At 41.5% G+C, this 72,089-nt stretch overlaps 1 protein-coding gene and 1 pseudogene across 2 annotated transcripts; both read right to left on the reverse strand.

The window, feature by feature from the left end:
- Nucleotides 1-24,756: 24,756 nt before the first annotated feature.
- On the reverse strand, nt 24,757-38,199 carry LOC145795653 (APETALA2-like protein 1; annotated as a pseudogene). Its single transcript, XR_014336696.1, has 14 exons — nt 38,192-38,199; nt 37,566-37,637; nt 37,404-37,475; nt 37,033-37,173; nt 36,691-36,716; nt 36,533-36,563; nt 36,346-36,430; nt 36,109-36,254; nt 26,759-26,803; nt 26,561-26,664; nt 26,298-26,431; nt 26,060-26,141; nt 25,409-25,453; nt 24,757-25,108 (listed from the first exon to the last, which is right to left on the reverse strand). The product of XR_014336696.1 is annotated as an APETALA2-like protein 1 (transcript).
- Nucleotides 38,200-39,423: 1,224 nt separating this feature from the next.
- LOC145788692 (pantothenate kinase 2-like) lies at nt 39,424-41,065 on the reverse strand. The gene is made up of 4 exons (XM_082880498.1): nt 40,953-41,065; nt 40,723-40,786; nt 40,263-40,409; nt 39,424-40,148 (listed from the first exon to the last, which is right to left on the reverse strand). The coding sequence occupies exons 1-4, from the start codon at nt 41,063-41,065 to the stop codon at nt 39,951-39,953; spliced, it is 522 nt and encodes a 173-aa protein (XP_082736624.1). The 3' UTR covers nt 39,424-39,950.
- Nucleotides 41,066-72,089: the final 31,024 nt, after the last annotated feature.

Genomic DNA, 72,089 nt, shown 5'->3' on the forward strand with positions numbered 1-72,089 from the left:
GTGCATGCAAAACAGATGAATGAACGCAAACATGCTATCATACTGTATGCTAATTGAAATATGCCCTAATCTAACCATCATAAGCGGATAAATAAAAGGGAAGAAAGACGTGGGGTTGGAAGACATACAACACACACACGCACACTTATTACAGTTATGCCCTCGCGCAGAGGGTCCGAATAAATAATACAGTCCCGAATAAAAAAATATTACAGTCCAAATAGTACAGTCCAGATAATATACAAATTCCTATTTAATTAACGAATTAACTAAGAAAAGCTGTAAAACTGGCATGCGAGCCAGGGACTGCCTTGCTTCTGATGAATGATGTATGCCTGGGCTGCCTTGCGCGGAAATCCACTGGGATGCCCCAATTAGCCTCTGTTTAGCAGTTATTCTTGGAAAGCGTGCCAAGCTCCGAAAAGTAGCTGATTCTTCATTTTGCTGCAACAGAGAGCAGGAAAAGGGCATAGCAATGTATTTTCACAGATATATGCATGCCTCTATCCTCGTGCCTTCAATCACGCATATCGATGCATGATGGTAGAGGAGTCGAAATGTGCAACTTAATATAGAATGAATGCACGTGTAAACACAACAAGAACCTAACTCCATCATGGGTAATCCGGAGTGTCGGTGACTGGGAATTGAGACACGTTCCGTCACTCGGAGTACGAAACGTACCTCGTTTCCCGTGCCCGAGCTAACTCCTATCCCGAACGTGATGCAATATGCATGATATACATGAATGCAACTAAGATACAGCCTAGTATGCACAATGCTATGAAAATGAGATGTCTCGAAATGCGTGCACACGGGCACGCAAACCGAGAAAATGACATACGCGATGCAAATGACATGGAAATATGATATGGGCTTACACTAACATGAGAGAGCCTCAGCCGCACTCACATAAGAGGCCGATGGATAAAAATGTAGTGCCTCGAAATGCGTGTACACGGGCACGCAAACCGAGGCAATGACATGTGCATTGCAATAATGGGCTTATACCAACATGAGAGAGCCTCAGCCACACTCACATAGGAAGCCATGGATGAAAATGAAGTGCCTCGAAATGCGTGCACACGGGCACGCAAACCGAGGCAATGGCATACACAATGCAATAATGGGCTTATACCAACATGAGAGAGCCTCAGCCACACTCACATATGAACCCATGGATGAAAATGAAGTGCCTCGAAATGCTAGCACACGGGCACGCAAATCGAGGCGATGATAGAATGCGATGCAATGACATGGAAATGGCATATAGAATGCAACATGGACTTATACTAACATGAGAGAGCCTCAGCTGCACTCACATAAGAGGCCGATGGATAAAAAATAAGTGCCTCGAAATGCGTGCACACGGGCACGCAAACCGAGGCAATGACATATGCAATGCAATGGCATGGAAATGGCATACAAACATGCCAATGGGATTTCAGCAGAAAAATGAGGGGGAAAACAGCCCCGAAATGAGGCGAAAACACACCCGATGCATGGAATAGTCCCGAAATGCAAAATTAGGCACCCGAAATGGCCTATAGCTATACCAAACATGCATAATTGGCACATGGAATGAAAAGACAGAAGCAAGGCAGCCCTAAAATAAGCATTTTACTAGTACAAGACAAGGCCAAAAAGCAAGCAAAGATAGGGCAAAATTAGCATGCGAAAATGGCCCTAAACATGGGATTAAGAAGCAACTCATAGCTGCTGTCCTCAAACAGGTTAGGACTCTTCAACAACATTGAAGAGGGATGAAAAATAAGCACTTTCACAGAACTGTAAAAACCTCAAAAACAAACATAGATAAGGCTAAGTTCTTATGCAAGAAAATGGACCAAAAGGTGGCCAAAGAGGCAAGTGGTATATGCAATGCCCAAACTGAAAAATTCCTTTCTACAACATTGAAGAGGGACAAAAAATAAGCATATTTCCAGAACTGTAAAAACCCAAAAGCAGTATACAAACATGCTAGAAATGCAATGCAAAATAAGGCTCAAAAGAGGCTATAACATGAGGTATGCAAAATATTCACCAAACAGCCAAAGACCCTTAATGAAACATGTTAACAACGTCAAAATAAGGCCATCTCTAGGCCTGTAAATCATCCAAAAATGGAAGCATGATAGGATGCCAAAGCATGCAAGAAAACGGTATTTAAGGAGGATATTGAAGCAAGTGCAATATGGAGGGCTCAAACAGGGTTGAGCCCTTAATGGAACAAGAAAATGAGCTCAAAAAAATGACCTTTTAAGTTTTGGTCGGAGCTCAAATTAATAAGCATGTATGGCTTAGAGATGGTGCAAAAATGAGCTAGAAAAGAGGGAAATTGGACTTACCTTTGAAGACCAACACTTTTATTGCTTCTTGGACCAGATTTGGTGACTCTAAGCTGCTGGAATTCTTCCCCTTGCTGTTGTAATGGAAGGGTGGTGGTAGAGCTTGAAGATGATGAAGAAATGGAACCCAAAACTTGAAGGAAATGGGGTGCTATGTATGTATCTCCTCCAAGCAAGCCTTGTAACCCCTTTTCTTGAGTTGGGAGGCCAGCAAAATTCAAGAGAGAGGGAGAGAAGAGTCCAGCCAAGTGTGTAGGGAATTGAGGCTCTTGTTACCCCACAAAATATCTCCCGGATGTAGATCTTTTCTGGGGGAAACAGCTGTACAGCTGTAAAGTACACAGAGAGAGGAACATGGCCGGCCAAGTATTTTTGTTGCAGGTGGCAGGCCGGCCACCCCCCCTAGCCGGCCAGCTAGAGGTCAAAAGGGTCAAGTATAATTAGTGGCCGGCCACCACATATTGGTGGCCTCCCATGTCTCCTCTTCACAACCCCGTGGTTCGAATTTGGAAACTCTAAAACAGGAGAGAGAACAAGCCATTTTCAAGAGGTGTTCAAAAGGGTCAAATGGAATTAGTGGCCGGCCATGAACGTTTAGGGTCCTCCCATGTGTGTACAACACAAATATGTGGTTCAAAGTTCAAGAAAAAGGGCCCAGGTTGTTCAACATTGGCTCGGAAGGAGGGGTTCAAAAGGGTCAAATTGAATTAATGGCCGGCCACCACTTTTTAGGATCCTCCCAAGTGTGTACATCACAAATATGTGGTTTGGGTTTGAAGAAAATGGCTCCAAGGTGTTCAACATTGGCCCAGAAGTGCAAAAAACGGGCGCCGGAGGGCGAAAATGGAATATAACTGGTTGCCAAGATAATTGCTGGCCTCCCACCCTCCAGTGACCTTCCTGATGATAAAACAGAGGCACCTGCCAAAAATGAACGAAAATCGATGCGAAATGAATGCTCGGGGGCCAAAACACGCAGTTCGGGATCCCGAAAATGAGCTGCTAAGCACCGAAAGTGGCGTTCGACCACGAAGTGGGTTTCTCCGACCCCAGTGTCCCTCAAAAGGGAGAAAATAGGAAGTGTGCCAAAATTCAGAGCAAACGGAGATGGTTAGGCGGTCCCGAACCGAGACACACGGCCAATAGTCCCGAAAAACCGGAAACCGAACTCCGAAATGGGCAAAATGGCCTACGACCATGAAATGTAGCCTACGGACATTAAGAGATGGTCTACAGGACCTCTCCCTCCCCTCAGGAAAAGAAACAGAGAAAATCGAGTCTGGTTCGCAAACCGAGACAAGGCACAGGAGAGGGTTCGGAAGTCCGGAGGCAGGGCTCATGGCCGCGACTCTGAGACTTCTGAACGAGCGCGATATGCAATATCACCAAGCACTCAACTGGTGACGTTTAAGTCTTAAGGTCGGTGAAAAATGGGGTGTCTACAGATACCAGTAGGAACCCTACATCAATTTGCTTGGTGACCTCCTCTTTGATCTTCAGAACCGAGTCCGGGCAGATCCTTTGGAGCTTTTGCTTAACAGGTTGGGCCTCTAGGTCAAGAGGATCTGGTGCTGTACAATCTCAGGATTGATTCCAGGCATGTCATCGTAGGACCACGCGAAAACGTCTTTGAAATCTTTTAACAAAGCGACTAAGCGCTCGCGCTTCTCCGAAGACAACGTGGACCCGTTCTGGACCAACCGCGGGTCCTTCTCAATACCAACATTAATTGTGGTGATTTCATCAACCAAGGGTTTAACAAACCTCTCCTGCTCTTTATCAAGCAAATATTGCAAAACCGAAGGAATTTCTTCCTCGTCGTTTTCATCAAAATTTTGAAAATCCTGATTAATGCAATAAATTAAGGGCACAGAAAAGTACTCAGAAACCACAGCCGTACCATTCTCATTAATAACCTCCTGATTCCTCTGTTACAACAGACTCAAAGGAAAAAGAAAAAGACGACCTGGACAGGATAGTGGCATCCGGGTTGTCACCCCCAAGAATACTGAACTCAGACTCAGACAAGCTGGAACCTGATTTTGACTCCACAGACTCGGTGGAATCAGATTTCGGCTCGTTACCTAACCCAGTGCTGCTCGATAAAAAGCACTCCTCGTATTGCCAGACGAGGGAGGGTGCGACGGATGCATCCTGAATTTCTGAAGATAGGCTCACAGCCGCTTCATTCCCAATCATGGACACTGAGAAGTTATCCCCCAAGCACTCTTGTACGATCTGAGGATCTGAAAGTAGATGTAATAACCCACATTCATATCTTAGTCATGTTCATGTGCATGTGCATGGTTTTGTCTTGTTAAGCTTGCATTTGTAGACTTTGACTTGTTTTGCCTAAGTAAAGGTCCCTGTCTTGTTTTGTGCTTATGTTATTTGCCTAAGTGTTGTTGCATGCTTTGTTCCTTCCTTGCTGTCTCAAGCCTATGTCATGTCAAGCCGAGGTCATCTTAAGCCTAGGTTACGCCTTTGAACCCTTTTCACCTAGGACCATCTTGGAACCACTTTGGTTAACCTCCACCTTTGCCCTGGCATATTGGCCGAGATGTCATTATCTAGGCCGAGGTGTTTATCACTAAGGCCGAGATGTGTATTATCTAGGCCGAGATGTTATCCCTGAACCTAAGTGATCTTGTTCCGGGATTGGTATGACCTAGACCGAGGTGTGGCACATCTAGGCCAAGGTGTGGCATAGCTAGGTCAAGTGTTGTCCTTCCTAGCCGAGATCATTGTTCCCTACTTGCCGAAGCTTATGTCCGAGCCGAGATCATTACCTGCCGGAGTGCCCATGTCGTCTTGCTTGTTATACACACTTTGTCATGCACTTGTCTTGTCATTTAGTCACCTTTTTGAGGAGAACCAACCAGCCATTGCCACGTGTCCCAGCAGAGGGTTAAGTTAGCCGGCAGAGTTAGAAATGTATCATTTTGTGTATTATATTTTGCATTGTAGAGAGAGAAGCTCTAGGAAGAGGAAGAGGAGTTCTTGAGAGAAGTAGATTTCCAAGCTTGATCCTTAGAGTTCAAACCGTTAGATCTGTGTCTTGAGGTTAGATTCTTGATCTACTCTTGTTATTCTATATGTTGATCCGATTGCATTGCATGATCCAGCATGATTCATGAGCCATGCATTGCTTTGAAGTTCGGTTTTGAAGAGAGAAAATGATGTTCTTGTGTTCTTGAAAGAAAACCATGTTTTGATCCGAAAGCTTGCATTAAGATCCATGTTTTTGTGTTTGTTTTCATAAGACCTTCAAGTATGGGTACCCAGGTCCATGTTTTCAAACTCATCTCATGAAATCCCATATTTCGTAATAACAAGTTGTGATTGAGCATTCATGTTTTTCATGTTCTTCATGTTCATGTTCTTTATGTTCTTCAGCAGAGGGAAACCCAGATTTTCCTGACTTCATTTCCTTGAATATGGCCATCGGGACCACACCTCGACAAGGAGGTGTGGGACCTCGGCCAAGACCTGGTTGGTACCCAGCATGTTTTCCCGATATAAAAAACAGTGTTTTAACTTCCAGCATGCTTTGCTTTGACTTGACCTAGTTTTGAAAGAAAACGCCGGGATCATTTACATTCATATAAGGCTTGTCTTGAGAGCGCATTTCATATCCATCTTTGAGCATCCTATCTTGTCTTCTTGAAGTGCATTCAGTAGACCTTGCCATGTGTTTGTAGGACTTGGACCCTTGCCTTGACCCCGACATCCGAAGAGCTATGTGAGTGGTATTTTTAATAAAGCTATGTTATAAAGTTTTGATAAAGTTTTGCTTTGTTTTGGAAAAGTATTCGATCAAGCATGAATGATTATCCCTAGTTTTTGTATCAAGTATTAGCTTTGTTTGATGACATTCTTGGAAAGTCCTCCCACGCTAGGGGACTCTAAGCCCATGTAGCATTATGTTGAGAGATCTCTACCATCGACGGTCTATGAACGAACGGCCCCACCGACGGTCTGGTGTACGGGTGGATTTGTCTTAATCGATTCTAGGTCGATTATTCCCTTGTTTTGTCCGGAATGTCATCGTTTTGTATTATGTAGATGTTATTGAACATCCATGAAGCTTTGAAAGATTTGATTGATTAAGTTGATTCATCTCATGTTTTGTTACAAGCTATGATATGTATTGTTTTGATAAAGATCTTGGATATCATTCATTTAAATCTTTATTACTAATATCATTCACTGAGTATCCAAGCTCATCCTCTCCGTATATATATGTAGGTGGCAAGCAAGAAGGCGGTGACGCCTAGATGTTATATGCAAGATGTTTGATTCATGTTTTGTATCGTCTTGAAGATTATGCTTCTTGGCTCATAGTTATCTCTTTTGTATATGATGGCTTGAGAAGCCTTTTGATCAAGATGTATTTTGTACTTTATTTTATTGTATCCCAGTTGTAAACTATATTAAGATGTATGTCATTTTATTTGATTTATGCACAGCTCTTACGGACTAATTAGAATTAAATTAGTGCTTCCGCACATGTAAGCCCCATATGTATACTCTGTTTGTGTGTGAATCTTTGTAAGTTGGCCTTTGGTAATCTCGGATTACTGGCCATCATGGCACCATTCTACTAGGGGTGGAATGGGGTCATGACAGTAGACAAGCCAGTGCTACCCCCATTTCAATCTCTGTGCTCTCGGAATCCTCCTTCTTGCACTGCTCAGCCTCAGCTGGTGGGTTTGTCTGCTCTTCGGCAACATTATCCCCGGACAATTGCAAGTCAAAAAAAATCTCAAATCCAAGCAAGTGGCGCCTCTCTGGATTCAACCATGGCTCTGGGAAGCCACAGAATGGGAAGTCCTCCCCCTCCCAAATAAAGCGTCCGTTCAGGGTAGTGTGGGTTATGTGGCATTTCGGCCGATACGGCAACGCCTTTCTGGCCACTTCACCCTAATCCCATCCCGGGTATGTGTTGTAGCTTATTCATAAGGTAGACAGATTGTGCGTTGACATATAGCCCCTCATCAACAGTTAGGATATTTTGTACAACCCGGGCCTCAGCTAGGGTGAACGCTGACAGAAATACATTCTCCGCGCCATGCTTAATCTCCAGAACTGGTGTAGAAACCTTTGGCGGTGGATGGATTGAAGAATTCCCAACAACGATGGTCACCCCCTTCCCATAGGGGTACTTCAGCATTTGGTGTAGGGTGAAAGAGACAACTTTCACCTGGTGCAGCCACGGCCGCCCTAGGAGTAGATTGAAGGTTGCAGGAACATCCAAGACATGAAAATCAATATCATGTTGTTCTGGACCAACCTGGGTCCGAATCTGTACAGTCCCCATCACCTCTCGGCTAGTATTATCGAAGGCCCTTATCTCCTAGGCAGTAGGCACAAAATTCGCGGGCTTCAACCAGATAGCATATGTTGTCCTCGACGGACACACGTTAATAGCAGATCTTGTGTCAACAAGGACTACCGGTACCCATTTCTCTTTACACTCGACAGAGATATAGAGCGGTTTGTTATGATTTGAGCCCTCAGGCGGCAGTTCCTTATCAATGAAGGTCAATGTCGGGGAAGCTCCTCCTGGGAAAACCAACCCTACCAACTACTAAGGTGTGGTATCAATTGAAAGTTTAGCTCTGTCCATTACAGAAAGGACAGCCTGTCTGTGAACTCTTGAGGCCATCAGCAGTCCCCGGATGGAGATATCTGCTTGGATTTTCTTAAGCTGTTTCAGCACAGCCTCCTCTTCTAGTAGTTTTTCTTTTTGCCTCTCCGCTTCTCTGTCTTTTCCGGACGCCACTGGTTGATCTAAATGTGGGAGCTTGAAATACCGCCCACTCCTGGTCATGTGGTCGACCTCCCCAACATACTAGGTATCATCCGGTTGGTTCCGCTCCCAATCTTCATCAGTGTGGGCAAGACGCAAGTCATCATCTTCCCACCACATACCGTCGGCAACCGACAGATAATTGTCCGGTTCTGTTACAACTATTTCGGTACGCACAACACGTTCCATCCCCGCAGGGGCTTTGGCCTTTCTAGCCCTCTACAAATCTTCGATCTTTTCCTGCTCAAACTGCTTCAATGTAGCCTGCTACTCAATATCTTTTGTACTCAAACTGCCTGGATCTCGAGGAAATTTGTGCAAAATTCTTTTCTCCAGCGATCCTCCCTGATTCTCGGCCATTCCGGCCACTGATGATGTCCCAGCTCTTGATTGCCCCTGTTCTGGCTGAAGTCCTTTAACAACATCCGGCTGATCACTGAGCCACCCGGTAGCTTCTGCTGACCCATCCAAGTCGAACCAGTTGACAGTCACGTCCCTTGAGTCCTACTCTTTAAAGAACTATAGATTTGCGATGTCTTCTTCCAGCTCTACCAGGTCATCTAGCCCCTGACTAGGTCCAGCCTCCCAGACCACACAGACCTCTGCCCTAACCGGCAGCTCTATCATTGGCTTAATCTGGCCCGTTGATGTGATGTAACCACTCGGGTTGTACTCAAAGTTCGCAGACCCCTCAGGCTCTGAATAATCATTCTCATCTGCAGGGAAAGTCACCCTGGTTCTATTTTCGATGGTCACCACCACAGGTTTAGGCTGGGTTTGGGAAGTGCTCAACGTAGACAAATTTGTGTTGTTCGAAATGAACACCTCCAGCTTGGGTAGGTGAGAGGGCATGATATATATGCTAGGGTCGTAAGACACAACCCCTGTTTGGATCAGGTTAATACGTTTGGGAGGTGGAGCTTGGTTATGTGGTGGGAGTGGTTTGGTTGTGACATTCGGTTTCTCTGGTGGCACGATCATCCTGTTGTCAATGAGATCCTGAATCTCATGACCCAATCTAAAGCACTGGTCAGTGTCGTGACCATGCTGTTGGTGAAAGGCACAGTACTTAGCCGTGTTATGGGTTGGTGGGAGATTACTTGGTAATGGCCGCGACTCTAGGGGCTTCAAGTGCCCTTTCTTGAACAAAACCCCCAGAGCTTTGGACAGAGACATGTACAGCGGGGTAAAGGTTCTCTGGCCTTGGGGTGGATATTTGGCTGTTTGTTAGCTACTTCTGGATGCACCGGTGAATGGTGTAGCTGTAAAGGTTTCTGGAGTGGTGGTGGTGACCATGCCCACATCTGAAGTTCTGGCAGCTGTAGCACTGCTCCTGCCTATATTCGTACTGCGGGAAAATGCCCTCTTGGGCTGCTCTCTGTCGTGGTCAATTAGACCCTGCTTCATGGCGTCCTCGATCTGTACCCCAATCTCATGTAAATCTGCAAAGGTGGGAAGGGGTAAGACGATCATCTTTTGCATCAGCTTGGATTGGAGGTTGCGCACAACCATTCGTATCTGATCTTTGTCGACCAGCCTGATGGTCATCATAGAGGCTTTGGCCCTCCAATGGGTTATAAAGTCGGAGAAGCTCTCTTTTGGCTCCTGCCTCGTTGTCTCGAGATCACGTGTTGTGATCTCGATTTATGTGTTGTAGGCGCATTGAGCTATAAAGGCCTCAACCATCTCCTCCCAGCTTCTCTTGACAAAGTCCTCCAGCTTTGCGTACCAAATAGCCGCAACACCTGACAAGGTCCGGCCGAAGAGGGAAAGCTTTTGCAATCTGGAGAGGCCCATTGGCCTTAAGATATCTGAGAACAACCGCAGGTGCACCATGGGATCCCCAGAATTGTCAAATCGGTCGATATATAGCATTTTGAACCGGCCTAGCAAAGTCACCGCCGAATCGGTGTATCCATCCTCTATGTTCGGAATGGAATGAGCCACTTGAGCCTTTTTGAACAGCTTTTCTAGCTTGCTCACCTTTAGCACTGTTGGATCCACCTCAAATTCAAATGGTGTATCCACTAGATTAGTGGGTGCTTTGGACAGCTGGGGTAGGATTGGGGCTGGAACTGGCCCCGTTGGGACATCTGTATTTTCCTGGACGTTTGCAGTCTCCCCGAGTGTTGGAACTCTGAGTGGGGGAGGAGGTGGGTGCGAAGCAGATGCTCCGGCTTGCTGCGGTTATTGTGGTTGTTGTTGCTGCTGTAGTTTGGCAATTAGCTCTGTCTGTTGAGCCATAACCTTTGCCTAACGTGCAGCAAACTCTGCCTATCGAGCAGCATCCCGCTGCATGTTTTGCATAGTCTCCTGGAGCTGATGCATCATCTCCTCCATGGTTGCCATAAGGTGTTGATCTAACTGAACAAAAAGGTATATCTCTCTACAGTAGAAACGAAAACCTCAATCCGACTACTTACTGGCAAGGTGGATAAAGACCACTAATTTGGAAATCGATGTACTGATGAACTGGGCCTAACTGACCTCCGTATAGTAACTGAGGGTAATGAAAGGAACACTGGTTGTCCGTCTATCAGATCCACAAATCAATGAAGTCTTCGACCTCTGATCCAAAGTGTTTGGGGAATATCTGCCTGGTCGGAAGCAATTGTGCTAAACTACCTTGCAGAAAGATAAATAAAGCATAATAAGGAAACAAACAAGTAGAAAAACGGACAGCATAACGGCTTAAATAAACACATCACACAATTCACATTTGTAAGCTGAACACACTGTTCTCAACACTGATCATTGTTCCCAAATCACTGCCCCAGATCTGATACCCTCAGGTAAAACTGATTCTTCCAAATATGGATGCCCGCAGGCCTGATACCCGGACTTGCAAACTAATACATATAACCCTGTAGAGACACACTCTGACAACACATATCAAGCAAGTAAGAGCCAAAACACCCCTGTGGAGGGGTAGGGTTTCCCTTTCCTGTCTTGTCAGGAGCTAGGGTTTCATTATGCACGTAGCGGTTTCAAACAACCTACAATCGGGAAGCAACCTGTCCTAGTTTGGAATAGTCACTATGGATTTCGATATACACTAGGTCAAATGGTCAAAAAGGGTGCCTCGGTAAAAACTGAGGATTGTGTTCCCATCGTGGCAGAGCCCGCAACCGGTTAGCCTTATGGTATGCTTCTCAAAGCAAGCCTCCAGCAAACCATTCAGGAATAGCAGATGGCAAACACGGTGTTCTAGGCGCACCAATGCAAATGCAATGCAAAGAAACACATAAGTGTAGTCAAAACAACATAACATGAGTTCGAGTCAAGTTCTCTAAATCCCCAGCAGAGTCGCCAGAAATTGTAGACCGCCTGAACTCCGCTCTGCGCGCGAGGGCGTGAATGGTAGTTCTTAGCTACTACAGTTCGAACTCATGTCACGGTTCTGAATCTAATCTCACAAAGTGCAATGTAAGACTGATAAATCACCAAAGAGTCCAAATCCAGCAAATCGTTTTGAAAAATCAATTTTAATCAAAAAGCGCCAAACATGGATTGATTTGCCAGATTTCAGAGTCGCCACCTAAATATTTTGTTTTGGGAAATTTAGGAGACCCTGACTCGTGCCTAAGGCCACGTGTCCGTCATCACCAAAATTGCCTCGGCTCGAGAACTTGGGTATGAGGAGGGAAGGTCATGAAATGAGCACCCCCGCTCGCCCGATCAATGATCGGCCTTTACTAACATGATATGTTGTTTTTGAAAACACATGTGTTCTTATTCTGGTTTATTAGCTAGCTTACTATGTGATGCGCATAGCATACAAGTATAGACTAAATCACTCGATTTGGGCCAAAACATCTCATGTTTGTTTGTTTGAAAAAAGGTTTGAAAGTGCTACTCGCAAGTAGGTTAAGTCGTGGATTTTTCCACCCTCAAGTGGGCTTAACATGCACATTTTGATGAATTGTTCCAATTCAAGCAATGAAGCCTTCATCCACAGGCATTCATGTAGTTATAACAGTTAAGCAAATAGCCTCATGCCAAGCATGTTTCCATGGCAACACTTACACGCATGCAAGGATGCTAAAGCATAAACACTCACCGAGTACTCCAAGCCAAAACAACAAACTAGTTAGAAAAAAATGCATGCTCCTAACTATGTCAACAATTCCTAATGCAACACATGCAATTGTAGACGCGCCCGCGTGGGCCTCACGCTACAGTTTAGACTCGATTTTTGTCGCGGTTCTTAATCTGAACCAAAGAGTCCAAATCTGGCAAATCGTTTTGAGAAACAGATTTTGAAAAAGTAATGCCAAACATGGACTGCTTTGCCAGATACAGAGTTGCCACCTAAATATTTCTTAAAATGGGAAAATTTAGGAAACCCTGACTCGGTGCCGAAGGCCACATGTCCGTCATCACCGGAGTTGTCTCGGCTCGGGAGCTTGGGTACGATCGGGGAAGGTCAGCTATGAGCACCCCCTTTCGCCCGGTCCGAAGACCGGCCTCTACTAACCGTGATATCCAATTTTGAAAGCGTTTTGTGTTCTTATTCCATTTATTAGCCTAGAATTACTATGTTATGCGCACAGCAAACAAGTATAGACTAGATTGCCTAATTTGGAAAGAAACATTGCATATCCGTTTGTTTTAAAAATGTTTTGAAATTTGCTACTCGCAAGTAGGCTAAAAAATACGGATTTCAACGAGTTTTTCCAACTCAAACAATCCAACCTCCACCCACAGGCATTCAAATAGTTTAACACATAAGCATCTAGCCACATGGTAAACATACTGTTATGGTAGCATTCACACGCATGCGATATGCTAAAACTGGAAAATACTCACATAGTACTCCGTGCCAAAACAAAGAACTCGTTAGCAAACATGCATGATCCAAGTCCATGTTAAGTGCCTAATGCATCGCATACAAAGTGTTGCTAGAATAGGCTCGGCTATCCTAACATGGCATGTGAGAATGCACAACTATCACATATTGAGTTTAGAATTTGAAGTACAAATGCAGTTAGCGTGATGTACCGAGCCTAATGTATGCAATACAAATGCATGAATGCACACATGCATAGCATAAGGTATGCTAAATTAAACGTGCCCTAATCTACCATCATAAGCAGGTAAATAAAAGGGAAGAAAGACGTGAGGTTGGAAGACATACACACACTCACGCACACTTATTACATCTTTACCCTCACTCGGAGGGATCGAATAAATATTACAGATTAATTAACTACGCAAGCTAATTAATATTACAAATTAATTTAATTAACGAATTAAATAAATTAATTAAAACAGAAAAATCGCCTCGGGAAACGCGCCGCCATGCATAGGCTGCTTCTGTTTTCCTTCCTTCACTCCTCTGGAGGCTGTCAAAACCTCAGGATCGCATCCCTGGACACTGGGGAGTACCACCGGCTGAGTGGAATTACCACCGGCAGTGGTATGTGGCCATCGGCACAAAATGAAGCTATCGGCAGAGAAGTTGTTGCCGGCCGGCACCTTACACTGCCGGTCGGCAGAATGTTCCTGCAGAATCTGTAAATGACAGCAACAGAGGGCAAGGCAAAGCATGACAGCACAATTCAAGGCATATATGCACCAACCATGTCCCTTATCATTGTAATGACTCAAAGGGGCATGTGCCTCGATTCTCGGACCATCAATCACGCATTTCCATGCATGATGGCCCAAAGAACCAAGTATGCAACTTCAATTTCAAAATGCATGCAAACCAAATAAACACACAAGGAGGCCTAACCTCTATCATACTCATCTCAAGAGGCAAGGTGATGCATGCAAGATGCAATGCAACTTAGGCATACGAGCTAAGGATGCAACATGCCGATACAAGCAAACATGCAAGGTGAGCATGCAAATAAGCAAAAGATGGTCTTAAACATGAATTAGGTAGCTCTAGTTAGGCCCAAAACAGTAGCCAATAATGCCCAAAATGGATGCTAAACACACATGCACACATACACATGTTATGGTCCAAACCTTAGGCACAAATTGAACAACCCTCAAACACATTTGAAAGGGGGAATCATGGACTAATTAGCATGCAACATGAGCATTGAAAGTCATGTTAGGATGGTGCCAAACCAAGCAACAAGATCAAGCCAAACATGCAACAAATAGTCTAAGTGTTCAAAGCAAACCAATGGGGCATTGAACTACACTTAGCAAGACCAAACAGGGCATGGACTAAATGACTAAAAACAGAGTTTTGGGACATTAATACAAGGCCTAAGGGCCACTTAGATGGCATCTAAATGACTCAAAAACAAAGGCATGCATAAACACCAAAACATGGAGCATTGCTACACAAGCTTCCAAAGCATTAAAGAGGCATGCAAGGCAATCAAATAAGCATGGAAATGGGACTGAAATAACATGTGGGGGGACCGCAAATCACCAAATCGATGCAAAGATGTCATGCTACACATGCGCATACTCAAGGCCAACAAGCCCAAATACAAAGGAGCTATATCAAGCATGCCAAAATCAACCCAAACAACCTAGGACAGACCTAGAACATGGAAAAACATGCACAAAATCTTCACAAGACTAAGCCTAAAACATGCTCCAACAAAGGCTAACAACTTAAGACATGTTAAGGCATAACAAGGCATTACAAGGCAACTATGCTAAGCATGCATGGAGTACCAAAACCGATTTAAAATCATGTTATATTATGGATATATAAGCATGAAAAACAACCTAAACATGCTCAACACACACTCAAGCATAATGCTCTCTCAAGAGGCCAAAACATGCCCTTTTCAAGGACAACAAGGAGAGGGGGTGGCCCTCTCCTTCTTGGGACTTCAAGGCATCATCTTCACCACTGAAATCCCTCAAGATTTCAGTGGTGAAGAGACCCCAACACCAAAATCCCGGATCTAGCACAAAATGGCGCAAAATGAGGCCTTTCAAGGCCTAAGGGGGGTCAACCACCCTCAAACAACAAAACACTCCTAATAAACAATAAAAAGGGCCTAAAAATAGAACTTTTTTATGTTATACAATAAGCACAAAATAGCTCTAAGATAGGTAGAAAATCAATGCAAAAATGGGAAAAAAGGAGACTAGGTTCTCACCCTTGAAGACCCCTTCACAAATGGTGCTCCAATGGCCTCCTTTAGCTTGAATCCAATGCCAAAACTTCAAAACCAGTCCTTTAGAACCTCAAGAGCCAGAGGAAGGTGAAACACTAGGTGTTTGTGTGAAATAGTAAGACACAAAACACCTAGTGCACAAAATGAGAGGGAAAGAGAGATAGAAAATGTATCTAACTCAAACCCTAGAACCAGAGCTCAACAATGGTTGTTTTTGCTCTCAAAATATCTAAACTCTCTAACCTAAGTCCTCCTCTTTGCCTCAAGAGAGAGCCCCCCTCTATATGTCTTGTAAAGCTTACAAGACAAGCTTTAGAAGAGGGAGATCCCTCCATACACGTGTATGGAGGGATGCAAAAGCAAGACAGCTGTCTAAAAATATCTACAAAAGCAGATGAACAGCAATCGGCCGGCCAAAAATGCCATCTTGGCCAAAAAGAGTGCCGGCCGGCACTAAATAGTGCTGACCGGCAACAAATAGTGTCAGCCGGCAATAAACATTGCCGGTGGCAGCAAACACCAGCCGGTGGCCTCTAGCCACTGCCGGTGGTGGGTGGGGATGGTCCACAAGCCCTACCCTGCCCTTCCAAGACAAAACACAAGTGTTTGGTGCAAAACCAGACACTAAACGGTCGAGTTCGGAGATCCTGAGGCAAGGCACGCGAGCCGAGGCCTCCGGGAACTCCAAACGAACACAAACATGGATGATCACCGAGTGTTCAAACGGTGACGTCCAAGCCTTGAGGACGGTCAAAAATGGGGTGTCTACAGCAATATGCGACTAAGATAGGCTCGGCTATTCTAAGATGTCATGTGAATGCAACACTCGATAACATGCTTTGAAACACGTATTCAAGAAAGTGTATTGAAATACAATGCAGTTTGTTTGATGCGTCGAGCCCGGTACAAGCAAAACAGATGAATGATACACGCATGCGAGCATAAGGTATGCTAATTGAAATATGCCCTAAAACTAACCACTGAAAAGCAGATAAATAAAAGGGAAAAAGAAATGGGAGTTGGAAGACATACATCACACACACGTACACTTATTACAATAGTTGTGCCCTCTTGACGGACGGTCCGAATAATAAGCTAGCTAGCTAATCTAAGCTGATTAAACTAATTATTACAAAACGAAACTAATTAATTAATCCTAGTTAACTAATTAGTTATTACAACACAAATGAATAGCTAATTACATTAACTACTTAAAGTACAAAACCAAATAGCTAACTAAGCTAAGCAACTAAGTAAAGCAGTAAAGAGATGTCCTCAGGGTGAGAAGTGCATGCATGCTCGGCCGCTTCATTTGGAAATCCATCACGATGCCCCAATTTGCCTCTGTTTGCATTTGTTCTCAGAACTCTGCACAAAGCTCCAGATAGCTTCTACTCCATCATCGGAACCTCCAAGAGCATGGCCGACCACTTATTGGTGTTGTCCACCACCTGCCGACCACTTACATTTGCTGCAGACCAGAAAAAGTGGTCAGCCAGTCACTTTTACTGGTCTGCCGACCACTTATTCTGCCACGCTTCCAATTTGCTGCAACAGTGAACAAAAAGGGGCACAACACTGTATTTGCAAGGTATGTGTGCATAACCACCCTCCCTATCATTTCTTATGCTCAAGGGAGTGCGATTCTCGACTCTCGGGCCACCAACCGAGCATCGCAATGCACGATGGCCGAGAAGCCAAGATTGCACAATCAATGTGAAAGAATGCACAAATAACACATAAAGCCTTAACCTCTATCATGCATGATCAAGAGGGTCGGCGACCGAGAATTGAGCACGTTTCATCACTTCAAGTATGAAACGTCCCTCGTTTCTCGTGTTTGGATTGATGTCCAATCCAAACACATGCAATGCATGCATGATCAACTTATCAAATCCAATGGCATGCAAACACAATGCAATGCACGCAAACATAATGCAATGCAACAAGCATGCAAACATAATGGACATGGCAAGGGCTATGTAATGCAACACTTAATGGACCAAACCAATGAATGCCAAGACAGTGGCCAAAACATGCTGAAAATGAAGTCCACAGCATATACAAGCATGCATACCAATTGGCTCAAGAATTAAGGCATTAAGATGCGACTCTCGAGAGCACTTAAAGAGTGAAAAACATGGAAGTGTGACAACACTATAAGCTCTAAAATCATGTATGAAATGGTGTCAAACCACTCAAACAACATAAGTATGGCATGCAAGAGCCCTCAAACACAAGGCTACCAAAAAGGGACTACACAAGAAGCATGCAATGCATGGTACAATTGAATGAACCAGCCACAAACGAAGACCAAACAAAGACCAAAACATGCTAAGATGGGAGCTCGAAAGTCTAGGCATGCATGCATACAAGCTAGGCCACAAACAAGGCAACAATGCATGAGCCTTGGAATGAATTGAAAGGAAATGGATTAAGATTTGAATCTGGTACCTTATGATTTTGATGAAAATGTGAATGTCTTGTCACAGACATTGTTTATACATGTTGCACTTATATCTTTGCTAAACCTTATATATTGTGTTAGATGATTCCTACTGGGTTGTGGCTCACCCTATTTGGGAAATACATTTTCAGGTGTTGGTGATATGCCTCCGCCAAGGCAATAGCTTGGAGGAACTTTTGGGAGTAAGAGCTTTTTTGTTTTGTTTTGTTCCTTTACAGCCAAGGGCTTTAATTGTATGAGCTAGTCTCTCTTTTGTTGTAACTAAGCCAAGACTTGGAAATGTGTAAGCCTATAGGGCATTTATTTTTGCTAAACTCTTTTGTACTACTAATATTATGAAATGAAAGAACACTACACTCTGATTCATGCAGTTATTTATATATGTTTTGGTTGAATTTATGGTTATATGTTGAGGGCGTTACAGATGCACGTTGAGCGGATTGGCAGATTGGTGGATGGATGCGAATCGGTTTAGCAGTTTAAACTTTTACAATTTTTGAACATAATACAATAACTTGTCAACATTTTTTTTTTGGATAACAATCCAACTCAACGTAACCAAAAGATTATCAAGTCAATTGTCAAATACCAATAATAAATACTTATAAGAAAATCATTCATTATCTAAACTATTTCATAATTTTTTTTTTCAAAAACTATTTAATTTGATTTTTTTTTTAAATGATAAAATTAAGCCTTATATTTTTCACACAAAAATACAAATATTAACACTTGCCATTTGATAAAAGGATTTCCAAATTAAAAAAACAATAAAATATTTAAACTTTTTTTTTTCAATTGAAAACACAAACAGAATATCGAAGCATATTGAAAACACAAAGTCTTACAAATTACTAGGGGTGCTCGCGATTTGACAGTTCGGTTGTGGCCAAAATCACCTCAAATCTACCATCTGTCCAAAACTAGGCGGATTGGAAAAAATAATCTGCAACCGTCTGCTCGTCATCACGCATCTGTCCAAAATGCGGCAGATTGGTTTGGTTCAGTTGGTTTGGACGGATCGGAATATCCTCTACTCACCCCTCTTGTGAACTGTTTAAATGGAAAAACTAAAACATCTTTGTATATAAATAAATCACGGGTATTTTTGCCATATATTCGAGACTCAAAATTCTTTTTACCTTCTTATATTTTATTCCACGTCTAATTTTCCTTTGACATTTGATATGAACACATAACCTCCAATGTCAAGACACATATTTTGTAATCACCTAGTGATTGTGTGTGTAATTTAAATGTATAAATAAAATAAATAATAAAACAAAAATAATTCAGAAATTAATTTAAAGAAATTTAATTCTGAATTAATTGCTTAGAGAAACTTTAAGTCGGGACTTGTGTTGGACACAATCTCCTTAAAGTAGATTTCGCCCTCAAGAATTATTGGTGTCTACTTCCCAAGATGCAATGACTAATACTTGATTTGCAACACTTTAAACTTAAGTTTGGCAAACCAAAACTATGCTGCAACTCTCTCTTTCTCTTCTTAAGTTTAAATGCTGGACAGATGCAGAAGACAGGAGGATGAAAAGAGGAAGAAAAAGGAAGAAATGTTGAAGAAAATTGGATGGATTGAAATGTTGGAACGGTAGGCTATTTATAGCCAACCATGCACCTGTTCGGGTAGGCCATGGTGCTGTTTAGACATGGCCGGAAGATACAACTGGAATAGTACCGATTTGGAAATGAGGCGAACTGAAAATTCAAATTTTTGAAAATTTGGCGCAAAATTATTATTATTTCCGTAAGGAAAAAAAAATTCTTGCAAGAATTTGAAAAAATTCGAATGAATTTTCTCCAAAAAATTAATGTTAGGACTCGACCGGACCCATAACCCACACCACGCACCTGTGCCCAATTTGGCTCGGCCGCCCAGTCGGACGGACAACGTCGGCAGCGTGCACGCGTGTGTGATGGTTTTGGGCCAAGCCCACTTTGTATATAACTCCCCTCTTCATAAAACGTGGGGTGCCCCTTGGGACCCATCCCAACTATGGCAAGTTAGAGTATATGTACTCATATAAATCCTTAAACCTTTCCTATATGGGATAAGCACATTTCACAAATGTGTAGGAAACCCACCTAAAGCCATTTCCACGAACTCAAAAAGGCACGTTGAATTCTCATTCATCCGGAAATGGTTTTGAGCAACGAAATACACGATGATATTCACTACGCGTCATTAAACATGAACCCAATTAGAAACATTAAAAATAATGCTTGGGTCCTACCTTAATTAATGCTCAAAGTTAGCAAAAAAATAAGATATTACAAAGCCATTTTCCAACAATCCCCCACATAAATGGAATTCACTGTAACAGACATTCAACAAAATGCAGACAAAGAAAGAGTATATTAAGAAGACACACCACATCGAGATAGGTAGCTTTTGGCTTTGAACCTCCTCTAGTGAAAGTCTAACGGACTTACTAGCTAACCTGTGGATGCGATGGCTTGAACTGTTCAGCTAATTGTGTAAGCCATGACAATAGGTTACATATATAGTGTATTGGCAGACAGCTTGGTTCACACGGCTATGTTCATTTTGGCCTTGAACAACACCTGGTAATTCATGAGTACTCTAGAGAATTTAGCCCTCTCAATTCTCACAGAACCGGCCCAGTTCACACTCATATAGGTGACTTCATATTAAGAGTATCCTGCCATACCCCACTTGGATGTCCAAGCTATAAGAATCATTAAAAGCAAACCTTATCCTATTGACACTGTAGGTATCACTCTCCTTATCATAGAAATGGATAGGAATAAACCTCCTTAGTGTACGTGAAGTCATCCATAATGTTACGACACAACCCCAGGGGCTTAGGGTTAGAATCGCAACTTACTAAATAATTTCTAATCGTAACAAATTAAGTGGCAGGCGGAGGCAAAATGGAAGTAAGAAAATAATTAAACAGAAAATTAACTCGATTCAACTATTTCGATAAAAGAAAGTACATCTATAGGATTTTTATTTATTTTTTTATTCAGTGACCGGCCCTCAGTAAAAACAAAACAAGAGGAACAAAAAGAAAGAAAAACAAAATAACGGATCAACATCAAATTCTTGTACGGGGTCCACTACACGAGGTTACAGGTTTTTCTTACATCTCATTACCTGAAAGGGTAATAGCTATAAGCACACAACAGAGTGAGAAATATTATGCCAAGAGTATAGGGAACACAAAATAACCATAGATAGTTAGTTAAGCTAAAACATTTACATAACTTAATTTGAATAAACAAATTATTCAAAGTGGAAGAAATTGAAATACAAAAATTATATAAATAAATAACCATAACCACGGTACAGAACAGAACAGAGGTCAATGAATCCATGACAAACAGAGGACCACAAAGTAGCCAAACAGTGGCTAATGGTTATTTAACTCCCCCAAGGCATGAGACTCCCGTGGTGGTACTTACAAAACACATTACAACAAAATGCACATTTGGCGACCAAAATTAGCGAGTAAAAAAAATTAAGTCGCCAAAAGTAATGGAATTGGCGACTAACATTTTTTTTAGTCACCAAAAGTAAAATATTTAGCTACTATTTTTTTTTTAGTTGGGGTATATTCATTATTGGTGACTAAAAAAAATTTAGTCGCTAAAAATGCCAGAATTGGCGATAAAAAAAAAAACTTAGTCGCTGTATATTGACTTTTGGCTACTAAAATATTTAGTCGCCGAATGGGAAATAAAAAAATTATTTTTTCTCTTTGGCGACTAAAGTTTTAGTCGCCAAAATCTTACTTTCAGCAACAAAAAAATAAAAATAAATTGTCACCGTATATTGACTTTTGGCTACTAAAATATTTAGTCGCCGAATGGAAACTAAAAAAATTATTTTTCCTCTTTGGCGAGTAAAGTTTTAGTCGCCAAAAACTTACTTTCAGTGACAAAAAAAATTTAGTCGCCATATATTGATTTTTGGCTACTAAAACATTTAGTTGTCGAATGGAAAATAAAAAAAATTATTTTTTCTCTTTGGCGACTAAAGTTTTAGTCGCCAAAAACTTACTTGCAGCGACAAAAAATTATTTTACTCGCCAAATATTTTTTTTTTTTATATCTTTGGTAACCTATCTTCAGCGACTAAAATTTAGTCGCGGATGTGTTGAAAATTTTTCTGGGAAATATTTCATATTGGAGCCTAAATTTTTGCCCAAATCTATTACTTCTTCAGACGGTTCTTTCTTTCTCTTGCTGTCCCTCTGTCTGTCTCTGTCACACAGAGAATCAATCACCACCGCCCTTCATCTTAGCATCGCACACAACCAGTGTCCATCAATTTTCCACTGTCGAACATCGCCACTGTAGCTCACCGGCCTTCTCTTCTCTTTCGTCTCCGAGAACCGTGACACCCGTTGGTTCTGGGCCCGCTTCAAAACCCCTTTCCAATGGCTCCTCTGTTTCCCCCGCAGCACCCGCCCTTTCGGCCGTGTCTTCCTCTAGTCCTACCTCTTCTATCTCTCCTGCTTCCTCCACACTTTCCACACCTTCTTCTCCATCCTCCGCGGCCGCCACCTTTCCTTCTTCTGCCTCTTCAACCACTCAATTCTCATCTTCATGTCTTTCCTCTGGCTCGAATTCTCTCAATATTTTCAAGTTCTTGCCATTCTCATTGCCACCTCTGTTTACTCTCTTGTTTAGGGCTACAGATTTTGGACTGCCATTGGTTTGCCCGGTGCTTGTTTCCCCTTTGTGGTCATTTGTCAGATTGTTCTTCTCGGTTGTAATGTTTTGTGCCACGTGGGTGTGCTTTTGCTTCATTTTTTGAAAGGTGGGTGTGCTTTTGCTTCATTTTTTGAAAGGTGGGTGTAACGGAATTGCGGATTGGGGCTTCAATTCGGTTCTTGAATGCCTTTTTTTTTTAATTGTTAAATTGGGAATTCTTTTGGTGCAGCAACAATGCCATGAGCTTATGGACAAAAATAAAAGGCAAGGGTTCCGAATTCACAGGTCCCCAACCTATTGGAAAGGTATTGACATTGATCACTCCATATTCTCTATGTTGTACTTCCTGTCTCTAATAACTTAGTTCATCAGTAATGCTATGATTTTAGTATTCAATATTGAATTGATACTATTAAATGATATTATGTGCGCTTTTCTTCTTTAAGGCCATTATGAACAATCTACCAAAATATCACTTTAAGATCACTCTAGGAAATATCACTCTAGAGGATCCGGACTCCTCATCTTAAGTAGGGGTTGGGTTCAGCTATTGATCAACCTCTCCCAATCTGAATATTTCCTCTTTGACCTTTTCCTCTTGTGGTGTATCATGATGGCAAATGGACATTTTTTTTTAATACTCTCAGTAATTGAATATGCAAATAAATTTCTTTCAGCTATGTTTAACCAAGAAGTTTTTTGATCTGTTGATTTCTTTTCAAGATTTTATAAGAAAATATATTCTTGTGGAAATTTCTTATTTTGTTTTATTTTCATACATACCCCATGCCGATGTAGTGGGTGCTTTTCTTTTAAAATTGATTTATGATTTTTTTTTGAGAAATTTTTAAGATAATAAATCCTACGTCATATACCATGGGAACCTTATCTTTAAAAAAAAGTGTCGAGCCCCTACCTTTTCACTTCTAATTGCGTGGCAAATTTCTCAAGTTCCCACTTGACTATGGCTACTGTCTCTCCCCCACCTTGTATCTTGCATCTCTGTAGATTTCAACGTAGAATGTGGGCTCTAAGCAGCTTTTGTAGATTTGATCTTGGTAATTCAACCATCCACTCTCACTCTTCAAGATCCTATGCCTCCCTAAACTCCATGTGTGTACTTGAGAACAACTATTATAGTTATAATCATTGCTTTATGATCTTACTCTTACACCAAACAGCAATATTTTGTTCTTCGTTTTGCTTGGGGGAATTCAGAGCTTTTTTTATCCTTAAATGTTATGAGAATATTTTAGTAAAACAAAAGAGACTTTTTAATTAAAAACCAATTCTATCCAAGTTTAATGCTTTAAGAAGGGACTTCAAATGGAATTTTAATCTATCCAAACCCAATTTAATTTTTTGAATTCTGTCTATTCCACAAGATCAAACTATATTCCGGTAAAATCCATCCACCCCTAACACAAGCTTTATTGTCAGCATTCTGAATGTAGTAAGAACATAAAAAATAAGAAGACAGTTATCGAAAAAAATGACAATTAATTATAGATTAATTTGCTTTAAATGCAGGCCTTTGAGGAAGCCATTGCTGAGCTAGACACTTTGGGAGTGGAGTCTTACGAGGACAACACTCTTATCATGCAACTACTAAGGGACAATCTCACTCTTTGGACTTCAGATATGCAGGTCAGTTCATCTTATTATGATTATGTAGGATTTATTCATTTTAAAAAGGACTTTTTGGTATACGATTTAGGTTTTCAGGGTAAAGAAGTTTTATTTTGCAGTTTTACTTATTTTGGTTTACAATGATAGAAATCGGTGTAGAGATATGAGTATATAGGCTGAAAGTTTCATCATGGGAATTTCACAATTGAAAATGAAAATAGAGACACTACAGGAAATTTAGCTTTTAGCGGCGCTTAAAAAACGCCGCTATAAATGTCAAAAACGCCGCTAATTCTTTTTGCGACGCTTAACATCAAGCGCCGTGGACGCGGCCGTCGCTATAACTTCCTGACGTTTTAAAAACGTCATTATATTAGTATAGGCAGCGTTTTTAAAAACGCCGCTAAATGTCTTACTTTACACTACCACAACGTCATTATGATATTTAGCGACATTTTTTAAACGCCGTCATATCTTTTTAAAAAAATCTAACCGTTAATATTTTGAGTTTTAAGTGGTGTTTTTAAAAAACGCCGTGATATCTCCCTTTTTTTTTTTGAAATTGTGCTAATTTATGTGATTAAACTAAAAAAATACATATAATAAAAATGAATAACACTAATATGAAATAATAACTTACATTCAAATAGCAAATGCATCATTAATTCACTTTCCCATTCACCAATTATCCACAAAATAACATATCCACAAATGATATTTTAATATTACCCCCAAAATAACATATCGAAAAATTGTATTCACAATTCTCAACCAAAAAATTAATTACTACTTTGTATACAAAGCCACAAAATTGCTATCAGTCAAAATATGTTACATATAAGAGGACTAAATTTCCAATAGAAATCTTATATAGTAAGTTTTTTGAGTGAATACAGTCTCGTATCCAGAATACAAAATTGCTATCATTTGATCAATTATCTCTTCATCTGTTAGATTATATATGTTTTCTTCACCACCATTCATTAGGAGACCAAGCATGTCATGTTTGGTTTCTTGGCAAGCTCTTCTTTCCTCTACAAGTCGTCTCAGCATGCTACAGATAAGATCAATAAAATATTCCATATCTTCAAAACTAGAAAGGTGCCATCATCATTATTTCACATAAATTTATGAGCACACATCAGCAGCATGAAAAGTTCAAAAAACTATTGCATTCAGCAGCACTGTCACATATGTTTGACTGCTCAAGCAGGTGCTGGTAACCAACTCATGTTGTTCAATGCTAAAACAATTTAACGGGAAAGAAACTAACTTTCATTTAGTGTTGTTGTTTCACTGAATGTTCAGAATCGTATGTAATAAAAACAAAAGCATACAGCAGGGAGAGAATCACCTGTTGTTTGAACTTTCCATTGTGAAGTTGTTGGCCACTAAATTACTGCATATTACACCCCAGCAAATCTCAATGTCAGTTTCAGTTTCAAGGGTACAAGTCAATGTAGAAACTGTCAGTTTCAATTTTAGTTTCAAGGGTACTAGGATTGTTGCCTTGCCTATTACATGATTTTCTTGCACACATAGCAGGCCTGTCTAAAAAATATGTTGCTGTTGATAAAAATCAAATGGCAAAAATGATTAATCTCTGATGAATTGCAACTTAAAAAACAATGACAACTAATTCAATTGATGAAGAAAGATACAAGCAGCATATTTTCCACCCTATTAAGAATATACAATATCATGTTGCATGATTATATAAAGAGATTACCATGAAGAACCACACTGCATGAAGTAGTGGCTAAGATTGATTAATAATGGACAAAAAAAAATCTTAAAACTTTATTTACTCCATAAGGGGAAAAATTATCTTTTAAACCCTAGGACTTGCGATTACGGCTTTGTTGCTAGGTTGTAAACAGAAAACTTTTTGAAGGGTCTTTATTCTTTTAAGAGTTTTCCCAACTTTGTTATCCTGATTTAGAGCCACAATACATTGAAAACAAAGATAATAAATAAATCAATGTAATGGCATGGGAATTTACACCTTTCCAGAGAGGAGGGTGCTCAGAAACCATTATTTGGCCATGAGGTAGTTGAATTCCCATTGTTGTAACGGAGTTCTCAGCCTGTAAGAGGAAAAGATAAATCTGCTACATAAACTCACGTAAGACCTTCCAAAATTCGAACATAGCATGTTTACAGAATGATCACTGGTTTGACTAATCCAATTATAGAGCAAAACCGGACAGACTAAAATCTTAATATACGGCTTTTAAAATTACCCTTCTGTTCTCATGCATATTGCTCAAGTCACTCTGCAAATGTAAACCACTGCTCAAGTCATTGCTTCCCATTTGGCCATTAGCAAAATAAGGGGTAGAAATACCCAAGTTAAGGTCTAGATTATGGCTGCTTCCTGCATAGAAAAGATTAGAGATGTCATCATCTCATGATTCATAAAGAAGGATAGCTAAATATATGCAACCGTAAATGAAGGGAAGTTTCAAGAATCATAAAACAACACAAAAAATTAAACAAGTGATACCTCGATTCTCAATCTCAGAGCTTCACTCCTCTTCATATGTGCTTGCCTCAAAGTTGGTTACTGCTTCCCTTCCATTGCATTTTATTGCAGCCTTGTCATAAGCCCTGATTAACATAAAGTTAAATTGGATCGGATGGAGAATAGATAATATAATATAACATATAGAGCAAGGAAAAGTAAAATTTTAATCATTATGACCTTGTAGCTTCCACCTCACTGTTGAACAACCCAAGATAGATATACCTGTAGGCAATGTGTTGGATACAAACCAATGAAGACCATTTTCACAGTTCATTAATAATATATGTAACGCCCTCAAAATAATAACATTAAACCCATCAGATAAGACATGCATTTACATATAAACTAACCACATTCCTTTATTTCATTGAGTTTCATTACATAAGTATTACATGTTAACATCAAAACAAAATGCCCTACGGGCTTACAGCTTTCCAAGTTAACACTTGGTTTCAACAAAAGAGTAATAACTCGTCTACACATTAAGCCCTTGGCTTGAAGTTACATGTAATACATCAAAAGTAAAACAACTACACTATGTCCGCCTCTAGCCTCCCAAGCTATGTCCTTGGAGGTGGCATGCTTCCTGCACCTGAAAATGATATTCCCATATAGGGTGAGCCACAGCCCAGTAGAAATACACTAAACCAACCATGGACAATGACTAAAACATTAGCAATTGATAGTTGGTCAACACTGATACAATCACATAAATAACATATTTATGTCAACGACTTACAAGTCCCAATTACTTTTCATTTTCCCTTTAACAACAGATAAGCATACTAGCTCTATCATCATTTCCACAGATAAGCATACAAGCTGCATCCACACTTCACAAAGATAAGCATATGAGCTCTATCTTCACTTCTCTAGACAAGCATATGAGCTGTGTCTACGGAGTTCATCCCCTATCTCCTCCCAATACTTATCCGGTTTAGAGGTACATCCCCTATCTTCCCCTAAACCGCGGAGTACATCCCCTATCTCCTCCTCTACACATAACGTATATAAACACATTGGTTCTATATACAATCACACAATACACACAATTAGTGTATTCTATCAACCGTCAAGTTCCATGACACATTCCATTGATTAGTTTCCGTTTACCTAATCATCATGCATTGTCTACAACAATCTCGACTATCCTCCACCGATAGCCCAAAGCAGTTATTTCTAAAACAGAAAATAAATGCACAAATGGATATTCAATCAACATTTCATTTCCTCATTTCTCACCAATTAATTATCCCAATTAATTAAACAATGTAATTAGGCCATTTTCCATAATTACTATTTCAACCCTTAGGTCCCATTCTCATCAACGATTCAACAATCATTCCATTTTTGTCTATGCCTAACATGCATCTAGGTTTATTATGAATAAAACCCCAACTTTTGTAAAATTACACAAAAGCCCCAAACTTTCACAAAATTACCAAACCAAGCCCAACATCTCAAAATATCAAAATTTAAAGACAAAACCCATAGAGAGGAGTAGGATATCCCTACCTTGAAGTTTTAGCCCAAAAGGAGATGAAGACTCCAAGATCAACTTGCTCCAAATCCAAACTTTTTCAGATTAAATCGAAGCTCTCAACACCCTCTACCTTTTTAACAAAGGCCCTAGGCTAGATTCACACCCTAGGGAGATCAAACCTTAGAGAGAGTGCAAGTTTAGAGAGAGAAAGTGTCGGATTAAGGGTTTGCTCAAAGAAAAGAAGTGAAAAAGTGATGTTTTAGACGCTGCTGTGCGCTGATATAAAACACGCTTGCTCGAGCGAAGGATTGGTCGCTCGAGCGACCAGACACAGAAAACTCTCGCTCGAGCCAAGAAGTTCTCGATCGAGCGAAGAAAAACCCAGACCGCTCGAGCCACGAAAAGCTCGCTCGAGCCAGGAAATGCAACTCTCAGGTCCAGAACCAGACGCAACACCACTCTCGCTCGAGCGACATACTCTTCGCTCGAGCGAAGGACCAAAAACCTGCCCAACGCATCTTATAACTCTATATACAAAGTAAAGAGGATGCAAACTAGAAAATAAACAACTACCAACATCCACGGACACATGTCCGGATCACTGTACAACAAGGGTAAACCCGGGATCGCTATAACCTCCCCCCCTTAAAGAATTTCGTCCCCGAAATTAAGTACAAGTTTTCAAAAACAAGTTTTTTTTTTTCATTTTAAACAATGTTACACTTGAGCATTCAACAATTCGACCCATTACCGGTCATCCCATCCCTTTAACAAGAGACATATCACAATATGTAAACAACATATGTATTATTAACATGCACCAACTTTATGCACTAACTTTCCAATGTCAACAATATATTCAACATATATAGTGTTACATCCCACTACCATGTGAGGCAAGTTCCAAAACATGCTTCCAATAATCAAAACATTCTCAATGTTTTACAACTTAAGACATATATAAAAGCTCTTAAGTTCAACATAATGTAAAATTTAAATACAAGATCACACATCAACAAACAAGTCCGGATATTTCTCACGGACTTCCAACTCACGTTCCCAAGTGGCTTCCTCTACTCCGTGATGTTTCCACATGACTTTCACCAAAGGAATGGTCTTGCCACGCAGGACCTGATCCCGCCTATCCAAGACCCGAACCGGTCTCTCCTCATACGAGGCATCCTCATCTACCTCTAAATCGCTCCAATCCAGCACATGTGATGGATCTGGCTCATACTTCCGAAGCATACTCACATGAAACACGTCATGCACTCCGGACAACTGCGGCGGTAAGGCTAACAGATAAGCTACCTCACCTATCTTCTCAAGGATCTCAAAAGGACCAATAAACCGAGGGGATAACTTCCCACTCTTCCCAAACCTCATCAGGCCTCGCCTAGGTGATATTTTCAGAAAGACAAGATCACCTACCTCAAACGCCAAAGGCCTCCTCCTACGGTCGGCATAACTCTTTTGTCGACTCTGGGCTGTAACAAGCCTCCTACGGATAAGCTCAACTTTCTCCGTCGTCTCCCTAACCAACTCCAGACCCAACAAAGGTGCATCACCCACCTCGGCCCAACAAACTGGAGACCTACACGGTCGGCCATACAAGGCCTCAAACGGTGCCATACCGATGCTAGACTGAAAACTATTGTTGTAGGCAAACTCTACCAATGACAAGTGCCTCTCCCACGTCCCACTGAAGTCCAGGACACAACCCCGAAGCATATCCTCGAGGATCTGAATAGTACGCTCGGACTGTCCATCAGTCTGAGGATGATAAGCCGTACTAAAGGTCAACTTAGTGCCCAGTGCACTCTGCAAACTCTGCCACAACCTAGCAGTAAAACGAGGATCTCTATCTGAGACGATCGTCACTGGGACCCCGTGCAATCTCACTACATCCCGAATATACAAATCGGCAAGATGATCTACCGAATCTCTCACGCGCATAGGAATAAAGTGCGCCGACTTAGTCAACCGGTCTACAACCACCCAAATAGCATCACTACCCCGCTGAGTCCTCGGAAGACCTACAACGAAGTCCATAGTGACATGCTCCCACTTCCACTCGGCAATAGGCAAGGGTTGCAACAAACCCGCTGGCCTCTGATGCTCGGCCTTCACTTGCTGGCAAGTAAGGCACTTCGATACGAAAACAGCCACATCTCTTTTCATACCCCGCCACCAAAACTGGCGACCCAAATCCTGATACATCTTAGTACCTCCCGGATGCACCGCAAGGCGCGAATGGTGAAACTCTCGGAGTACCTCCTCTCGGCAAGCCTCCGGTACAAACAAACGGTCTCGGTATCTCACACTCAGGTCGGGATACACCGTCAAACCCTTCTCAACTTTCCCACTGGAGATCTTCTCTCGGAGGGATTCTATCTCAAGGTCACCTCTCTGTGCCTCTAACACTCTAATCACAAGTGTAGGCTGCGCAACAACAGAAAACAAGGCCGCAGCCTCGACAGATTCGCCCAGTAGCAAATCAAACTCGCCAAGTGCTCCCAACATCTCCCATTCCCGGATGGCTATACAAGCTACATCACTAATGGTTTTCCTACTAAGGGCATCGGCCTAAACATTGGCCTTTCCCGGATGATAATGCAACTCAAAATCATAATCCTCGATGAACTCCATCCATCTCCTCTGCCTCAAATTCAAGTCTCTCTGTGTAAACAGATATTTCAAACTCTTATGATCCTAGAATACCTCGAACCTCTCACCATAAAGGTAGTGCCTCCAGATTTTCAAGGCAAAGATCACAGCTGCTAACTCTAGGTCGTGTGTGGGGTAATTCTTCTCGTGTATTTTCAACTGACGTGAGCCATAAGCTACCACTTTCCCCTCTTGCATCAACACACAACCCAAACCCTCTCGTGAGGCATCACAATAAACCGCATAACCCAACCCTCTCTCCGGAATAATCAATACCGGAGCGGTGGTCAATCTAACTTTCAGCTCTTGGAACGACTCTTCACAAGTCTCACTCCACACAAACTTGACTCCCTTCCGAGTCAGTCTAGTCAACGGTGACGCTAACCTGGAGAAATCTTTCACAAACCGACGGTAATACCCAGCCAATCCCAGAAAACTGCGGATCTCAAACACACTCTTAGGCTGTGCCCAATCTTGCACTGCCTCAACCTTGGATGTATCAACAGACACCCCTTCCCCGGATACCACGTGGCCTAAGAATTTGACTTCCCCCAGCCAGAACTCACACTTCCCAAACTTGGCATACAGCCTATGGGCTCTAAGTAACTCAAGCACCACTCTCAAGTGTGCCTCGTGCTCCTCCTCAGAAGACGAATAGATAAGGATGTCGTCCACGAAAAAAACCACAAATCGGTCTAAGAACTCCCGGAAAATCCGGTTCATCAAGTCCATAAAGACTGCCGGTGCATTGGTAAGTCCGAATGGCATCACCAAAAACTCATAATGGCCATACCGCGTACGGAATGCCGTCTTAGGAATATCTTCCTCCCTGACCCTCAACTGATGGTAACCCGATCTCAAGTCTATCTTAGAGAAACAACGGGAACCCTTCAACTGGTCAAACAAATCATCTATACGGGGCATAGGGTACTTATTTTTAACCGTAGCCCGATTCAACTTCCGGTAGTCTATACACAATCTCAAGGCACCATCTTTCTTTTTAACAAAGAGGGCCGGTGCTCCCCACGGTGAAACACTAGGGCGAACAAAGCCCTTATCGAGCAATTCCTGGGGCTGAACTTTCAACTCAACCAACTCTGCTGGAGCAAAACGGTAAGGTGCCATAGAAATCGGCGCCGTACCAGGCACTAAATCAATAGAGAACTCTATCTCTCGGTGAGGTGGCAAACTAACAAGATCTTCGGGAAAGACATCCGAATACTCACAAACCACCCTCGGTAACACAACCTGGGTCTCACCACTCTCACCACTCTCAAAGCTGGCAAGTAGACTACTAAGCTCACTTCGCCCTCGCGAATCATACCCCGGTGGCAAAACAGTACAAACCCGGTCTCCCAAGAAATGGAACCACTCCCCGCTCAAGGTACATAATGTAACCCTCTGGCGGTAGCAATCAATAACAGCCCGGTATGACGATAACCAGTCCATACCCAAAATAACATCAAAACCCTTCATGGGCATGACAACAAACGGAAAAGGAAGCCTATAATCGGGGACCTCTATATCACATCCTCTAACACCCTGTTTCAGGATCAACTCACCACCCAAAGGCGATACCACACAAATAGGAGATGCTAACTGTGCTAACTCCAATTCCAAAACAGATGCAAATGCAGCAGATACAAAAGAATGAGATGCACCCGTGTCTATCAACACATTAGCAACTGAGTTGCAAAACAGAAAAGTACCTCTCACTACTGATGGAGCCGGTACTAAATCCTGCGCGGTAACAGCATACACGCGCCCCGTAGGCCCCTGGTCTACCTGCTCACCTCTCGGAGCAAAAGACTGCTGCACAGACTGGGATGACGAAGCTCCCGGATTGGCCCTCGAGGCCTGCACAGACTGAGCTGGCTGAAAACCCTGCGTCTGCCTAGAACCAGACGCTCCCGAAGTGGCACTCAACTGTGGGCAAAACCTCTTCATGTGCCCAGGTTGTCCACACTGATAACAAGTCAAGAGCTGCCCCCTGCCCAAACTCTGACTCTGCGGTCTAGCTGAAGAAGAAGCAGCTTTCTGACCCCCACCCTTCTGCGGGCAAACAGATACCTTGTGACCCAGCTGGCCACACTTGTAACAAGTGAATTCCCCCTGACTGCCTCTCCCCGAGCCTACACTCGGCACTGGAAAGGTCGATCTAGAGACTGCACCCTGAGACTGCTGAGGGTTATAACCCTTCTGTCTCCTGCCATCACCCTGACTATCCTGGCTCCTCTTGGAGCCTCTCTGACCCTCATCCTCCTCCTGCATCATAAGCTCCATATGAGCTGCAGCGTCCACTAGGTGTCTATACTCTCGAATATAAGACCCACCAATTCTCAACTTGAGGCCCCGCCTCAACTTCCGCTGAAACTCATAGCAACGGCGTTCCTCAGACGCCACCAGTTCAGGTGCAAACCTAGACAGACTGGTAAAAGTAGCCTCAAACTCGGCCACTGACAAGCCCTGCTGATTAAGCCGGCTAAACTGATCCCTCAGCTTCTCCCTAGCTGCTGCTGATAAAAACCTCTCCTGAAAAGCATTCACAAACGCCTCCCAAGTACCACCAACACTAGCTTTCTCGTACTTCCACCATTGACCCGCATCTCCCTTCAGTTGGAAGGATGCCAAGGTCACTTTCAGTGCTCCGTCCTCGATACCAAGCATCTCAAACGTCTTCGTTGTCTGTTCGAGCCATTCATCTGCCTTAAGCGGCTCTTTAGGATCCCCGATAAACTCGTCCGGATTACACCGAAAAAACTCCCTCTTCAAGAAGGAAGGCCCTGTCTCAGCTGCCTGATTCCCAGCTCTAAGAATACCCAAGGCTCCCGCTATCTCTCTGGCCAAGGCACCCATAGCCTGCTGACCTACTGGCTCGGCCACATTGGCCTGCCCAACTCCCTCCTGCACTGCCGGAATCTCACCCTGTAACGGTACTTCCTGCCTCGCAGGTCTACCACGCCTAGCACCTCTTCCTCGTCCTGACATCCTAATAAAGGCAACACAGAACGTTAGCACATTCATAAATGTGCCGAAACTAAACACTCACGTCCTAATGCATGGACAACTGTAATTCACTCCACGTAAGCACATAAACACATAAGCACTTACGAATTTCATTTCCGGATAATAATAGTCCCGAGGCATTACTAGAGTTCCGGTTAGAAACAGCATTGATCAAGTGCTTTTCCAACAAGACTCCCAGAAACTCAAGGATCCAATCAATATCCTAGAAATTAAATCCCATACCCACATAGTCACATAAGCATGTTATCAAATAAACACATAGCATATGGTACTACATCTACGTCTCTATTAAGCGAGACAAACCCATTGTGATCCTAATCACTTCCCACGTACCCAAAGTATTCGAACCCGGTACGCTCTGATACCAAGTTGTAACGCCCTCAAAATAATAACATTAAACCCATCAGATAAGACATGCATTTACATATAAACTGACCACATTCCTTTATTTCATTGAGTTTCATTACATAAGTATTACATGTTAACATCAAAACAAAATGCCCTACGGGCTTACAGCTTTCCAAGTTAACACTTGGTTTCAACAAAAGAGTAATAACTCGTCTACACATTAAGCCCTTGGCTTGAAGTTACATGTAATACATCAAAAGTAAAACAACTACACTATGTCCGCCTCTAGCCTCCCAAGCTATGTCCTTGGAGGTGGCATGCTTCCTGCACCTGAAAATGATATTCCCATATAGGGTGAGCCACAGCCCAGTAGAAATACACTAAACCAACCATGGACAATGACTAAAACATTAGCAATTGATAGTTGGTCAACACTGATACAATCACATAAATAACATATTTATGTCAACGACTTACAAGTCCCAATTACTTTTCATTTTCCCTTTAACAACAGATAAGCATACTAGCTCTATCATCATTTCCACAGATAAGCATACAAGTTGCATCCACACTTCACAATGATAAGCATATGAGCTCTATCTTCACTTCTCTAGACAAGCATATGAGCTGTGTCTACGGAGTTCATCCCCTATCTCCTCCCAATACTTATCCGGTTTAGAGGTACATCCCCTATCTTCCCCTAAACCGCGGAGTACATCCCCTATCTCCTCCTCTACACATAACGTATATAAACACATTGGTTCTATATACAATCACACAATACACACAATTAGTGTATTCTATCAACCGTCAAGTTCCATGACACATTCCATTGATTAGTTTCCGTTTACCTAATCATCATGCATTGTCTACAACAATCTCGACTATCCTCCACCGATAGCCCAAAGCAGTTATTTCTAAAACAGAAAATAAATGCACAAATGGATATTCAATCAACATTTCATTTCCTCATTTCTCACCAATTAATTATCCCAATTAATTAAACAATGTAATTAGGCCATTTTCCATAATTACTATTTCAACCCTTAGGTCCCATTCTCATCAACGATTCAACAATCATTCCATTTTTGTCTATGCCAAACATGCATCTAGGTTTATTATGAATAAAACCCCAACTTTTGTAAAATTACACAAAAGCCCCAAACTTTCACAAAATTACCAAACCAAGCCCAACATCTCAAAATACCAAAATTTAAAGACAAAACCCATAGAGAGGAGTAGGATATCCCTACCTTGAAGTTTTGGCCCAAAAGGAGATGAAGACTCCAAGATCAACTTGCTCCAAATCCAAACTTTTTCAGATTAAATCGAAGCTCTCAACACCCTCTACCTTTTTAACAAAGGCCCTAGGCTAGATTCACACCCTAGGGAGATCAAACCTTAGAGAGAGTGCAAGTTTAGAGAGAGAGAGTGTCGGATTAAGGGTTTGCTCAAAGAAAAGAAGTGAAAAAGTGATGTTTTAGACGCTGCTGTGCGCTGATATAAAACACGCTCGCTCGAGCGAAGGATTGGTCGCTCGAGCGACCAGACACAGAAAACTCTCGCTCGAGCCAAGAAGTTCTCGATCGAGCGAAGAAAAACCCAGACCGCTCGAGCCACGAAAAGCTCGCTCGAGCCAGGAAATGCAACTCTCAGGTCCAGAACCAGACGCAACACCACTCTCGCTCGAGCGATATACTCCTCGCTCGAGCGAAGGGCCAAAAATCTGGGCAGCAACACTAGGCTCCCAAACGCAACCAACCTGAAACAAACCTGCCCAACGCATCTTATAACTCTATATACAAAGTAAAGAGGATGCAAACTAGAAAATAAACAACTACCAACATCCATGGACACATGTCCGGATCACTGTACAACAAGGGTAAACTCGGGATCGCTATAATATAAGTTAATAAAATTGATACAGAATTTGGGAGATCACACAGAATTTTGAGTCACATCTGACTAGAAAATATAAAAAATCAGTTCAGTGTTGTCTCACTTCTTGCCAAGGAACTGCCCCATTCGAGCTTCCCATCGTCCGCATTTGTGCAGTGTAACACCCATGTATTTTGAAGTACCCCTAGAGAATCTGGCACTCTGGCGACGAAGTACATGCACGAATTCTTCCTTCGTCAAATTCTTCATCTGCATAAAGATCAAAACCAGATAAACACAATTACATTCCTTATAAAAAGAAAACTTTTATATCAACTAGACATTTACCAACCCCGACCACCTGTTGAAGATCATTATAATCACTGATATTAAAATTGATACCTGCATCAGTTCCACGGAACTTAATTGCAACTCGATCATATGCCCTGAGATCACAAAGATAATTGAAAATAATTTTCCGAACCCATATCACAGAAAAACTTCAGAGGATAAAATTGTTTAAACTTCCAGCCCAATACCATTATTACCTGGCTACGGCATGTGCAGTGTCGAATCACCCTACGCAATTAATCGTTCATATTTAAAGGAAGAAGCACATTTAGCAACACATTAGTCATAACAATACGAAGTTTCTAACCAGATTGATATGTAAGTCCAATCAAATTCAGAGATCAAAGTTCCTTACCCAGTTACACTTGTTTCCCACAATCCCTGTTCAAATCAAAATAAAACACTCAACATCATACAGAAATGAGAGCCCATCACTTCAAAATGAACAACCACCATGATCAATATCTTCAAATTATACAAGTACAATGCAAGAAATGAAAGTTCAGCCTATGACAATTTTACCAACAATAATAATGTAAACAGAAAGTAACACATAATCATAGACCACACCATAACCACAATCTTAACGAATTATAACTATATATATACATATAAAACCATAAAAATTGAAAAGAAAAAAAATGCATAATGCAAAAGGTATATATATATAATCATACAAACATAATAATATACTAACCAAATATGCGATTCCCATCGCCCAGTTCTCCGATAAAATGTGACTCCTCGATACTAAGAGCTCCGAGATCTCGATCCCCTCCTACTCTTCCTCACCTGCTGTCTTTGCTGTGGCACCACCAAACCCCTCTCCTCTTTCGGACTATAAATATATATATATATATATAGAAATGCTAAACGGACTATAAATACATATATATATATATATATATATATAGAAATGCTAAACGGACCTTATCAACCCCAATCAAGGCATTCCCTTCCATCTCCTTTGATGAGGCCTTCGGTGAAGAACTGACCATGCTAAGTCCACCCTCTTTATCTGCGAACAGTTGTAACAATCTTTGATAATCTTTGACCATATCGCCTTACAAGAGATTCAAAGACTTCATATCCTTAAGAAACGCCAATGAAGAACTTCCACTAGATAAATCACTTATTCTCCTAGATGAGCATGGGTATATTATAAAAGAGCAGATTAGCTTTATTGATATGCTAATATGAACAAAAGCTGTTGAAAGAGTTAATGCTCACAAGTCCTCCATCAAGGTTAAGTTGGAAAATGTTGTTGGTATTGGACCTCCAAAGGAGTTTCCCTGAAATCTCCTACAAACAATAAAATAAAATAAAACAAATAAAAGAAAAAAAAGAAAAAAGAAAAGTGAAGTGAAGTGGATTGCTGAAGAGTGTTATACATCTCAGTTACTACACATTACTATTTTAAAGTAGGGCTATAATTTGAGTGTGATTGTCAAAATAAAGAGAACACAACATAGAAGATTGCACACAAGCTTTTAAGCTTTGACCAATTCCCAATGAATTCAGGTATGCTACCAGTGAGTTCATTGTTTCATGCATTATGCTGAGTGTTCAATTGAAGAAAAAATTCTTCTGTTATTATCAACTGTGCACATCTAATCCTAGAAGGTATTCCAACTTAGGCAAGTCTTTTTTACTAAACTTCTGAAGTCATATTTACTTTTTTTTATCAATGCATCTAAATCTACTGCAGTGTGACTTAATGTTACATCCCAAACTATGTTGAATTATAGGGTTGCACACTACTTTGTGCTATATTCTTGCAGAAATTTGGTAACTGGCAAATAGGTCATATTTAATTCTGCAAGGAAAAATAAAGGGAAATATATGTTACCATTTACATCTTCATTGCAGTTTTAAAAAAACAAAAAAAAGAAGCCACAATTCAGATGGGTTTTGCTTTAAGCAATAATGTGCAGTCCTGGAAATTTTGGTGTTGTTTTTTGATCCAATTGTATCCAAGCATTGGTAATTCTGGCTTTAAAAAATTGGCAAGCAGAAGGATATTTGATACATTTCGTACATGGAAAACCATTCTGCTATTAATCATCTAAAATCAATAAATAACTGCCATCTGAAATAATAATTATTGACAACAATAAGTACCTGACAGTAACCAAGGTCAAAGTTGTAAAACGAGTATGTCAGCAGTATGTCTCGTAAAAGATTCACATTTGGATTGTCATCCCCATCATAGAATGAAAGTGATCTATCAGTTCTTACCTTGAAAACAAAAAGTGAACAATTAAAAGTTTGAATGTAAACAACTTTTTCAATTCATCTAAAGAAAATTAATCCAAAAGGAAAAAAATGAGGCATTTTCCAGCATACCACATCTTCATCAATAAGGCCTTTCCTCTCCCTAAATTTTGTAAATCTTTTTGTCTGTTCTGTGGAGATACTCTGAAGAAAAGAATATAAGCATGTTAAGCACGTAAAAAGTTTGTTTGAAAGAAACCACAATGTAAATATACATAAACATCAGATGCACATAGTGTCTGCCTTCAGGTTTGAACACAATCAAACTAGAACCTAGAACCTAGCCAAATATCCCCTGTTAATATCTTACACTGAATTCCTACAAATCTAGTAGTCTGTATACCCTGAAAATATAAAAGCTTGAGCTATGCAAACAGATGAGAAGTTTGCTCCAATTTGGATAGCTAGCAACTCCCTCAATTAAACCTTGGTCAAGTTTGGTTAGGAAGCTGTATTGGCTTACTAACCAAACCGGACCTCATATATGAAAAGAAAAAGGCACAGCCATTCAAGTCTACCACAATAATAATCATAAAACTGAATTTCTATATAGCAATTTAACACAGGCAATTCAAGACAATAAATGGAAGAAAATAAATGGTTAGCGTTTATGCATATAGTCCATCACAAACCTTGGCAGCCTCAGCTACAATATCAGGAAGCTCCATAGCAGTAACATCATTTAGGACAGGGAGTGAGTTTGCAACCAGAACAACCTGTAAAAATATCCTTGTTACTCATGGCAAGCACGGAGATAACACTGTTAAACAAAATGTTAAGCCTACAAAGTACAAAGTAACATCCATGGTAGCTATAAAGTTTAGTCCTAAGAAGTTTCTTTGTTTCAGGCTCACACCCTAATCAACTAGGCACAACCTGAAAATCCAATACGATGTATATCACATAATAGCCATTTATCATACATTTACTAGTCATTTCATACGATAAAGTAAAAAATGTCAAATATGTTGTACAATAGTGTAATGCAATCCTAAGATCCTAATTGCATATCATATGATTTTGACAACAGTAATGCGGTAACATCGATCATTTGAACAGCTAGATATGCAATCCATTGCAAAACAATCGTATCAACTTTTTTTTGGGTAAGTAACAATCGTATCAACTTTCATCAATCATAATGCATCTATATGTCTCCATATCCTCCTTCTCTGTCTCCTCCTGAAGGGGGTGGGGGGCAGGGGAGAGATTGGTGAATCACATCTTCATGACCCCATTCTCGCAATTACCAATAAACCTTTATTAAATCAGACTTCACAAAGTGGAGAGAAGCATTCCTAGATTGGGGTTACTATTAATATAAACTTCAATTAAAAATATTCAGAACCATTTCATTAACACTACTGAGAAAACACTTACTTCAGTTCCCCGCCGGAGGAGTTCCCGTGCTAGTGGAAGCATTCCCAGGATCACATCAACACCTGAGTTGTCCACAAAGAGTAGTGCTCTTTTATGTGGTGGAGGTTTCTTGTCTCCAGACCCTAACATTCTCTCCTTAAAAAGATCAAAATCATCCACCTAAAATACACAAACAAAAACCTTCTAATGATTATCCAACAATTACTTTGAAGGAAAGGTATTCTATTTTTCCTATAATTTTTCCCAGAAGAATTTTATTTTCAGTTCACCTACTCGCCATGGTCTTTGCATCTTTTTGCGACTCATTCTATAAATTTCAATAATTGTTCCTTTATGATAGAGATCAACACAGGCACGGGATCCCCAATCAAAAATGTTTGCAGCAAGAACACCTTCAATTAGGGTAAGCAGTCTTGTTTCCTGCAATGAAGGAATGCTTCAGACAATCAGTAGAATAATGGTAAGGGGTGAAAAACAATGCAACATATTTCCATTTATTTCAGTGATGGGTCCACTCCAATCTCAACAAAACTTTTGCAAGATTCAAATCTTCACACTTAACAGTTCCAGTAGTTACACAGAGATGCGTAGTGATATAAGAATTTGATTAGATTAAAGAAAGATCACAGTATGCATTAGTTTCCATAATAATGCAGCTTTCGCTTTTCTTCTTCCAATTCAGGGGGGAGGTGAGGAGGGGGAAGGAAAGAACAAGTTTAAAATTTACACATACCTCATTCATGCTATCAATCTCCATTAGCAGGTCAGGCAGAACAGCAAGTGATGCCTCATTTTCCCTATCACATGCCAAGAATAGGAAAATACAGGTTAAATTACCAATGAAAATATAAGAGGCACGTCATTTTGTGGCCAGAAACAAATTGTATGTGGTTAGGAATGACATCACAAACATGAAGAAACCATATTCAAATAAAAATTAACTCTCCAAATGTGGATGGATACCTTTGTTTTATGCTCCTATAGGCATCAGCAAAATAGAACTCCCTCAAGCAGTCTTCCCTTAGTTCCAAAAGGTTGGCCAGCCCTAACTTTCCATATGCAGCAGGATCCTCCATCAACCTGTTTCACAAAATAGGAGCTTGAAATTGAAAATTTTAATAACTGGAACTCATTTATGGAGTAGTTCAAAAACTACTTTTCCAGAAAGAATGTCACACGGTAACAACTGCCAAAAGCTTTTCAAGTTTCTTATACTTTCATGGCTTTTGTTCTACAACTATGATCTATGACATCCTTTTAAATGATCAAATAATGCAATTGTCTATCAGTTTGTAGATACCTTGCCAAGTGAGCAGAAAATGCACGAGCAAAAGAATAATATTGGCCAAATAATTATATAGATGTACTACATGGACAAGGCTAAATATACTAGTATTCTCTTCATGAATCCACAGGGATAGACAGACACATTGATAGACATAAACACACACACAGAAATGCATTCAAGAATATGAATATTGCCCAAAGTACAGAAGAACAAATTACCGATTTAAGCTTGAAATGCGAGTAATCGAGGGGTCAGAGTTCAGATCTGGAGCATCGATGGAGCTTCGAATATCTGAATCTTCGATGGAAATCACTGAATCTTCAACGGAGCTTCGAAATCAGTTCGATCTGGAGCTTCGATGGAGCTTCGAATATCTGAATCTTCACTGGAAATCACTGAATCTTCAACGGAGCTTCGAAATCGGTTCGATCTGAGCTTCGATGGAGCTTCGAATATCTGAATCTTCACTGGAAACACAGAATCTTCAACGGAGCTTCAAAATCGGTTCGATCTAGAGCTTCGATGGAGCATCGAAATTGCTTCGATGGAGCTTAGAGAGGGTTGAGAGAAAGAGAGAGAGAGAGAGAGAGGGCTCAGATTCAAAATGATGTATGCGTATGGGTTGAGAGAGGGCCAGATACAAAATAAGGAATGAAAAGGCGCGTGTGGTATACCGCATTCGGAGGCGTTTTTCAACGCCTCCTATTATAAAACGGTGCCGTTTTGGTTAAAAGAATATGCGGCGTTTATAAAACGCCGTTAAATGTTAATAACAGTGACGTTTAAAAAAACGTCGTTAAAAAAACGCCACCATAACCCTTTTTCCCTGTAGTGAGAGTAGCAGGAATATCACTAGAAAAGAAAAAGAAAGTGCAAGAATTGCTATCCTCTTCTTGAAGTCTTGAGCAAAGCAATGCCAGTGCTCCAACAATGTTATGAAACATTCATATGCAATTAAAAATAAAAATAATTCATATGCAATGTTAATTTTTTTTCGTTACTTAGTCTCATTAACCCTCTTCAGTTCCCAATCGTAGCTCAATTTTTTGGGTGAGCTGGTAGTAATATTAGTTACAAACTTTCGAATACATATCCGAATCATGGTTCAAAAGATTGGTTTTCTAGTTGTCTAAATTTATCTGAAGCTAAGCTATAACTCTGTTGGGGTGATTCATGCAGGATCAAATAGACGAGGCTTGAGCTGATGAACCAGTCTCTCCTCGAGGGAGGTGGGCTTGAAATGTCATAATCTTTTTGTAATTTGCATGTATAAAATTGAACATGTCCTCATATTCATAGTATGCACTGTAATGATTTGCTAATTAAAACTTGCTCTGGTTTCAAAATCCGGATTTCGTGGTTTCTGTTGATGGTTGCTTAAAGTTAGTCTCTGGATTTTTATTTTGTTATCTTGTTGTAAAATAATTTATCTATGCCAAAGTTCAATGAATTCTCTGGCAATAATGCGGTGAAGTAAATTGCTTTCTTCACGATTCAACCACAGATTTACTTTCTTTCTAGCATTTCGACAAAGCAAGTGGTCTCTTTGTTTCTACAATATAAGTCACCGGCTCAACTCATGCCTGGCCTGTCAAACTATTTCCGAGCACCACCTATGGTAAATATTATATGATTGTGAATTGTATTTAACTTGAAAAAGTTTAAACTGTTAAACCAATTGTGGTGATTATAAGAGTTTAAAACTATTGAAAAATGATTTCTTAGTATACTGTTAAAAATCATTCATGGTACATTTTTAATTAGAAAAATAAATATTTTTCTTACATGATACCAATTTGTAATTTATGGATTTTCAATAGGTCAAACACACGATTACTTTTTGTAAGAGAAATTTCTGCAAATAAGAATTATGAAAGCTCAATCTTCCAAGAAAAGAAAATTTTTAAATTAGAGCTTTTCTTTCTTTTCTCTCTTTATCTATCATCAGTTTTGTTTACAACTGGAATTTTTGTATGAGTGTTGTGGGGCACTTTAAATGGCAAATACCAAAGCTGAGCACTCATCATTTTTTTATGGGGAGAGAAAGAAAGGCTCAGACAATCTAAGAGGCCCAAACACCAAGACAAATGAATTCTTCTGTCTTTGCTGAAAACCACATATAGATCATTGATTTTGTTGTGTGTAGGGAAAAAGCTTCTTTGTCACTCTTGAAAAGCAAACATAGTTGATTTTGGAAACGATTTTGAAAAAGCTTCTTTGTGATACATTAGTTAAAAATGAAGTTTTGATATAATCTCTTCAAATCTTGATCAGGTAAAGCTGATGAATGGATAGAGGAGGAGCTTGATCAAATAGCGGAGGCAGTTGGTTATGGGGCTATTAAGTAAGATCCTCTATCCTCGTTAATTTTTTTACCTGACAATGTTTACTGTGTGTTGCTTGTCCTCCTTTTGTATGTTTTTCTTCTCTTTTCCATCTTAATAAAATCTTTCTTTTGATGCTGTTAAAAAAAATGTTGGCTGTGTTGCTGTTGTTGGATTTTGTCTTTGTAAACTGACAGTTGCAATGTTTGGGGTAAAACAATGTTAATATATTATATGTGGATGTGGTGTATCCTAAAAAATGTTATGTGAGAATTTGTCCTTGCCTCCCAAATTCTTCTTCAAATTTTTAATCTAACTCTTCCTACAAGTCATTTATTCAAAAACACTTTAAATATATGCATTAATATGTTAATGCATATTAAATTATGATTAGGATAGGAAAAAGCACATGAAAATAGTAGTTTTATATTCATCTCAAGTATATAGATGAAATATTTGAGTATTCCTCTAAAGTTATAATAATACTTAATTGTGTAAATTACGTTGATATTTTTTATATTTCGGTCTTTACGCCATTTTGATATTTATAATTTCAGTCTTTATAATTTCAATTGGCTCAATTGACTTAGGATTCATGATTTTGTCTCATTGATTAAGTTGTTAGTGTTTTTCGATTGATTAAAATGTAATCGGTGTTATCAATTTGATCAAAATTGACGCAAAATTTAAAATTAATGGTCAAAATCGATCTAATTGAAATTATAGATGCTAAAATTACACAATGAGAAAAATGCAAAGATTATAAATATAATTTTTCAAATGAATTTGAAATCATGAGACGAGAATAAAAATTTATGATTGTATAAAAAATAATGGAGATAAAACTTTATTTGAATGAAAAATATTCAACATGTCAGCTAGGACTATATAGTCTATTGTGACTTACTCTCACTCCTTTTTAATGAAAAATATTTAATATCTCATTTGGCACTCAATCAGCCCACAAGGAATGTTTATGGCTTTACCATAGTTATAGCTAAATACGGCCTAAACTTAGTCGAAATAGGACTTTCGGGAGAGAAAATTCAAAACAGTCCCCGAACTACCGTGTGGCTCACACAGATAGCTTCGCCATAACAAATAGGACATATGAGAACTGACGGAACGTAATTCAGACCCGTAGGTTGGGAGTTAGAGCTGAATACGTCCTAAACTTAGTCGAAAAATGGCGTTTCAGGGTGAAAATTCAAAACAGCCCCCGAACGACCGTGTGGCTCACATGGACAGTTCCCCCATGACAAATAGAACTTGTAAGAACTGATGGAACGTAATTTGGACCCGTAGGTTGGGAGTTAGAGCCGAATACGCCCTAAACTTAGTCGAAAAAGGGCGTTTCGGGGGCGAAAATTCAAAACAACCCCCGAATATGCCTTACACTTGGTCGAAAAACTTGTAACACTTAGTTAAAAAAGCAACCACTTTATTAAAATAACATCTACATATTCTAATAATTGCCTTTATATATTTATAGGATGAAGAAATTACATATTACATTGTTTGTGCAGTTGTTTGGAATAAATATTGCATGATACATATATATATATACTTTCTTTTATTTCCAAGAAGACATTTCTCGAATGTTCTACCTTAAATGCATGTTAAAACATGTTCCATATGGCTGACTGAATTGATATTTTGCAATCAATTCTAATGTTTCGTTTTTTATTTTTCTTTGTAGATGGCTTTGTTGCGTGGACTTGTGGATAATCCATATTGGTTTATGGAGAAGAATTTTCATTGTTGTGTAGAACTAATATAATACTTTTGCCATCCTCGGCTTTTGTGTAGTTCATTATTATTGATACAGAAAACTTTTGGCAATCAACAGATAATGACTGTCGTGGTACATAGATCACCTTATGTCATGTATATACCATTTGTCGGCGTACATATAGGACATTTTGCCATGGTCCATAGAAAACTTTTGTCGTGGTACATATATCACCTTTTGTTGTGATACAGATTACCATGGTAATTTGTGCCATGCCAAATGGTAATTTCACTTGGTAGTAAATGTATTTTTTTGTATACGGAGGGCTTTGATTTTTGTATGATATATTTTGCATGGAATTATTATTTTAGTTTGGACAATAGTTTATTTGTATGGACTTTGATATTTAATGTTATTTATTTTTGGTATATGGATGCAGATTGTGGAATGATTGATAGTATGTATCATTTTGTTTTTATACGTGTTATAGGTTGCATTATATACAGACAGGTTGTGGAGAAATTATAATTTCGTGATAAAACAAAATATGATGTTTTTGGCGACTAAACAATTAGTAGCTAAAAAGAAATTGGGAAAAGACATTTGGCGACTAAAATATTTGTGGCAAAAAAAAAAGACATTTGGCGACTAAAAGTTTTGTAGCCAAAAAAAAAAAAAGACATTTAGCGACTAAAAGTTTAGTAGCCAAAAAAAAAAAAATAGACATTTGACGACTAAAACTTTAGTAGCCAAAAGAAAATCAAACATTTGGCAACTAAAATATTTCGTAACTAAAAACAAAAAATTAAATTATACACACACTTTTGCCCACTAAAATTTTAATAGCAAAAAATGTAGAACTTTAGGCGACCAAATATTTAGTAGCCAAAAGAGGAACTCTTTGCTGACTAAACATTTAGTAGCCAAAGATGGGGACTTTCGGCGACTAATTTTTCAGTAGCCAAAAAATGTGGGACTTTAGGCGACTAAACGTTTTGTCGCCAAAAAGGGTCTAATTTAATTTAATGTCCAACCTTTTAGCGACTAAATATTTAGTCGGCAAATGAATACATTTGGCGACTAAAAATTAGCTTTCCCGACTACTCTTCGGCTACTAATTTTGTGACCAAAAAATTTAGTCGCTAAAGCCCTTCGGTGACCAAAAATTGACTTTTGGTGACTAAAAATTTAGTCGCCAAAAGTGAAAATTCTGGTAGTGACATAATTGTTTATAATACCATTGTCAAATAATTTCTAAAAGTTAAACAAACATATCCATGGGTTTCAATTTAAGCAAATAGAGTTCAGAAAATAATTAACGTAATCAAAATATTAATATAATTTATAAAAAGTAGATTGCGTAAAATAATTTATGGTAATCTAAAACATACGTAAAATGTATTATGGTGAGTTAAGGTATAATACAACTCACCTTAATATTGAGTCTTACTAATTCCTTTCTATTTCCATTGGTTTTGCGGCCCTTCCCTTGCTCTTTATTTTATTTTTTTTTCATTAGTACTAACTTCACAACACCTCCGCCCTTTTTATACACATGACTAGGAGATGACTCATCTTACACTAATGACCCTAAAGTAATGAATCACCTCCCCCCTAATCCTAAGTGGTACAGATGGCTTCCATTCCTTCTCCTCAGGATATTTGCAAATCTTCGTAATTAGTTGTTGCTTAATTTGCTTAACTAAATCTATACATGCCAATCTTCTCACATTAATCGGTGATTAAATTAACCCCCAAATAAATCTCTTCATCATATATTTGATAATCACAATGGAAAATTAATTTACATAGCATGTATAGCTTATTTATTTTATTATTTTCATTATTATTATTATTATTATTTTGCCTTCATCTTACATTGACCCTAGTTAATTGTACAATAAATTAAATTATACTTTATCGTTAACCATCATAAAATTAATTATTATTTTTACTATTACAGATTATTATTATTATTATTATTATTAATCGTGGTTGGTTGTGGTATTAATTAAATATTTAGGGAGTCACACATAATTTGATTGTCCCTTTGAACCTAGATTTTGGGATCTCCAGTCAACTAGGTTGGGTTGCTAGTATGGCGACTTTTAAGTAAGAGGCTTTAATCCCACTCCTCTCAATAAATGATACACTTGCTCTCTAGCTAGCCCTTTAGTCAATGGATCCGCAATATTCTCTCTTGACTTTACTTATTCTATGGAAATTATTCCATGTAAGAGCAAATGCCGAATGGTATTATGCCTTCGACGAATGTGTCGAGACTTACCGTTATACATATGATTTTGTGCCCGTCCTATTGCTATTTCACTATCACAGTGAATGCATATAGCTGGCACAGGTTTAGGCCATATTAGAATGTCTTCTAAGAAATTACAAAGCCATTCTGCTTCTTCTCTTGTTTTATCTAATGCGATAAACTCATATTCCATTGTTGACCTTGCTATGCATGTCTGCTTGGAGGATTTCCAGGAGACTGCAAAACCTCCTAGGGTCAAGACGTATCCATTAGTGGATTTTAAGTCTTTAGTATCCGACATCCAATTTGCATCGTTGTACCCGTTGAGTACTGTTGGATATTTTATATAGTGTAAGCCATAATTATGAGCATGTCTTAGATACCTAAGTACCCTAATTATCGCTTTCCAATGATCGGACCCTGAATTACTTGTGTACCTACTCAATTTGCTTACAGCATAGGCTATATATGGCCCAGTGCAATTCATTAAGTACATTAAGCTTCCAATTATCCGAGAGTACTTTAATTGTGATATGACTGCACCTGTATTTTTTGACAAATGAAGACAAATGTCAACAGGTGTTTTAGTAGAACGATCGTCATGCTTTCCAAATTTCTCCAGAAACTTCTCAACATAATGAAACTGAGATAAAACATATCCTTCAGATGTTCTAGCGTGATCAAATTTTTCATGCCATTTTTTCGGAGCTTGTTTTAATCCATAAAGGGATTTGACAAGTTTACAAACCTTTATCTCTTGGCCTTGAATTTGAAACCCTTTCGGTTTTTCCATATAGATTTCCTCATCTAACTCACCATTTAAAAAGGCTGTTTTAACATCCATTCGATGTATCTCCAAATTATACAATGCTGCAATCGCTGTTAGCATGCGAATAGATGTTATTCTTATCACTGGAGGATAGGTATCAAAATAATCAAGGCATTTCTTCTACCAACAACACGCCTAGCCTTGTATTTATCTATTGAACTATCTGCTTTCATTTTTCTCTTGAATATTCACTTATATCCAAGGGGTTTACATCATGTTGGAAGATCCACCAGTTCCCATGTATGATTTTGCAAAATAGATTCAATTTCACTATTCATAGCATCTTTCCATAATGGAGCTTCAACACTTGATATTGATTCCTTGAAGTTTTGAGGCTCATTTTCTAATTAGTATGTCAGAAAATCTGGACCAAATGATTTAGAGATCCTAGTCCTCTTGCTACGTCTAGGTTCATCTACTTCATTATCATTTTGGCCTTCACTACCACCCATAGCAGTATCAAAAGTTCTTTTATTTGAACTTGTCTCTTTAGTTTCCTTGCATGGAAAAATGTGTTTGAAAAACGACACATTCCTTGACTCAACAATAATGTTTACATGCATATCAGAATTTTCAGATCTATGAACTAAGAATATGTATGCACTACTATTATTTGCATAACCAATGAACACACAATCAATGGTTTTTGGTCCTATGTTGTTTTAGGACTAGGGACAGCCACTTTGGCAAAACACCCACTTTGAGGTAATTATAGGTAGGTCGTCGATCTTTCCATTCTTCATAAAGTGTTAGATTGATTTTCTTGTGGGGTACCTTGTTAAGGATAATGTTAGCAGACAAAATTGCCTCCCTCACAAGTTCTGAGGTAACCCTAAACTAAGCAACATGACATTCATCATCTCTTTAAGAGTTCGATTCTTTCTCTCAACAACTCCATTTGATTTAGGAGAATAGGGTGCAGTGGTTTGGTGAATAGCACCATGTTCAGAACAAAATTCTTCAAATGGTGCATCATACTCACCACCTCTGTCACTCCTCATTACCTTAATAGTTTTGCCAAGTTGATTTTCAACCTCAAGCTTTTATTGTTTAAAAGCTTCTAAGGCTTCATCTTTACTTCCCAATAAGTAAAAAGAACAATATCGAGCGCAATCATCAATAAAAGTAACAAAGTACTTTTTTCCTCCTCTAGTTTGAACAAATTTTAAATCACGGATATCTGTGTGTGTTAGGTCCCTTAGTCTTTTCAAATCCATGAACAAAACTTGAGTGTAGGCGCATCCCGCGAGGGGGGACCTTTGCTGCTACAGTTCGGACTTGCGATTTTTGTTGTCGCGGTTCTTAATCTGAACCAAAGAGTCCAAATCTGGCAAATCGTTTTGAGAAACAGATTTTTGAAAAAGTAGTGCCAAACATGGACTGCTTTGCCAGATACAGAGTCGCCACCTAAATATTTTTTAAAATGGGGAAATTTAGGAAACCCTGACTCGGTGCCGAAGGCCACATGTCCGTCATCACCGGAGTTGTCTCGGCTCGGGAGCTTGGGTACGATCGGGGAAGGTCAGCTATGAGCACCCCCTTTCGCCCGGTCCGAAGACCGGCCTCTACTAACCATGATATCCGATTTTGAAAACGTTATGTGTTCTTATTCCAATTATTAGCCTAGAATTACTATGTTATGCGCGCAGCAAACAAGTATAGACTAGATTGCCTAATTTGGAAAGAAACATTGCATATCCGTTTGTTTTGAAAATGCTTTGGAATTTGCTACTCGCGAGTAGGCTAAAACACGGATTTCAATGAGTTTTTCCAACTCAAACAATCCAACCTTCACCCACAGGCATTCAAACAATTTAACACATATAAGCACTTAGCCGCATGGCAGGCATACTGTCATGTTAACATTCACACGCATGCGAGATGCTAAAGCATAAATACTTACATTGTACTCCGTGCCAAAACGGTAAACTAGTTAGCAAACATGCGTGTCCTAGTTCATGTTAAATTGCCTAATGCAACACATACAGGATGCAATTAGATAGGCTCGGCTAACCTTAGCATGACATATGACATATGATCAACTATCGCATATTCAATTTTTGAATTGAAGTACAAATGCAATTAGCGTGATGTACCGAGCCTAATGCATGCAATACAAATGCATGGATGCACACATGCATAGCATAAGGTATGCTAAATCAAACGTGCCCTAATCTACCATCATAAGCAGGTAAATAAAAGGGAAGAAAGAAGTGGGGATTGGAAGACATACACACCACCCACGCACACTTATTACAGATTTGCCCTCACTCGGAGGAACCAAATAAATAATACAAATTAATTAACTACGCAAGATAATTAAATATTACAAATTAATTAATTAATTAACAAATTAACTAATCTAGGAAAATAGTAAACTGCCTCGGGAAACGCGCCGCCATGCATAGGTTGCCTCTGTTTTCCTTCCTTCACTCCTCTGGAGGCTATCAAAACCTCAGGACTGTATCCCTGGACACTGGGGAGTGTCACCGACTGAGTGGAATTACCACCGGCAGTGGTGTGTGGCCATCGGCACAAAATGAAGCTGTCGGCAGAGGAATTGTTGCCGGTCGGCACCTTACACTGCCGGTCGGCAGAGTGTTCCTGCAGAATTTGCAAATGACAGCAACAGAGGGCAAGGCAAAGCATGGCAGCACAATTCAAGGCATATATGCACCAACCATGTCCCTTATCATGATAATGACTCAAAGGGGCATGTGCCTCGATTCCCGGACCACCAATCACGCATTTCCATGCATGATGGCCCAAAGAACCAAGTATGCAACTTTGATTTCAAATGCAATGCAAACCAATCAAACAAACTAAGGCCCAATCCCTATCACCAAATCAAGGAACAAAGCATGCATGCAAGATGCAATGCAACGTAAGCATGCAAGCTAAGGATGCAACATGGCATGGCAACTAACTTATGCAAGCATACAAGCAAACATAGGGGCATGTAAATGGATGCAAAGATGGACTTATGCATGAATTAGGCAACTCTAAATAGGCCTAAAAACAGTAGCCAAAATGCTATAATATGAGGGACCAAATACACATGCACACATACACATGTTGAAGGCCAACACTTAGGCACAAATTGAACAACCCTCAAACACATTTGAAAAGGGGAATCATGGACTAATTAGCATGCAACATAAGCATTGAAATCATGCTAAAACATGGTGCCAAACCAAGCAATAAATCAAGCCAAGCATGCATCAAATAGTCCAAGTGTTCAAAGCAAGCCAATGGGGCATTGGATTACACTAAGCAAGACCAAACATGGCATGGACTAAATGACTAAAAACAGAATTTTAGCACATAACATAAGGCCCAAAAGACCACTTAGATGGCATCTAAATGGCTCAAAAACAAAGGCATGCACAAATGGTCAAAACATGGAGCATGTAACACATGCTTCCAAAGCATCAAAGGGGCATGCAAGGCAATCAAGCAAGCATGAAAATGGGACTGAAATAGCTTATAGGGTGGCCCCAAATCACCAAAACAATGCAAAGATGCCATGCTATACATTCATATGCTCAAGGCCAACAAGCCTAAATACAAAGGAGCTATATGATACATGCCAAATTTGACCCAAACAACCTAGGACAGACCTAGAACATGGCAAAACATGCACAAAATCTTCACAAGACTAAGCCTAAAACATGCTCCAACAAAGGCTAACAACCTAAGACATGTTTAGGCAATAACAAGGCATTACAAGGCAACTATGCTAAACATGCATGGAGTACCAAAACCAATTTAAAATCATGTTATATTATGGATATATAAGCATGAAAAACAGCCTAAACATGCTCAACACACACTCAAGCATAATGCTCTCTCAAGAGGCCAAAAACGAATTTAAGATAGGTATAAACAAGGTGAAAAAATGGGGAATAAAGGTGTTAGTTTCTTACCCTTGATGACCCCTTCACAAATGGTACTCCAATGGCCTTCCTTAGCTTGAATCCAACACCAAAACTTCAAAACTAGTCCCTTAGAACCTCAATAACCAAAGGAAGGTGAAACACTAGGTGTTTGTGTGCAATAGTAAGACACAAAACACCTAGAGCACAAAAGAGAGGGAAAGAGAGATAGGAAGTGTATCTAACCCTAACCCTAAAACCAAAGCTTAACAATGGCTGTTTTTGCTCTCAAAATATCTAAACTCTCCAACCTCTCAAGCCAAGAGACCCCTCTCTCTCTATATGGCACTTCTTGTCTTGTAAAGCTTACAAGACAAGCTTTATAAGAGGGAGATCCCTCCATACACGTGTATGGAGGGGAGCAAAAGCAAGACAGCTGTCTTAAAATATCTACAAAAGCAGATGCACAGTAATTGGCCGGCCAAAAATGCCATCTTGGCCAAAAAGAGTGCCGGCCGGCACTAAAAATTGCTGACCGGCAACAAATAGTGCCGGCCGGCAATATACATTGCCGGTGACAGCAAAAACCAGCCGGCGGCCTCTAGCCACTGCCGGTGATGGGTGGGGATGGTCTACAAGCCCTACCCTGCCTCTCAAAGGCAAAACACAAGTGATTGGTGTGAAACCAGACACTAAACAGTCAAGTTCAGAGATTCTGAGGCAAGGCGCGCGAGCCGAGACCTCCGGGAACTCCAAACGAACACAAACATGGATAATCACCGAGTGTTCAAACGGTGACGTCCAAGTCTTGAGGACGGTCAAAAATGGGGTGTCTACAGTTGCCCCTCTTTGACAGAACACGAAAGTCATAACAATAACGGGAGTGAATGTCAAAGCCCAGAGACGACCCATTTTTGACAAGGCCGAAGACTTAGACAAACATGCAAGACAATTAAGATATGCGCCCGAAGGCAGGGGCAAAATGCAAGACAATGCACGAAGCCGAGCATAACTTATGATCATGCAAAGAAAGCTGTAATGAAGCATACATGCGACAGTTCTAAGCTAGCATACACCGAACTACACTACAATGCAGAAAGGATGTAAGAGAATTATGCAATTCTCAATATGTCTCACTCGGGAGATACAATACCTGTGCGGCTCGTCTGGTTGTACCAACCTCAAATGAACCGTACATACAATATCGTGCCTGAAAACAAAACAAACTTAACAGGTACAATATTGTTAGCAACATGCATGACAATGCAAATGTGGATGCAAAACGAAATGCAATATATACAAAACAATGTATAAACAATGCAAATGAAGATGCAGTGTAATTGAAATAATACAAACTACATGCAAAGCATTTGAATCATGATCCAATCATGAGCGGTTCGAAACCACACCTATGTCAAATAGATTGATGGAGATAACAAGTCTGTCTACCATAGAACGGTCAACTGAACTATGAGTATTGTAGACAGACGCAAGAACAAGTATTGGGTGGAATTGACATAAGTGGGGAAACGACCCGCTGGAGAAAGGACTACAATCCTAATGCCGGATGCAAAAATTACACTACAATGTAATATATATGGGTATGCTAGGAAGATGGCAATGGATATGGCACGCAGGCCAAACCAAATCTTGCCTAGGAAAGGTATGTACGCATACAGGCCATGTGTAACACAGAAAAGGTGCCGCAACCCTCAACCAACATATCAGCGTGGAATCGGCGCGATACACATGCAGAACTGTGTTTTAACATGAAAAGTAAGGGCACATACCGGACCAAGCTCAACCTGGAAAGGCGCAAGCCATAGGCGGAAGGTGATGCAATGAATGCATGCAATCTACAATGCAATATCTACAAATATGCAATGAAATGGATATGGATACAATGGATATGGCACGCAAGCCAAACCAAATCTTGCCTAGGAAAGGCATGTACACATACGAGCCATGTGTAACACAGAAAAGGTGCCGCAACCCTCAACCAACATATCAGCGTGGAATCGGCGCGATACACATGCAGAACTGTGTTTTAACATGAAAAGTAAGGGCACATACCGGACCAAGCTCAACCTGAAAAGGTGCAAGCCATAGGCGGAAGGCGATGCAGTGAATGCATGCAATCTACAATGGAAATGCATGACAATGCACTATGATTGTTTTTTTTGAGATGCACATGATGCAAGTGCGGAACGCGTGCCATACGGAATGTAAGGTGATACAAATGAGACACGCACGCCTCATAAGATGCAAAAATGATATGCGAGAAGATTTTGACAATTGGACTTATACGCTACGCGAAGCCGGTTTGTGTTCAAAACAATGCAATGTACTAACAAGTACAAGAGAGATGCGCAAGGTAGCGCGAATGGATACATGCAAGATGCAAGTGAGGTGCACAAAACAGTGCGATGCGCAAAACAGCGCGATTGAAATACAATGCACAAAACAGTGCGACAATTCGAATTGCACAAAACCGTGCGATGGTTCGAAATGCACAAAACAGTGCGACGGTTTGAAATGCACAAAACAGTGCGCCGATTTAAAATGCACAAAACAGTGCAACGATTCGAAATGCACAAAACAGTGCGATTGATATGCGATATACATGGGGCAACTTGTAAAAGTCAAAAGGATACGAAAAGGATACACGTTGCATGGGTTGAAGTGCTACGCACGGCAGATGCAGTCCGAAGTCAAAACGGAGGCCGGTTGAGCGTCGGAAATGCACTTTCTTGCACCTTCTTGAGCTGTAAAGACCAAAAACTCCTCATAGGGCCTGAACAAGGCTGTGGGAAGACCACCGGCTGGGAGGGGAGGCCACCGGCTGTCCACCGGCTGCAAAATAATTCCATCGGCACAAAAAAGTGCCGGCCGGCACAAAACATTGCCGACCGGCAAACAGTTGCTGAGTCGGGGCAGATTCGACTTTTCACCTTGGGTGTTTTAAAATAGGGTTTCAAAACCCTATTCCTCACTTCTCCACTGCCGAAAACTCTAACCCTCTCTCTCTAGAGTGTTTTCTTCTTCGCGTTTCTCCGTTTCTTCGCGTTCTACGCCCGTTTCGTCGTAGGATTCGCGATTTCCTTCGCGTTTCGGACATTTTCAACCGATCACATTTTTGTTTCGGTGCCTCGTTTGGTGTTCCCGCCTTTTCGGGGTTTGTTCCCCTCGTTTTCCTCTTCATTCTTGTGCCCTTTCACATTCCGGCCTTTCCGGCCATTTCCGACCCTCTCGGGAGTCGACTTTTCGGTTGACTCTTCGTATTCCGGCCCGGTTTTCCTTCCTCCGGCCATTTTCTCATCATTTCTGATATGGCGGATGACATTCCACGTGGCGGGACTTCCCCGGACCACGAGATGGATCCCGGGGTCGAGCTCCTACCACTGAGCGAGCACCCGTGTGACCCGGCGACCTACCGACCGGCGATCCATGTTCTGCCCCCCGACGGCCTACGTCAGTTCCGGAGCTTCGAGAGGCACGTGGCGCCTGAGCTACTACTGCGCGAGCCTACCTCCCACCTTTCATTCGGCACTTCCGAGGTAACTTTCTTTCTTCTGCTTTACTTTCCGCAATATAGGATACAAAAACTGTCATAGTTGTACTCTTTAATTGCTTGAATCTGATATGCTGTAGACTGTAGTTGACTGTAAACATACATACAACTGATATCTGCTTGAGACTGACACATGCACACACACTGCACTAGCCCTGAATCACTCAAACACACTGCGCTCACTGTATTCTACTACATACACACTGGCACCCAGTATTTGTCTGAATCTTGTCAAACTTGCACACAATGCTATATCTGTTCTTAAACACCCAAACACGCTGACACATCACACGTATTTCACTGCAAGCACACCGGCACCCGGTATTTGTCTGAATCTTGTCAAACTTGCACACATGCTTTATCTGCTTTTTCAAAACTGCATTTTGAAAGTTGTCTTGCAATTGTTATTTTCTGTTTACAGGAGGGTTCCCATACCATTCGCGGGTATGGGAATGCTGGCGCTCGGGAGTGGTATGATGAGCTCCCTGATGCAGTCCGGCGCATCGTGGATCGAGCGGGTTTCGGCGCCTTCTGTCGAGGACTCTCTAGGCTCTCCACTTGCAGGACTCTCCTTGCCGCTCTGGCGGAGAGATGGTGGGACACCACCGATTCTTTTCATTTTTCCACTACAGGGGACATGACGATGACCCCTTATGATTTCTCGATGCTCACCGGCATCGGGGTGGGGGTGATCCGATCCCATTTGACATTGACATGGATGAGTGGACCGCCGCTCAGGTCCATCTACTGGGGGAGGCGCCACCCCTAGCTCGCCCAGGTTTCGTTCGATACTCTTGGTTCGAGGTCCAGTTTCGAGTCCAGCCCGTGTTGGAGGAGGAGGCGCAGATGACCCCGGAGGACGTGGAGAGGTATGCTCGCGGCTACTTCATGTTCCTGTTCAGGACTACCATCTTCGCCGACCGGGCGAACACCGTGCCTCTCTGTCTTCTCAGCGCACTGGTGGACGTCCGGGACATTCTGCACTATGATTGGGGCGGCGCCGCTCTGTCCACTCTCTACGGGTACATGAGCTCGACTTCTCGCGGCAGCGGCCAGCTACTCGGAGGCTACTGGCGGGCTTGGGAGGTACACTTCTTCTCCGCTTTTACATTTCTGTCTCATACTTTCTGTACTCTGTACACTGCACACACTGTAGTCTGCTTTACACTTGCTATGTACTGTACACACGGCACACACATACATTCTGCTTTACACTGACTGCACACGGCTCACACTGTACACTGCACACTATACACTGCACAACACACGGCTCTGCCATTTCTGCTTTATTCTGCATTTTGCTTCAACTGATAAATACACTGGTATTTACCTTGCAGCTGTGGGTTTACGCCTACTTTCCTAGGCTTGCCCCTGTGCCAGTTGCAAAGACTCCTCTGGCCGTCCCGTTTTCGAGTCGTTTCAACGGGAGGTGCACCCGGCGACCGCGAGAGACATTCGGCTTCTTCCGCCGATACTTCGATTCCATTACCCCGGCCGAGGTATGTTTTACTTGCAGTTCATTTAAGCTTCGCTTTCCTACTGCATACTTCAAATAACAATAGATAACAATCTGTCTGTCACTTTCAGATCACATGGCGGCCGTGGGCTCCCTTGCCGGCGGCGATGCGAGATCGGTTCGCTGGTGCGGAGGAGACCTCGCGTTTCCGGATCTTGCTTGAGGGCCCGGTCTGTCGGGCTTGGTACCTGGGGGAGCGTTTTCTACGCCAGACCCTGGGGTTATCTGAGCAGATAGTCCCGGTTCACCTCTCCGCAGATATAAGGGAGACCGAGAGGCTCACCAGCGAGCAGATGGACGACTACACCATTGGCTGGGAGGAGGCCGGCTTCAGAGGTACCGGAGACTATCAGGAGTACGTGCGGACGTACCTGATGCGACCTTTGAGCGGTCGTCGAGCAGAGGGGGCCAGGCCTGTGGCATCGGCGGCTGGGGCCGGAGCGGGAGTTGGAGTAGGGGCTGCGAGGAGGGCCTGGGTCCGTGGCAGGGACGGAGTGTAGGGAGGACGGGGAGTTGGCTGGCCTGCCCTGCCCGCTGTACTGACTTTCCAGGGGCAGGGTGGGGCGACCTATCAGATCCCCTTCGCCTCTCCACCGGCTGGTCACGATTTCATCGACGTCCCCGACTTACCACCGGTACGTATTACTGCACTTTGTATAGTCATGTCATTTCAGTTTATTTGATATTCCACAGAATATTAATGCATCTGACACTTTTGCAGGCTTCTTCTGGGTATACCCGTCAGTCGTTGGCGATGAATGCCTCGATGATGGGGATGCTTCAGCGGACTTTTGATCTCCTAGCCCTCTACAGCATATCGGTATGTCCTTCTGACACTGGCCTCAACCATTCATACACTGCTTCATATAATCTGATGCACGGCATGACACCTGATCCACTGATTTCACGGTATCTGACACACTGCATACACTGCATTCTGCATTGTACCCTATACTGATAAACTGCTCACGGCATCCACACACTGTACTCATATACTGCATTCTGCACTGATAGACTGCTCACGGCATTCTCATACTGTACTCATACACTGCATTCTGCACTGATAAACTGTCTACAGTATACTGATGCATTTCCCTTTTGTGTACTTTTTCAGCCTCCTTTCCAGATTCCTATGGCAGGAGGTGCTTTAGCTGGACCTTCTATCCCGGCTCGAGGGAGAGATAAGGAGGGCAGGATATTTCCTCGTACTAGGAGAGGGCGTACTCATGTCGGGAGTAGCTCGCGAGCTCCAGTCCCGGACGATGATGATGACGAGGAGTCAGAGGCGGAGGCAGAGGCGGAGTCAGAGTCATCAGAGGAGGAGACCGGAGGAGGCACTAGCTCGGGCTCTGACGACGATGCTGATGATGCTCCTGGACCCTCGTCCAAGAAGAGGACCAGGACAGACTGACGGCCCTTGGAGTGCTCGACATAGATGCGGATTTTGTTATTTTTCTTTTTCCTTGTACTTTTCCTTTTTTGTCGGTAGATAGATTACCTTGTACTGCCGCAGGCAGATTTTGTTTTCTTCAAAGTTTTGTACTTGAAAAAGATTATGAAATGAACAGATTTTTTCTTAAAAAGTGTTACATTTACATATCTCATGCATTGCATCGTATTCTATCATGCCACACCTCCATGTAGATGAAATTGATTGGTTATCTGAAAATTGAACACTTGCACTGTAATAATCAGATAATTAAACAGCCAACAGCAAAATAACCCAAGCAACCCACTGCCTGATTCTTGGACACACAGCCCTTACTCTGTGGGGATTAATCTGCATATAGCCCATAACACAGCATTCAGTTCATCCTGCACACAGCAAATTCTGAACAAACGGCCCAATCTGACAAGACGAACTGCAGCGGTGAAACCAGCCAGAGTTGAAATGCAATCGGATATAGAGAATGGCACAACATTCTGAACATAAATGATTAACTTTCGAAAAAGGGGTTTTCTTAACCGGGGTATCGAGCCTACAACTGAACACAGCAGGGAGGACTCAAACAAAGAGGTACACGACCTAAACATAACGAGACACGCTCGGGAATGAGAAAAAACACAGGTTGAGATAAACAAAACAAAAGACACGACATACAGACGCGTTGATGAAGACGGGGGACCTCAGATCACGAGGAGCCAATTTCTCTAGGCACTGTTTCCCACCCTGTCTGATTTGTGATTCTCACATCACTCGACTCTCAAGCTCGGATTTTCTCCCAAAACCCTATTCCTCACTTTTCTCCCAACTTACACCTCCCTATTCTTCATTCTCTCATTTTTCATCCCTCCCCGGGGTGTTTGATGGATAAATAGAAAGGTGTGGGTTCATGCTCAACACCGTTAGCTCACAGCTATTTCTTCTGACGGGTAGAGCGCTCTTTTGGCAAGTACATCGATGACGGGGGAAAGACAAAACGCCTGGCTCAACTGTGCCCCTAGTTCATCATTTTAACCATTCTTTGTTTTGCTTTCTACTAAAACAATTTTGATCAAAATGAGAGTCGGATTAACGTACTTGTTCAATTTTTTGATTTGAAAAGCATGCAAGTCAGGCAGCAAGCACTGAGAATTTTCATTTTTTGGGTCGAAGACAATGGTCCAGTTTCGGAAAATGGAATAGTTTTTGAGAAAATAGTCAACCTCAGTAAAAAATTTCAAAAACTATTTTTGCAAACGGCCGATGCTTAACAAGCGCGGAACTTACTCTTTGAGATGCGCAACCTCAGATTGGAGGCAATGGAAAATTGCCCCTGGTTTGAAGGGAGTGGGAGGCAACGGAAAGTTTCCCCTGGTTTGAAAGGCGTCTCACGACGGCTCGTGGCAACGGAAAGTTGCCCCTTGTTTGGGATGGTGCCGCAGCAATCTGTAAACAGTCTTCATTGGCGATGGTCGAATTCTCAGACACAGAGATGACGAAGACGGTCACAACACATATATGGACACAATCACCTTGAAGGGTGTTGGCCACTGGACTTTAGGATGAAATCGAAACCATTGCATGGACTGAGACGCTATGAAAGCGTTGGGGGCTGGACTTCATGATGAAGTTGCCTACGTATCCCAAACATGGGAATCAAGCCTCACGTAGTTCCGGTTAAGGTACACTCGGGTATTTTAACCTTCACTTTGTTTGGCTCTCACTTTTGCCAAGGTGCCCAATACGGGTTTTCGACCTTGCGAGCTTCTTTCATTTTCTTTTGTTCATTTCTTTTTTTCTTTTCTTTTTGCATTTTTTGTCTTTTTCTTTTCTTTTCTTCTTTTTTTGTATTTTTTGCTTTTTTTCTTTTTTGCTTTTTTTGTATTTTTCTCTTGCTCTAACTTTTGCCTGGGCCGCCCTTCCAGGTTTTCGGCCCAGCGAGCCTCTCAAAGGGTAAAAGTGTAGCAAGTCCATGTCAAATGGTTCCTGAACTGGAAGCCCCTCTGTGTCTAGGAGAACGGCTGTTGCAATGATTTGCAGAAGAATCCATCATGGTTGCTCTACGAGCTTCTTCCGGCGAGATCTACTCCTTCTGATTCGGCTTTGATGCTTCTTGATCGAAGGCTACTTCAAAACTGGCCACACGGGCCTTTCATGGCGTTTGTCCGTTGAACTTTCTGAACGTTCTGAACGGGTTCAAAGTCGGAAAACAAACGGGTTGAATCTTGAGGCTGAGAGCGATCCTAGGCTGCGCGACCTCAAGAGGGATTCCACACAAGTCTTCACAGGACCGCGTAAAACATTTGCTTTTGAAAGTTTTTAAGAAAGTGACAAATCGCTCGCGCCGAAGATAGTGTGGAACCAATCTGGATCAAGCCAGGATCCTTCTCAGTACTCACGCCGACAAGCATAATTTCATTCATTAAAAGGCATAGCACGCCTCTCTTTCTCTCAAAATGACCAAAATTTTGCAAAACCCGAGGAATTCCTTCCTCTTCGTTTTTATCACCGCAGTGTTGAAAAGGTTTGTTTTTTGGAAAACTTAGGTTAATGCAATGAGTTTGGCACGCAGGGGAGCAGGCGAGATGTACTGTCAGCCCAATCAAATTCTCTGGCACTTATGCTGAAAGTAAGCATGAAGTTTGAGATAGCAACAGCTGTTCCATTTGGCTTTGTTGGTGCAACTGGCTCCTTGGCAGAAACAGACTCAAAACAAAAACAGATAATAACAAAACGGCGTTCGGGACAACAACCCCAGAATCACCTAGTATTATATACAAAAGGGACTGACTCGATACAACAAGACAGACCCTTAAGCAAAAGACCGACTCAAGACAAAGAGACAGACTCAAAACAAAAGACTGACTCGATATCCAAGCCAGGATTTACAAAACTCGGTTTCACCGATGCTCACAAATGCGTGCCAGACGCTACATCCAAACTACACCAAATGTCGCCCGCAGGCGGTTCACTTCACATACTCGCAGTATCTGAGCCCTCGAAATCCAACAACTGGGTGGTAACTGACTTGGCTGAGGTGGGTGGAAGGATAACTTTGTTGTCGATCAAATCCTGCACTTCATGACGAAGGCGGGAACATCCATCGGTACTGTGACCGGACTGTTGGTGGTACGCGCAGTACAAGGTAGCATCATGCGTGGGAGGGAGATTCTTCGGGAGTGGCCGAGGCTCCAAAGGCTTAAGATGCCCATTCTTCGCCAATATTAGTAATGCCCTAGACAAAGGCATGTGGAGGTCGTGAAAGATCCTGCGCCCTCGGGGCAGGTACTTTGAAGTTTGAGGATTCTTGCTAGATGCGCTAGCGAAAGGGTCGGCTGGCACTGCCTTGGCTTTTTGAACCTTTCCCGGTGCAGGGTTGGGAACTACAGGAATTGTCTGGGCATGACGGGGCCCATCCCAATTTTCTACCTGGCTTGAACTGCCTTTGATTGAAGCGGGGAAAGCATCATCCACAGCTTTGATCACGATCGCAGATGTTTGTTGCTTGTTCATCCCTCTGACTTTCAGAGCCTCGACTGCCCACAGCAGTTGTTCAATAGGATCGGCGTCTACCTTTGCCTTGTCTTTTCCTCTGGCCTCAACTTGATCAAGGGTCTGGGTCGGTGCTGGTATGTCACGGCTGTAGCTGGAAGCCACCTCTGGCTGGCTAAGCTCTATCACAATCCGCCCCAGTAGCGGGGGCTCCTGTGGTACGAAATTCCCGGCATACGGCGCCGCTGGCGGTGAAGCCGACATTCCGTAGGCTAGATCGGCCACGGTCTTCTGGAGGTCACCTATCATTCCCATCAATTCAAAGGTGGTGGGCTCACGAGCCTGGTATAACTGGGGAGCCCAAACCGGGTGCACAACGGGCGACCTGGGTGGGTGTGACATACTGATGCTGGCCTCACTCTGCGGAGCGGTCCCCTGCTCCAATGCAGCCGTCATAACCACAACTTCTTCTGAATTTTGTGCCGCCATAAATCCTGCCTCGGCAAGGGGAGACACTGGTTATTCTGTATCAACTCTGCCACTCTCTGAACTGAAAGGAAAAATAGACAGCATTTCAGCCCAAACTGATCAAACACGGGTGTAGCCACACAACTGTACCCTACTGCTGATCACTGTTCCCAGATTTCTGTTCCCAAAACACTGAATCTGATACCCGCGGATAACTGATTCCTGATAACTGATTCTCAACAATACTGATTCTGGTGCCCTCGGGCCCGATACTCAAACTCGCAAACTGGTATATGCGTTCCTGTAGAGATACACTCTAAAAGCACATAGCAAGTAAAGAGAGCTTAATCACCCCTATGTTGGGGTAGGGTTTCCCTGTCCTATTTTGTCAGGAGCTAGGGTTTCACTACGCACACAGCGGTTTTTCAAACAACCTAACGTCAGGTAAGCAACCTGTCCTAACTTGGAATGGTCACTATGGATCCGAATATGCACTAGGTCGAATGGTCAGAAAGGGTGCCCCGGTAAACCGGGGTTTGTGTTCCCATGCTGTCAGAGCCCATAGCCGGTCAGCCTTATGGACATGTCTTGACAAGACAAGCCTCTGGCAAACCGTTCAGGAATGGCTGACGGCAAACACTGTGTTCCTAGGCGCAGCAATGCACATGCAATGCAAAGAAACACATAAATGAGATCAAAACAGGATATCATGAGTTTGAGTCAAGCTCTCTAAAAAATCCCCAGCGGAGTCGCCAGAAAATGTAGGCGCGTCCCTCGAGGGGGGACCTTCGCTGCTACAGTTCGGACTCGCGATTTTTGTTGTCGCGATTCTTAATCTGAACCAAAGAGTCCAAATCTGGCAAATCGTTTTGAGAAACAGATTTTTGAAAAAGTAGTGCCAAACATGGACTGCTTTGCCAGATACAGAGTTTCCACCTAAATATTTTTTAAAATGGGGAAATTTAGGAAACCCTGACTCGGTGCCGAAGGCCACATGTCCGTCATCACCGGAGTTGTCTCGGCTCGGGAGCTTGGGTACGATCGGGGAAGGTCAGCTATGAGCACCCCCTTTCGCCCGGTCCGAAGGCCGGCCTTTACTAACCATGATATCCGATTTTGAAAACGTTATGTGTTCTTATTCCAATTATTAGCCTAGAATTACTATGTTATGCGCGCAGCAAACAAGTATAGACTAGATTGCCTAATTTGGAAAGAAACATTGCATATCCGTTTGTTTTGAAAATGCTTTGGAATTTGCTACTCGCGAGTAGGCTAAAACACGGATTTCAATGAGTTTTTCCAACTCAAACAATCCAACCTTCACCCACAGGCATTCAAACAATTTAACACATATAAGCACTTAGCCGCATGGCAGGCATACTGTCATGTTAACATTCACACGCATGCGAGATGCTAAAGCATAAATACTTACATTGTACTCCGTGCCAAAACGGTAAACTAGTTAGCAAACATGCATGTCCTAGTTCATGTTAAATCGCCTAATGTAACACATACAGGATGCAATTAGATAGGCTCGGCTAACCTAAGCATGGCATATGACATGCGATCAACTATCACATATTCAATTTTTGAATTGAAGTACAAATGCAATTAGCGTGATGTACCGAGCCTAATGCATGCAATACAAATGCATGGATGCACACATGCATAGCATAAGGTATGCTAAATCAAACATGCCCTAATCTACCATCATAAGCAGGTAAATAAAAGGGAAGAAAGAAGTGGGGATTGGAAGACATACACACCACCCACGCACACTTATTACAGATTTGCCCTCACTCGGAGGAACCAAATAAATAATACAAATTAATTAACTACGCAAGCTAATTAAATATTACAAATTAATTAATTAATTAACAAATTAACTAATCTAGGAAAATAGTAAACTGCCTCGGGAAACGCGGCGCCATGCATAGGCTGCCTCTGTTTTCCTTCCTTCACTCCTCTGGAGACTGTCAAAACCTCAGGGCTGCATCCCTGGACACTGGGGAGTGTCACCGGCTGAGTGGAATTACCACCGGCAGTGGTGTGTGGCCATTGACACAAAATGAAGCTGTCGGCAGAGGAATTGTTGACGGTCGGCACCTTACACTGCCGGTCGGCAGAGTGTTCCTGCAGAATCTGCAAATGACAGCAACAGAGGGCAAGGCAAAGCATGGCAGCACAATTCAAGGCATATATGCACCAACCATGTCCCTTATCATGATAATGACTCAAAGGGGCATATGCCTCGATTCCCGGACCACCAATCACGCATTTCCATGCATGATGGCCCAAAGAACCAAGTATGCAACTTTGATTTCAAATGCAATGCAAACCAATCAAACAAACTAAGGCCCAATCCCTATCACCAAATCAAGGAACAAAGCATGCATGCAAGATGCAATGCAACCTATGCATGCAAGCTAAGGATGCAACATGGCATGGCAACTAACTTATGCAAGCATACAAGCAAACATAGGGGCATGTAAATGGATGCAAAGATGGACTTATGCATGAATTAGGCAACTCTAAATAGGCCTAAAAACAGTAGCCAAAATGCTATAATATGAGGGACCAAATACACATGCACACATACACATGTTGAAGGCCAACACTTAGGCACAAATTGAACAACCCTCAAACACATTTGAAAAGGGGAATCATGGACTAATTAGCATGCAACATAAGCATTGAAATCATGCTAAAACATGGTGCCAAACCAAGCAATAAATCAAGCCAAGCATGCATCAAATAGTCCAAGTGTTCAAAGCAAGCCAATGGGGCATTGGATTACACTAAGCAAGACCAAACATGGCATGGACTAAATGACTAAAAACAGAATTTTAGCACATAACATAAGGCCCAAAAGACCACTTAGATGGCATCTAAATGGCTCAAAAACAAAGGCATGCACAAATGGTCAAAACATGGAGCATGTAACACATGCTTCCAAAGCATCAAAGGGGCATGCAAGGCAATCAAGCAAGCATGAAAATGGGACTGAAATAGCTTATAGGGTGGCCCCACATCACCAAAACAATGCAAAGATGCCATGCTATACATTCATATGCTCAAGGCCAACAAGCCTAAATACAAAGGAGCTATATGATACATGCCAAATTCGACCCAAACAACCTAGGACAGACCTAGAACATGGAAAAACATGCACACAATCTTCACAAGACTAAGCCTAAAACATGCTCCAACAAAGGCTAACAACCTAAAACATGTTTAGGCAATAACAAGGCATTACACGGCAACTATGCTAAACATGCATGGAGTACCAAAACCAATTTAAAATCATGTTATATTATGGATATATAAGCATGAAAAACAGCCTAAACATGCTCAACACACACTCAAGCATAATGCTCTCTCAAGAGGCCAAAACATGCCCTTTTCAAGGACAACAAGGAGAGGGGGTGGCCCTCTCCTTCTTGGGACTTCAAGGCATCATCTTCACCACTGAAATCCCACAAGATTTCAGTGGTGAAGAGACCCCAACACCAAAATCCCGGAGCTAGCACAAAAGGGCACAAAATGAGGCCTTTTAAGGCCTAAGGGTGTTCAAACTTACCCAAACCACAAAACACTCTTAACAAACAATCAAGAGGACTAAAAAATAGAACTTTTTTGTGTTATACTCTAGGCTCAAAAACGAATTTAAGATAGGTATAAACAAGGTGCAAAAATGGGGAATAAAGGTGTTAGTTTCTTACCCTTGATGACCCCTTCACAAATGGTGCTCCAATGGCCTTCCTTAGCTTGAATCCAGCACTAAAACTTCAAAACCAGTCCCTTAGAACCTCAATAACCAAAGGAAGGTGAAACACTAGGTGTTTGTGTGCAATAGTAAGACACAAAACACCTAGAGCACAAAAGAGAGGGAAAGAGAGATAGGAAGTGTATCTAACCCTAACCCTAAAACCAGAGCTTAACAATGGCTGTTTTTGCTCTCAAAATATCTAAACTCTCCAACCTCTCAAGCCAAGAGACCCCTCTCTCTCTATATGGCACTTCTTGTCTTGTAAAGCTTACAAGACAAGCTTTATAAGAGGGAGATCCCTCCATACACGTGTATGGAGGGGAGCAAAAGCAAGACAGCTGTCTTAAAATATCTGCAAAAGCTGATGCACAGTAATCGGCCAGCCAAAAATGCCATCTTGGCCAAAATGAGTGCCGGCCGGCACTAAAAAGTGCTGACTGGCAACAAATAGTGCCGACCGGCAATATACATTGCCGGTGGCAGCAAAAACCAGCCGGTGGCCTCTAGCCACTGCCGGTGATGGGTGGGGATGGTCTACAAGCCCTACCCTGCCTCTCAAAGGAAAAACACAAGTGTTTGGTGTGAAACCAGACACTAAACAGTCAAGTTCGGAGATCCTGAGGCAAGGCGCGCGAGCCGAGACCTCCGGGAACTCCAAACGAACACAAACATGGATAATCACCGAGTGTTCAAACGGTGACGTCCAAGTCTTGAGGACGGTCAAAAATGGGGTGTCTACAGTTGCCCCTCTTTGACAGAACACGAAAGTCATAACAATGACGGGAGTGAATGTCAAAGCCCAGAGACGACCCATTTTTGACAAGGCCGAAGACTTAGACAAACATGCAAGACAATTAAGATATGCGCCCGAAGGCAGGGGCAAAATGCAAGACAATGCACGAAGCCGAGCATAACTTATGATCATGCAAAGAAAGCTGTAATGAAGCATACATGCGACAGTTCTAAGCTAGCATACACCGAACTACACTACAATGCAGAAAGGATGTAAGAGAATTATTCAATTCTCAATACGTCTCACTCGAGAGATACAATACCTGTGCGGCTCGTCTGGTTGTACCAACCTCAAATGAACCGTACATACAATATCGTGCCTAAAAAGAAAACAAACTTAACAGGTACAATATTGTTAGCAACATGCATGACAATGCAAATGTGGATGCAAAACGAAATGCAATATATACAAAACAATGTATAAACAATGCAAATGAAGATGCAATGTAATTGAAATAATACAAACTACATGCAAAGCATTTGAATCATGATCCAATCATGAGCGGTTCGAAACCACACCTATGTCAAATAGATTGATGGAGATAACAAGTCTGTCTACCATAGAACGGTCAACTGAACTATGAGTATTGTAGACAGACGCAAGAACAAGTATTGGGTGGAATTGACATAAGTGGGGAAACGACCCGCTGGAGAAAGGACTACAATGCTAATGCCGGATGCGAAAATTACACTACAATGTAATATATATGGGTATGCTAGGAAGATTGCAATGGATATGGCATGCAGGCCAAACCAAATCTTGCCTAGGAAAGGTATGTACGCATACAGGCCATGTGTAACACAGAAAAGGTGCCGCAACCCTCAACCAACATATCAGTGTGGAATCGGCGCGATACACATGCAGAACTGTGTTTTAACATGAAAAGTAAGGGCACATACCGGACCAAGCTCAACCTGGAAAGGCGCAAGCCATAGGCGGAAGGTGATGCAATGAATGCATGCAATCTACAATGCAATATCTACAAATATGCAATGAAATAGATATGGATACAATGGATATGGCACGCAAGCCAAACCAAATCTTGCCTAGGAAAGGCATATACACATACGAGCCATGTGTAACACAGAAAAGGTGCCGCAACCCTCAACCAACATATCAGGGTGGAATCGGCGCGATACACATGCAGAACTATGTTTTAACATGAAAAGTAAGGGCACATACCGGACCAAGCTCAACCTGAAAAGGTGCAAGCCATAGGCGGAAGGCGATGCAGTGAATGCATGCAATCTACAATGGAAATGCATGACAATGCACTATGATTGTTTTTTTTGAGATGCACATGATGCAAGTGCGGCACGCGTGCCATACGGAATGTAAGGTGATACAAATGAGACATGCACGCCTCATAAGATGCAAAAATGATATGCGAGAAGATTTTGACAATTGGACTTATACGCTACGCGAAGCCGGTTTGTGTTCAAAACAATGCAATGTACTAACAAGTACAAGTGAGATGCGCAAGGTAGCGCGAATGGATACATGCAAGATGCAAGTGAGGTGCACAAAACAGTGCGATGCGCAAAACAGCGCGATTGAAATACAATGCACAAAACAATGCGACAATTCGAATTGCACAAAACAGTGCGACGGTTCGAAATGCACAAAACAGTGCGACGGTTTGAGATGCACAAAACAGTGCGCCGATTTGAAATGCACAAAACAGTGCAACGATTTGAAATGCACAAAACAGTGCAACGATTCGAAATGCACAAAACAGTGCGATTGATATGCGATATACATGGGGCAACTTGTAAAAGTCAAAAGGATACGAAAAGGATACACGTTGCATGGGTTGAAGTGCTACGCACGGCAGATGCAGTCCGAAGTCAAAACGGAGGCCGGTTGAGCGTCGGAAATGCACTTTCTTGCACCTTCTTGAGCTATAAAGACCAAAAACTCCTCATAGGGCCTGAACAAGGCTGTGGGAAGATCACCGGGCGGGAGGGGAGGCCACCGGCTGTCCACCGGTTGCAAAATAATTCCATCGGCCCAAAAAAGTGCCGGCCGGCACAAAACATTGCCGACCGGCAAACAGTTGTTGAGTCGGGGCAGATTCGACTTTTCACCTTGGGTGTTTTAAAATAGGGTTTCAAAACCCTATTCCTCACTTCTCCACCGCCGAAAACTCTAACCCTCTCTCTCTAGAGTGTTTTCTTCTTCCCGTTTCTCCGTTTCTTCGCGTTCTACGCCCGTTTCGTCATCGGATTCGTGATTTCCTTCGCGTTTCGGACATTTTCAACCGATCACATTTTTGTTTCGGTGCCTCGTTTGGCGTTCCCACCTTTTTGGGGTTTGTTCCCCTCGTTTTCCTCTTCATTCTCGTGCCCTTTCACATTCCGGCCTTTCTGGCCACTCGAGCGAAGGAGTCCTCGCTCGAGTGAAGGCTGCGTCTGGCAAAAAACCTGAGAATGATGAATGTGCGCTCGAGCAAAGGTTGTGTGGCTCAAGCGAAGCAACTTATGGAAAAACACGCGAGATTAGTTCCTCGCTCGAGCGAGAGAGTCTTCGCTCAAGCGAGCTTCATTGTTTCAAATTTCTATAAGTATTGGTTTTAGCCCAAAACTAGGATTACGTTTTTGAGATCTACTTTGAGGTTTCCTAAGTTCTTCTTTTGGAGTTTTTTTTTTTGTGAGTTTTCCTTGATGATTTGAGTTAGTATTAAACTCAAGTATTGATAAGCACATATCAAGGAGGTTGATTGATAATATTCAAGAGTGTTCTTCTTCGGTGGAATCCGGAGATTTAAACGTGAAGTGTCAAAGGAGCTTGATGTTGTGCGTGGTCGTTGATTCGACAAGTGAAGTTGTGGATTCAACTTCAGATTAATCAATTTCGAGACGAAGGCGTGGTAAAGGATTTACAGAAGATTTAAAGACAAATTGGATGCATTTGGTAATTTGTTTGTTGTCTTTGTAATCTTTCTTTCTTCAGTAATGGATTGATTAGTGGCGTTTCCCCCGTGGTTTTTTATCACAATTGAAGGTGCTTCAATTGTTGTTCTTCCACGTAAAAATCATTTATGTCGATTTATTGTTTATTTCGAAAACAACAATCTAAATCACTTTCGTAAGTGCTTGATGATTTAGACTGTGTGTTTTGAATGATTGGGAATTGAAATATTTAAATCTTGATCTAATCACAAATCATTTAGGATTTTCATTTGGTATCAGAGCAGGTCACTTGTTGTTTTTTATCAAAACTATAAGAGTGTGATTTTGTGTGATTGGTGTTATGGATTCAATTCATGAAGGTAACTTGACCCATAGACCTCCATTACTTGATGGAACAAACTATTCTTATTGGAAAGCTCGTATGAGAGTGTTTTTAAAATCCATTGATGAGAAAGTTTGGCACATTGTGCTCTATGGGTGGAGTGAACCTATTGTCACCATTGATGGTATTGATATTCCCAAACCCCTTGATAAATGGGACACAACCGATTACCAAAACTCGAGTTGGAACAGTAAGGCTCTCAATTCTCTTTTTTGCTCTGTCACACCTGAAGAATTTCGTCGTATTTGCGCGTGTGAGGTAGCGAAAGAGGCTTGGGACATTCTTGAAACGATTCATGAAGGTACTACTTCTGTTAAAAGGTCGAAACTTCAACGTCTCACCTCTGCCTTTGAAACCCTTTTTATGCGTGATGATGAGACGTTTGATGATTTCTATAATAGGCTTAGTGACATCGTAAATTCCTGTTTCACACTCAGTGAAAAAATCCCTGAAGCTAAAGTTGTTGGAAAAATTTTGAGGTCTTTACCCGAGAGGTTCCAATCAAAAGTGACAGCCATTAAGAAGGCTCAGAATGTTGATACTCTCAAGCTTGATCAGTTGGTTAGAAATTTGCAGACTTATGAAGCCCACCAGATTTCTAAGAAAAAACGAAAAGATAGTGTGGCTTTCACTAGTGCTTATGAGACTGCAAAAACTCCGGAGACTGAGTTTGATTGAGAGTCTGAGATGACGGCTGTGTTTACTAAACAGTTTAAAAAAATTTTGAAGAAAAAGAAGCCTAATTTCAGAGACCCTATTTCAAAAGACAAGAGTAATGAAAAACCCAAAACTTTTCCACCAAAACTTGCTCCAAAAACTGAAAAGAAGATTGTAAAGGGGCAAGTGGTCAAGTGCTATGAATGTCAAGGGTTTGGCGATATTGCTCTTGAATGTCCTTCGAAAAAGAATCGAAAGAAAGTCTACATAGTGACTTGGGATGATGAAAGTGGGTCGGAGCAAGAACCCTAAGAACCTGAATCCGATGAAGACGGGGATAGTGCTTTCATCGCATTTTGGACCACTCTCACTTAACCACTTCCAAAGCCCGTGGAATTTGCTCATGGTCAGAATTTGCATCATTCTCCCACCTTTGATGGGAGTAATTACTTGTATTGGAAGATTAGAATGAGGGCGTTTCTGAGAGCTTTTGACCCAGAAGGCTGGCAAGTCATTGAAGAGGATGTTGACCGTGCTGACAATCCAAGCAATCAGAGAGTTCTAATTACTATTCGTAAAGCAATTTCTGATGAAGAAAGGCAACGGGTTGCTCACTGCACAAAGGCTAAAGATGCATGGGACATTCTCAGCCAATTTCATGAAAGAGGAGAGTCATCTTCACCACCATCTATCACCTTTCCTGCCTTAGTTGCTCGACTGGATGAGGTCAAGGAGAATGAGGAGCAAAAAGAAGATGTTGAAACATCTGAAGACAATGATGAGATTAATGATGATAATCTACAACAAGCTTA

Source organism: Camellia sinensis, chromosome 7 (genome assembly GCF_055761805.1).
Source record: "Camellia sinensis isolate YWXY chromosome 7, ASM5576180v1, whole genome shotgun sequence".
Classification (NCBI taxonomy): Eukaryota; Viridiplantae; Streptophyta; class Magnoliopsida; order Ericales; family Theaceae; genus Camellia; species Camellia sinensis.

What these genes read in the sequence shown, in the direction of transcription:
- LOC145788692 (XM_082880498.1), bottom strand. Translation starts at nt 41,065, where the DNA reads ATGGAGGATCCTGCTGCATATGGAAAGTTAGGGCTGGCCAACCTTTTG. An exon ending in TATAGGAGCATAAAACAAAG is followed by an intron (nt 40,787 to 40,952) that starts GTATCCATCCAC and finishes GGCATGTGATAG; the next exon opens with GGAAAATGAGGCATCACTTG. An exon ending in AGATGCAAAGACCATGGCGA is followed by an intron (nt 40,149 to 40,262) that starts GTAGGTGAACTG and finishes TGTGTATTTTAG; the next exon opens with GTGGATGATTTTGATCTTTT.